The 60,948-nt window shown below is 37.8% G+C and overlaps 4 protein-coding genes across 7 annotated transcripts; 2 read left to right on the top strand and 2 right to left on the bottom strand.

Moving 5' to 3' along the window:
* Positions 1–2,892: 2,892 nt before the first annotated feature.
* LOC132148610 (dynactin subunit 5) lies at positions 2,893–4,593 on the top strand. The gene is made up of 6 exons (XM_059557312.1): positions 2,893–3,019; positions 3,293–3,361; positions 3,442–3,560; positions 3,649–3,760; positions 3,852–3,954; positions 4,037–4,593. Exons 1-6 carry the CDS (start codon positions 2,972–2,974, stop codon positions 4,132–4,134), a joined length of 549 nt encoding a protein of 182 aa, XP_059413295.1. The 5' UTR covers positions 2,893–2,971; the 3' UTR covers positions 4,135–4,593.
* A 923-nt stretch (positions 4,594–5,516) lies between these two features.
* On the bottom strand, positions 5,517–8,242 carry rpusd1 (RNA pseudouridine synthase domain containing 1). The gene is made up of 6 exons (XM_059557310.1): positions 7,668–8,242; positions 7,445–7,568; positions 7,264–7,366; positions 6,251–6,352; positions 5,732–6,165; positions 5,517–5,697 (listed from the first exon to the last, which is right to left on the bottom strand). Exons 1-5 carry the CDS (start codon positions 7,847–7,849, stop codon positions 5,798–5,800), a joined length of 879 nt encoding a protein of 292 aa, XP_059413293.1. The 5' UTR covers positions 7,850–8,242; the 3' UTR covers positions 5,517–5,697; positions 5,732–5,797.
* Positions 8,243–9,422: 1,180 nt separating this feature from the next.
* Positions 9,423–11,319, top strand: LOC132148608 (acyl carrier protein, mitochondrial-like). Its single transcript, XM_059557309.1, has 5 exons — positions 9,423–9,645; positions 10,134–10,256; positions 10,728–10,815; positions 10,923–11,028; positions 11,129–11,319. The coding sequence occupies exons 1-4, from the start codon at positions 9,475–9,477 to the stop codon at positions 11,012–11,014; spliced, it is 474 nt and encodes a 157-aa protein (XP_059413292.1). The 5' UTR covers positions 9,423–9,474; the 3' UTR covers positions 11,015–11,028; positions 11,129–11,319.
* Positions 11,320–16,091: 4,772 nt separating this feature from the next.
* Positions 16,092–52,339, bottom strand: LOC132149263 (trinucleotide repeat-containing gene 6A protein-like). Of its 4 annotated transcripts, none has more exons than XM_059558358.1 (23): positions 52,140–52,339; positions 50,417–50,468; positions 43,319–43,408; positions 34,163–34,482; positions 32,578–32,625; positions 28,178–30,727; positions 27,060–27,269; positions 26,727–26,890; positions 26,504–26,581; positions 24,792–24,843; positions 24,553–24,680; positions 23,583–23,714; positions 22,780–22,917; positions 22,605–22,676; positions 22,076–22,514; positions 21,441–21,578; positions 20,894–21,055; positions 20,638–20,778; positions 19,157–19,264; positions 18,860–19,069; positions 18,687–18,754; positions 18,094–18,233; positions 16,092–16,556 (listed from the first exon to the last, which is right to left on the bottom strand). In XM_059558358.1, exons 5-23 carry the CDS (start codon positions 32,621–32,623, stop codon positions 16,202–16,204), a joined length of 5,331 nt encoding a protein of 1,776 aa, XP_059414341.1. In that variant the 5' UTR covers positions 32,624–32,625; positions 34,163–34,482; positions 43,319–43,408; positions 50,417–50,468; positions 52,140–52,339; the 3' UTR covers positions 16,092–16,201. The 4 variants fall into 4 exon arrangements, with proteins under 4 accessions (XP_059414341.1, XP_059414340.1, XP_059414343.1 ...); XM_059558357.1 differs by having other exon boundaries at positions 50,421–50,468; XM_059558360.1 differs by having other exon boundaries at positions 22,310–22,514; positions 50,421–50,468.
* Positions 52,340–60,948: the final 8,609 nt, after the last annotated feature.

The raw sequence follows: 60,948 nt of genomic DNA, 5'->3' as shown, positions 1-60,948 counted from the left end.
ACAAATATGAACATATTCACTGGTAAAGGTGAAGGGGAGTAGCTTGAAGATGTTATGTTTCAAAATCACTTGACATCACCCAACGTTCCTCTGGAGGCAAAACGTCCACTTATAGCAGCGGTTCTCAATTCCAGTCCTCGCGCCCCACTGCTCTGCATATTTTGCACGTTTCTCTTTGTTAACACACCCGATTCAGATAATCAGCTCGTTAGAAATGAACTCCGTGCATGAACTGTTTTTCAAAGGTGCATTGCTCCCTACTCTCTGAGCAGGGGAAATCTGTCGAAGTTTACCTCACATCGAAACATTCATTCACTGATTTGTGCTGTGCAGCGTCTTTAAACATGGACAACTGTGACATCATATACCTCTGTAAATCAATACAATTTAAATTCACGTCTTGCACACTTCAATGCACTTTGATTGGAACATATAGCTACGTTCACTTCGAACTGGAATCATGGCTGAATATCCTGTGATGTCCACTTCGCAGGGCACTTATGTTCGAATAGAACAAATGTCTGAAGCTCTAAGAGAAACGTTCAAAATGTGCAGAGCAGTGGGGCGCGAGGTCTGCAATTGAGAACCGCTGTCTTATAGGCTTCGGCTATGCTCTAGTGTTGTTGTGAAGGTAGGGGCGGAGCATTGAGACTATGCTGTTTCTCGTTTGTTACTCTAGAGTAGACCAATTCACTTTATTGAGGCATACTGCCCCCATCTGGTATGGAATGTGGAGTATAACTTGATTTTTTTGCCAGATATGACAGATGGCACCTTTAAAGTCATCAATGCGTGGGAGTAATCTAAAAGAGACTCTCCCTCTTGTTGTTTACGATTAAAAAAACAACGCTGCAAGGAAATATGAGAATGTAAACACCCATAAATTTCTCGTAACACTCTGAATATATCATCCACACACTCTTTTTCCACCCTTGGGAGATATTTTATCTCTATTCGAGCAGTACCCTCTAAATGATTGTATACCCACAGAGCTTTTTCTTTCTCAGTAGGTTTTGTTTGAATATGGATCTCTACCAATTCAATCCATTCTTCTATGGTAAGAGAATCAGACCTATCCAAATTTCCTGAAAACTTGGGTACCTTCTCAGTTTGTTGAATAAACACCACTTGTCTCCCTCCCTCCACTTCAATCGCAGCTGAACCCACACTATCCACACTACTGCTTGAAGGCCCAGATGGAGCAGTTGGTGAATCAAGTCTTTGTGCATGTTGTTCAGGATCCATGGTGCCTCCTACAGCTCCTTCCAACGACATGACCCTGGAACTCGTCTGCTGTAGAAGCACAACAACCCAATGTTGCTCTTGTTAACACCCCCCAAAAAAATAAAAGAAAACTAGTCCACCCCAAAGGCCTTTCCCATTTCTTTTGGGCCCGATTACCAGCTCAAGCGCTCGGGTGGACTAGACAATATACCCAAGAAAAACAAAAACAAACAAGCCAAAAAATCAAATACAACAAGAGCAACAAATGGGCTCCGTAGAGCTGAAAATACAAACATCAAAACACATTTATTATTATATTAAAACAATCATCCCATGTTAAAACTATTTAATACTTCAAATCAACTCATACCTGTCTCCAAGATCCAAACAATCCACATGCGAACCTCTCGCATACGAACACCACGAGTGTTGATTTATTTCCGCCGGCCAGAAACAAATGCACCTACTATTTTCGTTCCTACCCCTGATATTTATACTTGGCTAACCACACCCCCTTGATTCACAACTTTATGGCCTTGGTATCACCTGCTACATTCATGTATATGGAAACAATGAGAAGAATAACAACATGCAGTGAACGGTAAACCTGTTTGCATTATAAACCAGTGTGTTCGTAATTAACACAACACGTTCAAATAAAATGGTAGCTGGATGTGGACGAGACCGGAAGACCCATAGAATTTACAAATGGCTGTGCCCATTTTTACGGGAAGAAAAAGGTGGATAATGTGATGAAAGACAACCACTGGAAATTTAAATTATTATTTTTTTCATTAGAATTGGAATAATTGGTTTATAATGCAAGCTAAATTGATTAGCTGTGGCCTAGTGGTTAGAGACTTGGACTAGTTACCCAAAGATCACAGGTTCGAGTCTTGGTGCTGGCAGGAGTTATAGGTGGGAGGGAGTGAATGAACAGCGCTCTCTTCCACCCTCAATACCCATGGCTATGTACTCAATACTCATTGCTCCCAGTTGCTCCTGGGCGTTGATATATAGCTGCCCACTGCTCTGGGGGTGTGTTCATGGTGTGTTTACTTCTCACTGCTGTGTGTGTGCACTTGGATGGGTTAAATGCAGAGCACTGATTCTGAGTATGGGACACCATACTTGCCAAAATGTCTTGACTTTCAGAATTTATGACGCATCCTTTTAGTTTTTAGGGTATTTTCAGTGCATACTACACTAACTTTTGCATAGCAAACTTTTACATTATTTTGATTAAGTTTTTACAGGCGGATAAAAGCTCATCAACATTGTGCAGAGCTCCGTGGATTAATGAGGCACGTTTCAAAATAATACCTCATCCGTCCTGCGGGACACTGGGGACAGCGGGGGTTAAAACTGTGAAAGGATACTGCACCATCATGCGGTTAAAGAGGGTTTGGCAGGCTATATGTAAAAAAAAAAGCCTGACGTCACGCAGGAAAAAAAAAATATTACATTCAAAAATAGTCAAACGAAACACCTATAACATATAATAACCTATAATATATATTCAACTAAAAAAATATAATTAAACTGAACTTGTAAATAGACGGAGACTTGCATTTGAATATTTCTGATTATTTTTATTTATTTATTTTTATTTTTTGCTTGACATCTTATGCTGTGTTTTTACAAGGCATGGCTTGGTGCTAACCGGAAGCGGAAATAGCGAGGGAGCGATTGACAGTTGCTGGTCAACTGAAGTAGTTCGCCAGCAAAACAATAAAATTGTGCAGAGATGGAGCTGAGTGAAATATTATACAACAAGGCTGAATACATCGAGACGGTACGTTAGTAAAATCGATCATATGGCAACTCAATCGAGCGCTTGCAAAGAATACATTCTGAATGATCTGACCAAACTGCTAACGTTACTTCTCTGCAACCCGAATGTGTATTGTATTATAAACATAGATGACTCTTCAGCACAAAAGTGTTAGTTTGCAATAACTTAGTAATAAAGCTTAGTAACTTAGTACTTAGTAAACGTCTGTATTATTTGCACATGGTGTTCTTTGAACCGTCATGTGATGGTAACTTGCACATTTGATCTCACTAGGCATCAGGCAACAAAGTCAGCAGACAATCGGTTCTCTGCGGCAGTCAGAACATTGTTCTCAATGGAAAAGTGAGATTTTTCTCTCATTTATTTCGTCTTGTTATTTTCCACAGCTGTGTGTTAACTGTGTGAAATGGGCTGTTTTTCAGACTATCGTGATGAATGACTGTATCATCAGAGGAGATCTCGCTAATGTCAGAGTTGGGCGCCACTGTGTCATTAAAAGTCGCAGTGTGATCAGACCTCCGTTCAAGAAATTCAGCAAAGGGTGATTTCATGTAAAACACCTGTATTCTTGCTGAAACAGTTTGTACGATTTAACTTGCTTACCTTTGTTCTTGTTCTGTGTACACCAGCGTGGCTTTCTTCCCCTTGCATATTGGGGATCATGTGTTCATAGAGGAGGACTGTGTGGTCAACGCTGCACAGATAGGATCATACGTCCACATTGGCAAGAACTGTGTGATTGCAAGTAGCTCCCTCATTTGTAACATCCCATTTGATTTGTGGGTGTAACATTTTACCTGATGGTGCTTAACTGCGATGTTTTTTTTTTTAGGGTCGGCGCTGTGTGTTGAAGGACTGCTGTAAGATACTGGATAATACTGTCCTTCCCCCAGAGACAGTGGTTCCTCCATTTACTGTATTCTCGGGCTGTCCAGGTGGCTACCTTCAGATACATTTACTTGATTTATTTCTTGGTAAATGTAAATATAGGCTAAGCTTTTTTATTCTGTATTTCAGGTTTGTTTTCAGGAGAGCTCCCTGAATGTACGCAGGAACTGATGATCGACGTTACCAAGAGTTACTACCAGAAATTCCTCCCTCTTAGCCAGATCTAGGACTGGACTTTGATTATGGACTTATATTCCCCAACCATCTCTCGTATCTAAGTTACAGATGCAAATCTCAAACAACAAAGAAATGCCACTATAAGTTTTGTTCACAGTTGTATTCACTTGCAGTAAAAGTCTCTCGCTATACATAGTATATGAAACTATAAAATATGTGGTTTGTATGCAAAACACCATAATCTCTCCTTGTTGTCATGTCAGTGTTTTTAGATTTCTGTTGATGCATCTCATATAATGTAACTGTACATTGCAGTCCTGTTGGCGGGGCTGGAAAAATATCATGACAGTGTTTTACTGTTAGACTGAAGGGCCTTTATTTATTCAACTTTGCCATTTCTGCAACACTAAACATTTTCTGTTTGTAAAGACAGATTACAGATACAGATTACAGATAATAAATGCTTTTTTAAATGTCTGTACTGACTTATTTGAAATGACCACAGCATGTTTTGTTTTAAATGTCTGTACTGACTTATTTGAAATGACCACAGCATGTTTTGGGGCCTTTTACCAAACAACACACTCCTTTTGTAAGGTGCAGTCACATTAGTGAAATTTTGGTTGACAAAAAAAACAATATTTAATTAAGAGAACCATTGTTCACTGTCATTGGTGTAGCAATGTTTGAAGCACAGCTCACACAAATGTCATTTTCAAATCAAGCAGCTTTCTGTTGGTCAAAGTGGTGAATCTGGTGATCTTGATCATGTGAATTCCTATATAAAATCCTTTTTGGATTTTGCCTGTGAATGTTTGCTGAACAATGGTAAATCAAACTAGTCTTAGAAATATTATCTAACAGTGCAAGGAACAGGATGACATGCAAAAAAATACAGCTACATTTTCAGTTTTTGAGGTAGGGATTGTTCAGTCTATCTGAAGCAATGGATTTCTAGAAACATACTTCACACAATTTAAGTACAAGAATTAAGACCTTTCATCTATGTATACTGTAACTTGCCCGTTTGTGTAGTGGGGAAAACGGTGAGCTTTGGTCTCTTCTAGAACGCAACGCAAAACTAATAAAAACACAAAAATAAACATAAAATGTCAGATTTTTTTTAATCACTATTTCTTTTTAAAGCACAAATGCTAAAACCATACGGCGGCACATTCAAACAATAAACAATACCACTCGTACATATAGAAAATTTGCATGTTCTCGCTTTTCTTTCTATATTTTTTTGTTCAAATTATGTATGATACTGTTCAAATATTCAGGGTCAATAAGATTTTTAAAAGAAATCATTTTATTCAGAAATAAATTACATTTTAAATATTAAAATGGAAATATATTTCACAATATTACTGTTTTTACTGTATTTTGGATTATATATATGCAGGTTTGGTGAGCAAATCTCTTTCTTAAAAAAAAAAAAAAAAAAAAAGGTAAAGCTAACTGGCCCCAAACTTTTAAATGGTAATGTAAATTGACATAAGCATGGGGTCTCTATAATGCACACTGGCACGCAGTGCTCTTCCTCATACACAGATCAGCCAATTTGTTCAAAATCTCTTCATGCCTTCATTTCTTACTGTTCTTGAAGGGCGCTGGCCACTGTCTACCTTTTAAAGAAAAGAGTACTCTACAGAGCTGGGGACACTGCAGTAAAGCTTCAGTACTGAACTGGTAAAACAGCATAAGGCTCACTCAGTCCAGATTCCACTCACATAACCACTGCTGACACTGTGCCTGTTGCTCCTCATTCTCCTCTGGGGGGCTCCTGTGCACTGGCTGTAGCTCTTCTTGGATTTCAGGTTGTGATTTTGTCAAAATATTCTTCAGCAAGTCCTCCAGGACATTCACACATCTCTGTGGTGCCCATTTAGAGTCGAAGGTGGGTACAAAGGGATCTGGGGCTGTGACATGGATGGGTTCATTTTCTAGTGGGATGTGCAAGAAGTAGGCATGCAGCATCATGCGATACGGAGCACTGTCTGTGCGTAGACTGTAAGTGTAGTCTCCCACTATGGGGTGACCAACAGCTCTGCAGTGAACTCGGAGCTGGTGCGTCCGTCCTACAGGGTTAGTGATACTTAGACCTTTTTCCAATTGACAGTATGTTTCATCTATATTTTGTCTGTATTTTTGATGATGCTGTACCTGTCAGAGGCTCTAGAAGCACTTTTGTCACTGGATCTCCGTCATATTCGCCATACTCTAAAACTGTCAGCTTTGTTTGACAGCTCTTAGGATTCTCACAACCTACAACACATAATATGAAATTGGTGCATGGATGCAATTCTATTAGTTTAAAGGAAAAGTTCATCCTAAAATGTAAATGTGCTCACACTTAGGCTATCAAAGATGTAGATGAGTTTGTTTGTTCCTCGGGAACAGAATCAGATCAATTATAATGTAATATTATAATATAATAGCTTTATATTATATTATATCACTATTAAATCATTATATGATTATATCACTTGCTCACCAGTGGATCCTCTGCCACAAATGGGTGCCATCAGAATGAGAGTCCTCAAAGTCCATCAATTAACATCTTATGAAATGAAAAGCTGTGTGTTTGTAAGAAACAAATCTATGATAAAGAAATGTTAATCTTCCAGCTCAAATTTCAGTCATGTAGCCATAATGTTGCTTTTTTCAGAGAGAGAGAGAAAAAAGAACTTCTGAATCAGGAGAGAAATATACAAAGAACAAACATCGTTTACATCCAAAAATAGTCCCGAACAGTTTTAAACAAAGATGTCAGTGGATTATTGATGTGAAAGGAGAACAGGAAATTATTTTTTTCTACTGAAGGAAGCATTATTACAGATTATGGACATATTTTAACTAGAAGCAATTGTTTAAAGCTAAGCCGCCTTGATTGATCTGTTGCTTACAAACACACAGCTTTTCACTTTACAAGACATTCATTTATGGACTGGAGTTGTGTGGATTACTTGTGGATTATGTGATTTTATCATCTGTTTGGACTCTCATTCTGACAGCACCCATTCACTGCAGAGGATCCATTGTTGAGTAAATGATGTGATGCAAAATTTCTGATGAAGAAACAAACTCACCTACATTGTGATAGCCTTAGGGTGAGTAAATGTAAAGCAAAATGCATTTAATTGTTGTGTTTAATTTGGATCAAAAGAGATTCTGACCGTCTGTTCCTTCAGTACACATCATATGGGTCTTCCCTTCGGTTGTGTTCTTGCCGATCGCAAAGTCCAGGGTCATTTTCTCCTCTGGCACAATGTCACGGACCTGCACAGGAAATAAAAAGCCATATATTATAATGGAAACCCTTCTATACACCCAATGAACGTCTGAATATTACAGTACCAGAGCGAGATAAGCTTTGGTCACAAGTCTGTCTTTAAAACAGCGGTACGCCTGGCCTGCTGCTGCCTTGTTCAGTGCTACACACAAAGCACCACTGGTAGAGAAATCCAGTTGATGACAAAACCTGCAGAATATCAGAATACATACGATTTAAATACTGATAAGATACATGTGCTTCTTTAAATAATTGCTCGTCTCGACACATAGCAAAGTAACAGAAAACCTGAAGCCGTAATAGGTGCCAGGATCTGCCAGCTCTGGGAAGCGATGCTTCAGCTGACTCTGGACAGTCTGTTTCTCATACCACATTTTGCTGTCGATACGGATATCCCAGTGTTTGTTGACAACTATATAGTTTGCACTGTGGTACAAAACACACATGTTCTCCAGGCTCGCAGGCTCCATGCTTCCCTTCTCGTTCAAAGCGAGTACAGTGTTATTCTTCTTCTGTGTGGTGCATCAAGACGTTTTGTGACAATATTTGTTACAAATTTAAATAACATATAATGACTAATAAAGGCACAGTAAGCACACGCAGTTTGCCTCGTTGCATTGTTATTGACTCAGCTTGAACTGTTGTTGTGCAGCATGCTGACTGTGGATTATTTACGTGCAGTCTTCTGTTTATTAGTCCTCTGCGCAGAGCAAACCTTCTCCTTCAGAGGAAGCTTTAGATCGCACACGCTTTAGTCAGTGGTCGTGCAAAAAATCGATCACTCTGACTGCTTTTCTGCTTTCTAGCTTACTGCGTAGATTAAATAAATTTACTTCGATAGATTGATTTCTGTGAGATCCATGCGTAACTGGCAGACATGATAGTTTCAAAATAAAAGCCTCATTGTTTCAAATAATGCGCATACAGGGTATTCCATCATTTAAATGGCATTATGATGTAATCCAAAGCTATCAGTTAAATATAACGTAGTTAATAATAATTCCGAATCGTGAAATATAATTATTTTCAATGAATTGGATTCATTCAGTTTGTGAACATTCAAATGAAATTGGTCAGGCTGTGTGCAGATATATAGCCTACTGATGGCTCTATGAATCTACTCGATGGAAAAGCAGCAATAGGGATAAGTATCCCTCAGTTATGTATTAAAAAAGATAGCCTTTTTACGAAATTTGTAGCAATTTTGTGGGCCAATGGGTGGGTAGACGGACAAAGTCCTGGAAGAAATGTTTTGTGTTCAGATTCCACTGCAGCACTAATGGCAGGAAGAGTAAGGCCACACGAGATTTAATCATTCAAATTCTGGTTGCACTAAATCGGGTGATAAAAGTGGGAAATATAGTGGGATTCATGTGGGATCCAGCACTTGTAGGGATTCAGGGGAATGAAGAGAGGCTGATGAGATGGCAAAAAAGCTACACACAAGAGTGAAGTTGATTTGAAAGTAATGTATGGAAGAGTTGAGTGCAAGAGTATTTTACAGCAAACAAAAAACAAAACAAAACAAACAAACAAAAAAAAAAAATAGCAGAAAGAACGGGATGAAGGAAATAAAGGCAGACATTATTTTTCAATTCAGTCTACATTAATGCACACATCATTTACAAAATTAGAGAGGTGGGATAGTGTGGTAATCACTAGACTGGGGCATCGTGCACTGAATTATGGGCTGGCAAGGGTTGGCAGGTATCTAGACGGCAGATGTTTGTGTGGAGAATTAGAAACAGTGAAGCATGCAGTAATTATTCATGCTGCAGGAAACCGCATGTTTTCTGATCTGTTTTACATAAAAGAAAGTAAAATAATCATGAAGAGAAATAATAACACAAATAAAACAAGCAATTTTAAAACTTTGAAAATTATTTAAAAATTGACTTATTTAAAATGAATTTAACCAACAAAGGTTGTTATAAGTTTTTTACTCCACACTGCTCTTTATTTGAGGATTTAATCAACGAGATGGAGTTCTTCAGATTAACTGAGGAGGGCAGCAATACGCCTTTGAAGCGTGTAAACTACCGCAAATCACACAAGAAGAAGAAGGAGAAGAATTGTGGGATAGAAATTCACAGATATGGCGTCCCGTGCGCTCGCGTACTGCATGCGCTCCTTCGCCCGCTCCACTGCAAGGTTAAATCATGGCAATGCGTTCACAAGATACGCTTGCGCACCTCTCGTGTCAAAGCAGCGAGCGCTCGGTGTCACTCCGTGCAGCCAGCGGACGAGGTGGACTGAACTAGTGCGGGTGAGGGATGTTTGTCTCTGTGGCCTACACTCACTGACCTACCTGTGTCTTTCCGTGCATGACAGTTGGCAGCCATACAAAGTTTAAGTAGCGTGCATTGAATTCACAACATACTTCAACCCACATTAGTTACTACTCTTTTCCAGCTGTGACCTGCAAGGCTTTAAATAGCTGGTCAGTTAACGTAATAAAACACCAAGAGTTTATACATACTCTGACTGTGTGCATCCTTACAGCTGCTACTTTCGTCTCCTTGCTTCTTTCATTGGAGCTGTTATTAAAGCGGTTGTTCACTTCAAAAATGAACATTTTGTCAACGTTCATTCCAAACCTGCATGTGTGATTTCATTTCTTATGTGAAATACAGATGATGTTGGAGGCTGATAGAACGTGGTGTTGTGCACATGGAGTGTTATTGGTTCTGTGAAAAAATTGCTTATGTTCCTCATCTGCAAAGTGAATGAATGTAAATGTTTGAATGTCTCTAGATTTCAGGTCCCTCTGTTCATCTGTGTCGGCATTACGGGGATCTTCCTCCCCTTACTTTAGGGAACATTGAAGAGCGTGTCATGTACGTCCTTAAACTGTATGACAAGATCAGTCCAGAGAAGGTGAGAGATACTTCATACTTACTGTAATATTACATAGGTTGTTGTGTGTATATATTCTAGTCTCCAAAATACTGAAATTCGAAGGACAGTGATATGCGATTTCTGTGTTAACTGGAAACTGCATACCTACTTACCTACCATATTTCAATGCATTTCATTTAGTGTAACAACTTTACTTCAAGTTCCCATTAGTTAATGCATTAACAATAAGCATTAGATTTAGTTAATTTTTGTTAACCTTGATAAATATACAACTGTTCATTATTGGTTCAGGTCCATTCAAAAATATTAACTTTTGATTTTCATAATGTAGTAAGCAGTCAACATTACGATCGATTAATATGCTTTAGAAATAATTTTCTTCATTCATAGTTAATGTAGTTCTTGTAGTAAGACAAGCTGCTTTTTTTTTACATTGAGATATTTTGCATATTCCTAGCATCAATCTCTGATACTTTTCCCCTCCTCAAGCTGCAAACATCGTCTCACTTCATGAAAGATCTGGGGCTGGACAGCTTGGACCAGGTGGAGATTATAATGGCTATGGAAGATGAGTTTGGTTAGTATGGGTTTGTTCCTGAACCATTAAAGCATTTCACACGTGTCAAATACCTTTTTAACATTTTATTCGAATAGTGGTACTCAGACACATTGTTCCATCTGCAGGATTTGAGATACCAGACGCAGAGGCTGAGAAGCTTATGACTCCTGCGGAGATCGTACAGTACATCGCAGATAAAAAAGATGTGTATGAATAGAAGCAAGTCATATGGTGAGTCCTTTTAAATGAATACTTAGATTGTAGGGAACCAGTTCATGCTTGGTCATTTTCTCTTAATCTCATGATCAGATTTTTTTTTGTTTCGTTTCAGGTATGAATTGTCTCTGAATTAATATGAATGTTTGGCTGCATCCACACAGTGTCCAGTTTCTGTCAAATCATTTTCTTCTGTCTCCTGCTTGTGGAGTCAGCTACCTTGTCATGTACTGTTGTATTTAATAAAAATGGAACTATAAACTCATTGTAACTTGAGCTGCAAATAAAGCCATGACTAAATTGTAATTCTTGAATTTGTCATGCACCAAGTGAAGCCTCTTTGTAATCCCTCTAGTGGATGGGTAGTGTTACTGCAACTTAAATTCAAGGTCAGTGCCCCTTTATAAATGTCTGCAAGAGCTTAAAAGATGCTGTGCAAAATGTTCATCAGAATACTGCATCCTTTCACCAGTTTAAAAATGCATAATTTTAAGTGACTCATAGGAGGATTTAAAAATTTGTGGCACTTTTACCACCTCTTTGTGCTTACTGAGGCAGATTTCACAAAATTTTATTATCATGTTTCCAAGATGATTCCAATATTCAGACCGATTCACTATATATATATATATATATAACAATTTAGACTGAGTTGTGTACCAGTTTGTCTAACTATATTTAGAGCATGATTAAAAATATACACAAATAATAAAAAACTTTTCCAGGCCTGGAAATGTATTTCCATTTTTAATTTTTTTTTTAGGTTTTCCATAAATGCAAAAGCAGTCAAACCTATGTTGAGTTTTTTTTTTGTTTGTTTAGGAAATTTGTTTGGTGCACAGAAATTACACTGCAGCTTTAAAGTTGTATTATGTCATTTGATATTTAATTGGGCTTAGACTAGATAATGGCACCATCATGTGGTATCTCACAAAAGTTTATCATGACATTATGGAAATACCATATTTGCAAGTATATGTCACCCATGATTTATTCTGCAGTGACCAAAAATAGCGGGATTACTAAAATACAGCAATTTCAGTAAGATTGTTGATGCAAAAAGTGTTTTTCCAATAGTACCTGTTGTAAAAGTATATTAAAGAAAAAAAAAAACTGTGCACACAATATCACTGTTAGGCTTTATTGCGGGTTGTACCCAAGTTATACAGCTCTGTATTCCAATATCAAGATCAGGACTTTACAAACAGTTATTATCAGTCTACAAGTACAGCCAACAAAAGAACTAAAAACTACTCTATTACCTTAACTACCTCGTTACATATGCACTTAAGGGTACTAAAATTGAAAACCAAGCAACAAAGAGAAGACAAAAAAAAATAAAATGAAGAAAAACAGCATTACAGGAAACATTCATCACTACACATTTGAATATCTACCATGTATTACTAGACTAAACCTTGTGTCAATTGTTACCAATACAAATAAGGATTGTCCTTCAAAAAGTGCAGTTCCCCAAGTTAAAATTCTAAGATGACCACAGGAAGACGCTGAAAAGAACTTCCTGCTCATTTAAGTTATCTTATTGATGTTTATTTCTATTCATTTTCCAACAGTCTACCAAAGCAGTGTGCATATAGGTTAGATGTGAGCAAAGACCACTAGAAGAAATGTTGGAGTTGAGAATTTGCTATTCCACAGCCCGTTCTGTGAGGAGTGCTGTGGAGGAGGAAATGTTAATGCAACCCTCCATTTGCTACAACTGGCCAATTTTTCGTGACAAAGAGTTAAAGAAAATTTAAATCATGGCACATTACAGGAATCGTATTTTTATATCCGACCACTACCGCGGTCAGGATTTTAGTAAGCAAAGACAAAGACATGGAAGCCTCACCCTACACTGCATAGACTCTCTTAGAATTTCCCCAAGGTGGAAGTTTCGATTTAAACTCTCGTTCATCTGTTTTCTTGTGCTGGTTTTACTAAAGCTTTTCAGGTTTATAATGACATGACAGCAATACTCACAGTTTAAGTCAACTGCCTTAGCACATTGTTCAACAGTAGGAACCATTTAAAAGACATGGGTATATTTGCTCACAGGATAAATCAGAAAAGAAATTACATTTTCAGTACAAAAGTAGAATGTCAGGCCAAGTCACTTTTTCGTTTCCTCTACGTTCAACCTGGCTATAAAAATGGGGATTGTACATTGCTCATGAATATCCTCAAAACATACATTTCGCAAGTGACATTTGAAGCGTATACAGTGTCCAGCTTTTACAAAAGAACATCCCTTTCCTCCCCCAACTTGATAATTTGGCATGACAGTGAATTACCAAAATGTAACCCCAAACAGCTGCACATACATAAAACAAAATTAAGAGGAAAAGAGGGGAGGGGGAAAAAAATGAAAGCAAAATAAACAATTAAAATAAACTGGGTGCCAATGGCTTTCCCTAAGCTTTCGAAGCAAAAAGTCATAAAGTATATGGAAACTAGCACGTTTGCCAAGACAGCAGGGAAGAACCCATTCAGAACCATTGGTAAAGCACTTCCAGAAAGGACTAACAGTACTCCGGATGCATTCAACCATGTAACTAAAGCACAAAAGATTGACTGAACCACATCGAGGGAGTAAACAAAGTCAGGGCAAAACCATTGGCAATGCGTGTAGTTATACGCTTCCAAACAAGAGGTGAATACTTGGGCTTCTGATGCACAGGAATGGAGCAGACCACTCAAGCATGCAGGCACAAACACACGATTTAAGAGTCTAGCCAATGTACACAAAGAATAAAAAGACAAAAGGTAAAGTCCTCCTTCCATGCTGTCCAGTCTCCAAAAGCTACACTCTGCCTCCAGAACACAAATACAGTACAAGCTTTTCTAGTTCAATGTATACACCAAGTGCAATTCCAAAAACTCATTTTCGGCTTTCATGTCATGTCGTTTCTCTCCAATGTTCCACTTCAAATTTGTCAACCAAACAAAATGAGATAAGCCAGGTCAGGTAAACAAATCTTTTGATTGAAGTATATTTGGTAAAGCAGTCACTTGAAATGGTTCAATACTGGCACGCAACCATAAAGTGAGGGTAATACTCAGGGTTTTGTACAACGAGTCATTAAATATGGATAAGTTAACACACCACAAAAGTTCTACTTGAATAAAACAAAAGGGAGAAAAAACAACATCTTAAATATTAAGGTCCATGGCTTAGCCTAATGCTGACATCTTTCTCTTCCTCCCGCTCTTGAAGCGTCTTATAAATTGTGCATCTAAAATATAGTACAATAAAAGGTAAAGAGTCTGTAAATCCATGCACATCATTTAAACTACCAGCAGTTGATTACATTCAGCTCTAATCCAGCCTTCCTTGGCCACAAGTACAGAGGCAAGCCATTTTCAATGACAAACCAGCTTTGAGGAAGGGGGGAAAAAGGGGAGGGAAACGGGGAGAACAAAAGAAAAATAAAATAAAATGGTAATGAGCAGCCAAAACATTGATTTATTAATATCGTAAGGAACTTCAGATTAACACAACCAAACTGTACACATTACAATCATTTCCTATTTGTAAACAGTTAAAAGCCACTTGACTTGTTGCATCTTCGAACACAATTTGAATCAAGGCAATGAAATGTGGACGACTTTTGCAATGTTAAAATAACCAAACAAGATTTAACACCAGCTCTGGCGATGAGGAAAATATATATCTCAATCAAACAATGTATATGCAAATTACTGAAACATATAAAACATTACTTCAGACAAAGAAAAAGCGATTCTGTAGGCCGAGTCATTGGCTACAGTATGCATAGTTACAGATTTCTGCTTTTTCTTATGACATTTGACAGTTACTTTGACATTCACAAAGCGAAAAACATTGAGCCACTCAGTGGGGAAAAAGGGAAGAAGGACTAGATCGTGATTCAGCAAACCATATCCACTCATTAATAAAAAAAGACAGCATATTCGAAAAGCAGTATGTAGAATGTCTCCAGCTTAAAGCAGTTATTTGGCAGAGAAAAACTTACAGAGCTATAAGTAGTTTCAGTGCTAAAAGTTGGATTTTCCTACAAGGAGTTTCTATGGGGGAAAACTGGCTATATTTCCTGAGAACCATGCTGGTTATTTAGCAGACAAGAGGAATAGATAAAATAACCAATGACATGGCCAAACACTGATCAGTATTCCCAGAGATAAAAAGCTTCGTCTTCATCCTCAAGATTTTTTTTTATTTTTTGTATTTTGTATTATTTTTTTATTTTTTATACTTTTTGTATTTTTTTTTTTTTTCATTTAAAATAAAAGGAAGAATGACCATACTTTCCCCATACTTTCCCCCTCAAAAAGTTTTGTAAACAAGAGGGCACAATGTGATGCCTCCAAAACAAAATTGAAAGCCTATTTTGAAAGTGCTGTTCCCCCTGGTTTGCAGGTCGGGTTTGCAAGTCACAGCTGTGGCTACAGTTTTTTTAGACTGCAGAGCTAAATTCTTTAGTAAAAAAAAAAAAGAAAATATTGGTGCAATACTTATGTCTGTAATATCATCAAATAATCCTAAATCAGCTTCTATATCTTGATCTGGAACTCCACAATACCACAATAAGGTAGGCGTACATCAAGGCATAGTAGAGCGCACACTTTAAGAACCTCCTTGAGTAAACAACTACACTGGAACTGTCGGCTCCCTCCATATTGCAGATTATACTGAGAAAAACCACATTCAGTGCAAAGTTAAAAAAGCTCAAACTCCAACATTGTCAGCAAACAAAATGCAAATAAAAACAAAACAAAAAGAAATGGAATTCAAATAAACATGATGAGATAAACAGATGAGCTCAACCGAAGCTTTTTTTCTGTATGAAGAGCACTACCTGGAAGTGTAAATACATCCTTTCACATTATAGAATTGGCCTGCATAATTCAAGTATTCAAACTGATATGTTTTGGGCTAAAACAAAGTGGACATATGTGCAGAACAAAAGTGTAACTTGTTTCCACAGGGTGACCCCACATTTTTTTTTCTTTTAGTAAGTGAAGAAAGTCTAACTAGTGCCATTTGATTTTTTTCATATATATAATATATATTATATAATATATATATATATATATATATATATATATGGTCATATGATTATGATTAACTATTTCCACATTGAGGTCAAGGGTTTGAATGTTAGTTGTTTTTTTTGTTTTGTTTTTAAGTCAGAAGGTGAAAGATGCACTACATGGACTCCCCGCCTCCCGTCAGGTGGTCAACAGGAAGGAAGGAGCTGATGGGGGAGGGACTGTTGATTCCCCCACCCTCACCACCACTGGGGCTCCCCCACAGGCTCGTGGAGTAATTGGGAATGCCCCAGAGAGACGAGCCGTGCAGGTCTCCACTGCCGTTCCATTGATTTGGATCAGTGCGGTTTGGGAAGGGGTTAGAACCCTCAATGGATCCAATCCGGTTCTGAGAAGAGCTCAGCGTCTGCCAGTTGGGAGAGGCAGTCATTGACTGACCTTGTGCAAAGAAACGATTAATTTCCTCTTCACTAGCAAACTCTGCAAGAATAGTAGTGTTCCCTAATACACACCTGAGGAGAAAGAGGAATAGCAGAACCTTAATCAGCATGGTGCCTCACCCTCATTCAAATTTTTGTGAACTGGAGTTATGGAAATGGCTTTGCACATTATTTCAGGATTGGATTGAAAGAAAGAAGGCAGATAAACCATTTATTTAACAGATTTTTGTAATGAAAAAAATGATAAAATAAAATCACTGTGTCAAATGGTGTATCATTCAAATTAAAAGGAGGACCTTCAAATATTGCTGTGGACAACCGTAGTCAAAAAGGTTGAGAAACCCTGAATTGCATAGACTGATTTCCTAATCGAAGAAAAATATTGTTTTGAGATGCACTGACAAGTCATTAAATTTGATATAGGAATTTAAACCTCAAAACAGTACTCGTGCACCACAAGAGTATAACATGAATTTTCTGAAAATTTTCTAAATAAATACCAATCAATATTTTTGATAAATCTGGTTATTACAGGCAGAAGTGATCTAGTCATGTTTTGACCACTAATATTGTCCTACACTTCTTAGTAGTGGTCGACCGATATAGCGCCAAAGAGCAGATATATCAGGCAATATTTGGCATTTTTTAAATCTCGACAGATGTTTTTCTGCTTGGCCGATGAGTTTGAGGCGGGACTTTTATTGTGACTGTGCTGAGAGCCGCAGCGCTTGAGCACACACAGTGCTCACACTCTCTCTCTTGTTCGTCATCGTTGTTAACAGTTCTGTCTAACACGGATAGAAGTCTGTCTAATAATCAGATAGAATGGTTAAACGAAGGGATTAATCTATACAGAAAATATTATAATGATTGCTTTTATATTAGGCCTACTAGTAATAGAAAAGCAAACATTATAATACTTTCTCCTTTGCCGTTGTTGCAGCATTAAGCAAATACGCATTTATATAAATAAATCTTTGAATGACTAATGAACATTTCATTTTACAAAACTTGCAAACTTAGTCGAATCCAGCTGTGAAATCTTGTTAAGTGTGCATGTGTATCCAACATGATCACATGTTCTCTGCGTGATGGTCAGTCAGTCCGTGTGAATTGAATGCTTTAAACTTTAAACTCATGATTTCAAATTATGCTGCGCTTTATGCATTTTCCCACCGTCATATTCATGTTATTTTCACTTTGTGCTGTATGTAAAATGAGGGTTACCCTGAGTTTATTTGAAAAATATGATTCCCAGTGCACACAAACTTCCCAGAATACTGAGTGCCCTGTTGGTTACAGTTTTTACTTTCTTTTTAATTATATTTTTATTAAATATTTGTGAGCATGAGCATGTTTCTTTTACAAATTAATTTTTTAATCCACTGTCAAATGATTTCAAATTTCTTAAATATTAATAATAGTAATTTTTTAAAAAGCATATAGGCTTTTATGTCGGTCACCATGCTTTCCAAGATATCGGAATCGGCTGTCAAAAAACCAAATCGATCGACCACTACTGCATATTAATTATTAGCTTTCATTGTAACATTTTTGTTCTTTATCCACATTGGAGGAAAAAAAAAACAAGAAAAAAAGATGAACTTACATGTGCAGTGACTTCTGGGCTTTTGCTGCCTCGTCCTTAGAGCTGTAGCAGACGACAGCATTGCCATGGGGAAGGTTCAGATGGAATGTGATCAGTGGACCGTGCTGCATGCACAGAGTTCGCAAGGTGGAGCCATCAATCTGTAAAACATGGGCATGACTTCTGCTGTATCTTCATATTTAAAACAACATCATGGAGCATTTCCTTTAATAAACCATTAATTACTTAATAGCTATTGAGAGTTGGGCATTATTAATTGTTAACTCAATCATGGTGAAATTTAATTTACATGATATCAAACTACATTTATATCAAAACGGTTATTAAATTCAACAAAATGCAAGCCAGAGCCCAAAATGTAGCTTACAGACTAAGAGGAAGGAAAGTATTTATGTGCCTGATACTTTACATTAAGCCCAACAGATTTGTTTTTCTTTCAAACTTATATATATATAAAATAAATCAATATTTCAATATATCAATATTTGTAATGTTTGAAAAATGTTTTCTGCTAAAAATGCTGGAAAAATCAGGCTGTGTGAAGGCTATGGCCTGCTAAAATGAGTCAGTGTACTCTAAATCATATGTCTTACCTGAGGTGTGAGGTTTTTGAGAACAAGCCAATTAGTTCTCCCTGAGCTGCTGTCACCCCAGCTGGAACCTGTGGACAGTGATTATTTCAAGTGTTATCATTTCTTTAAATTCGACATCATTTACTATTAATAGAGTTTAAATGGGGGTGAAAGGGAATATAACCGTGACTAACCAGAGTTGAATCTGGAGTCAGAGCTTCCCCAGCCTGCCAGTCTCAGAGAACTGTTGTCCCAAGATGAGGGCTGTTTCTGGCCAGTCAGGCCCGGCGGGGGGCGGGACGGAGCAGAGATACCTTTTGAGGGGAGAGGAACCTTCCACAGCTCGTGAGCCAAAGAGGTGTTGGTGACTGTGCCAGGAGACCATTTGGAGTCACTGTTTCTGGCTACAGGGAAGACAAAAAAGGTCAGGTCAAAGAAGCACACGAGGGTCACAGGCCTGCATGGCTATTCCTAAACAGCTGCCCACCAACCTGAAGTGCTTTGTGCTGTACTGCTGAGGGAACTATTGTGGTTGGAGGCACGAATGGATGTCCAGGCACTATTTGAAGGCAGCGTGGTGTTAAGTGATGAGGATGGCCCTGGAAGAACAAAAATTAATTAATTGATGAAAACACTAATATATACAAGTTTAAACATTTGGGGTCAGCAATGATTTGTGTAATGTTTTTGAAAAAAGTCTCTTTTTAAAAGGAGTCTGCATTTATTTAAAGGGAACATAACAGTTTCACCTAATCTCATGTTCATCTTAAGTACCTTAGTTTAGTACTGCATACTTCATATCGCCAACAAGTCTTTAGTTTTATCAGATTTATGATTCTCTCTGGAAAAAGCAGAGTTCCTGGAGGCACGCCGTGGGCTGAGCTAAAAAGTGATGAGCATTTGAGTGCCGATTGCCAACAAAACAGACATTTGATGCCGTTTCACTTACTGTCTGCAGTTCTGAATCATGAATGGGACCATTTATAGCTGGGTCTGCTCCATCTTTCAGTATCAAATGATGTGCAAAAACAGCATTGAACTAGGCCTCATTTCTAAAACGTTTGACGACAATCACTTTTAAAACTGCGTTTGCTGCTCCGGAAAAACAAACTGCATCCACTTTTTACATAACACTGGGTTCTTTAGGAAGCTAAACAAAAGTTATCTTTCCCTTTCAATCAAAAGCACACTTCTTTGGAGACATTCTTCCTGAGCAAGTCCCGTGCAGCGCTGCTGCTGGATGAAGCTTGTTGTTTGGCACGATCTCGCTCTTGCTCTGGTCGATGGGTGTGTGGCTGCTTTTTCGGAAGAAATGCCCATATAAGGAGTTCCACCCTCATGAAGAGTCATGAAGAGCCAGGATTGAAAAAAAAAACTCTCAGAAACTTGTACGAACCCGGAAGTAAGATTTTTGGCACAGAAGTTCTCATGCATCAAAACGTTTTTTTAAACTTTGTCCATGCTTAGCATAAGAATCCAACTGTTTAACAGTGTAAACAACTCTGAATGCATGAAACCACATTGTACCCCCACACCCTTAATTAAAAATACAGTAAAAATAGACAGTGAAAATAATTACAATTTAATACAACTAGTCTATTTTAATTATTTTAAAATGTAATTTTTTCCTCTGACGACAAAGCTAAATTTTCAGCAGTCATTACTCCAGTCTTCAGTCACATGACTCTTCAGAAATCACTATTATATGGCGATTTTTTGCACAATAAAAAAAAAAAAATCTTATCAATATTAAAAAACAGCTGCTTAATATTTTAGTGAAAATAACTTTTTTTTTTTTTTTTTTTACAGGACTCAGAATACAGTTAAAAAGAATTGCATTTATTTATTTGTTTTTTAAATGTAAATGCCTTTTCATTTTGATGAAATAATTTCACTCAAACAAATAAATTACTGATCCCAAACTGCTGAACAGCAGTATATAATGATATAGCTAGTTTAACAGATTGCTTACCATTGTTCCTGTCCCTGAGGTGATCAACATCCCGCACTGTATTAATGGAGAGATTATTAATCACACTGCCAGGAGTGACAAATGGGTCAGTTTCAGGATCAATGTTCGGATATCCTTTCCAGGGCTCACCAGGACGGAACTCTGCCAAACAAACATGACAGTGAGCTCATTCTTGCTACAATGGTACAGCACCATGTAATATTTTGTTTCAGTGCAATATTTGATTGGAACAAGTAGAAAGCAAATGGGTCTGAACCTGGTGGCCAGTTGACATTAGTGGAACCATGAGGTGATTTGGCACGGCTGGGCCAGCCATCTCCCACAGAGCCAGGAGGACTGATGGGAGTGTTACCGGCATTGATGAAGTCATATGGACCAAAGGGCGAGTCTTCAAGCCTCAGGCCAGATGTTATAGCACCTATAGTGAAATCACATCCATCAGACTTTTCTCACACTTTCAAAACTACCTATGATTTTTTTTTTGTTGAGATAAGGCTGCAAAATGATGACAAAAACATTAATTAATGGATTGTTTTCATTGATATTACATTTGTTAAATGGAACTGGTCAACTGCATGGCTTTCTTTATTTACACATCCAAAACACAATTAATTTACTGCTGTTTTATACATTAGATATTCAATGCTGCCTAAACAGTCAACTTCATACTCTTGGCAGCAAAAAAAAAATCACAATTTCAATGGATTTCAGCTGTAATTTTTTTAACACATTAATACTATTAACTGTGCAGCCCTAAGACTGATTGTGGAAAAAAAGAAATAATATAAAATGGAGAAACCCACCAGATCTGCTGGGGTTTTGATCAAGTGGCGAGTTAACGGAAATGTCCATGGCAGTCCACTTCTTCAGACGGGACTGTGGCTCCTTAAAACCAACACTGCCAATGTCAAGGTTGCTTACATTCAAGTTTGAGTTCAAAGCTACAGGAATACAACAAATAAAAAATAATTAAAAAACAAGAAAATATACGTTCTGCCAGAAAGTAAGGTCAACAACATTTTAGTATCCAGGAATTAACATGAGCAGGAGGTTTAGCAAAAAGACCATTTCAACAATTCATTTGATTTTTAATTTGAGTGCACTCAGTATTTTTTCCCTCAAAGACAATAAAGATTTTGGAGACAGTGTCACAAGTCAACAATTAAGCTTTTGCGTGACAATGTTCAGTGCACAATAAAATATGGGAAAACATATGGACGGGAAGACGAGCACATACAAAGAAAAACAATGTTATTATTGTCAAGCGGCAGAAATTATAAGTAGAAGCACCATACATATGCCAGCCAAACATTCAATTTCCAATCAAATAAGGACTCAAAAAGATTTTGCAAAGTAGCAGTGTTTTCTTTTCCCTCAAATACAAAATGCAAGAGGAAATTTTACTGGGGATAACAACATATAGATAGACTATATTCACCTCTTGCTGGCAGAGAGCTGCTGTCAGGGCAGAAGTTCTTTCCTACCCGAGGGTTGATGGGAGAGCCTGGCACCATGTGGCCATTGCTCAGAGGTGGGGCTAGGAGGCTATGACTTTGACTAATGCCAGCTGACTGATAGCCTGACATGTCAGAGGCAAACATCGAGTTGGGCTTGGCAGCTTGGTGCAACAAAGAGTCTGTCTGGCCAACATTGAGATGGGGAGGGCACCCACCTAAAGGGAAATTACTGAACGAGCTCAAGGAACTTTGTTCCTTCTGCAGGTCAGAGGCATTGAGGGGCATGAAGTTCTCCATGCAGGACTTGAGGCTGGGCTGGTGCAGTGAGGGTGGCTGAGGGGAAGTCTGCTGCTTCATCAAAGAAGGATCGAGATGGCGGGAACTCTGCATCATCTGCTGGGACGGACCCAGACCACGACCCTACACATTATCACAAATGGAAGATGTCACATCAACTGAGTCAACAAAGCAGGAAGTGGCACACATAAATGGGTCTAAGAGATCACAAACCTGTTCCTGTTGCTGGCGGCTGTTAACAGGCATGGGTCTCTGGCTTTGCGCTTTTTGCTGCAAAAGGAGACGCTGAGCCGAGGGGGAAGTAAGTTGTGAGTAGGTAACTTATGTGTGAATTAGGTAACTTATCAGTACATATCTTCTAGGCTGTTACTTGCAGTAAGATCAATACCTGTAACTGATTAATCTGAGAAAGCTGAGACAGTTGGTTGAGCTGGGACAGCTGGTTTAGCACAGCCACCTGCTGTGGGCCAAACAGAGGGTTCAGACCACCATTATTGGGAGAGTACTTCAACAGGGATGGCGGGACCTGGGAAAAGACAATGTACACATTTGTTACGAAAAATATATAAAAAAATGATCAATTAATCAAAATAAATATGTATCTGGTCTACAAATTTTAATGCTTCCTGTCTATGGCAGCTTAATTGAGAACATTTATTTGAATTAATATATACACTAATTTATAACATTATATAAATATATTATTGAATATTTAAATAATTACATTTAATAATAATAATAATATATATATATTTTAGGGGATAAATACTGGAGCCTCAACAGTGGAACCCTCAATTCTTTTAAGTAGGGCTGCAAAATGAATCTAAATTAAACAAAATGTGTGATATGGTTGTGATTTAATGAAAAATATATGAATTCGGTGTAAAGTGCAGCACTGTTTTTACATGTGGGAAGCTCAAATACTGATTTGTGTTTTCAGCATTTCAGAGAAACTCAGTTTGCAATACTACTACTACTAATAAAAATAATAATAATGTATATAATAATGACATTTTAGAATAGTACCATATCTATTTTATATACTAAGAATACTAAAGAACAACTTCAAATCATGCAGCCCTACTTTTAAGGGTAAATTTTTATTCATTTCCAGGGCCACGGGAACCCTGTACACCACACATCATCATCATCTTAGAGTAAGCTGGGATTTAAAAACCCAAAAGGCATTACCTGAGAGGGAAGTAGTGGAGGAGGCACTTGGTTGCGTAGACTGGGCTGAGCAGAGTTCAGAGCTTGTGCTGGAGGCTGCTGTGCATTCCGGCCTTGTGCTGCTGCATTACCGACACCGTACATGTTTACATTCTGTGATAAAGCATAACACACATGTAAATGAGCATCCGGCAACCCAGTGCATTCACAGCTTCAGCACACAGGGAGCAGCATACACTACCTCACCTGCCTAACAGAAACAGTTTGGCAGTGAACTATTTTTAGGGGAAAAGCTGACATTCTGCATGGAAGAATGAGGGGCATGAAGTTCTCCATGCCCACCACTTATAAGCTACTACTAAATATTGTAGAAACATAATTTTCTGTAAAGTTGCTTTGTAACGATTTGTATTGTAAAAAGCGCTATACAACTAAACTTGAATTGAAGTGATTTGTGAGTTTTGGGATTCCTCTGTTACATCGCTATCATTTACAAGCAGTGAAAGCTGAAGCACAATCACAGGACCCAGAGCACAACAGCAGTGAGGAATAGTACAAAAACCAGAAGGAACATCAGGCCACCAGAAAAAGGCACATCAACAGCCACAGAAACAGAGACAGAAAGGCTATGTTAGCAAATAACTATGGTAGTTATTTGAAGATCTCAACTTCAGAAATACTGAGATTTAATTTAATTAGAAATATTAGGTTATTTACTAATTGTAATTCATGGACACTCCTAGTTCCTGTAAATTAGAAAATGTGTTTTGAAAACAATAATATAAATAGCTGATTTACCAAAAGAGACCTATTCATTATAGACAAAGGGGTAGAGTAAAAAAAGTTAAGATTCACTGGTCTTGAAGCCATATAACTTTAAAATTTTATCATGGGGTCTTCAAGTTGCATTCTCGTCCCATAGAGGGTGCCAAAGTACCCAACAAGCAGGGCTATACGTGGTGAAAATGAAGGACGGTAAGCAATAACTGACCTTATCCATATAGGAATTACGGTCTATAGGAGAGTCTTTGTGGATCTGGTGGCGTGAAGCAGTATTTTTCCCGTACTCTCCGATATTAAAAACATGCTTGTCAACATCAATGCGCTTGTCTGTCATTCCTGCCAAAGATGAGAAGAATTTATAGATTTTACAAAAGCATGCTAATACTAATGGACTACAACAAACATCACTCGATAGCAGCACTGGATGAGCATGTGAATGTGACCTACCTCCAGACATATCCATCTTATTGCTCTTCAGGGAATCTTCAGCGGAATCCCTCTGCAAAATGACAAAGCATCATCAACATGGCATCTAATAACTTTCTGCATCATAAAAGATTTTGGGACACACAGTGGCTCCCCCAGAAAATGTTAACAGGGGTGGCCAAATGAGGCCACAGTAAATTTTGGGGGTGGCACATTAAAATAAAGAAAAAAAATTAAGGGTTTGCAATATAGACAAAAAGTGTTATTGTGCTGATATCTTATTTTTAATTGTGCTGACACCTGAGTTTTTTTTTTACCTTTACACCATTGTTTCTAAAAGTGTGCACCATATTTTAGGTCAAATACTTGCATTTGGGCTGTTACAAAGCAAATGCAATCAGTATCAACAAAATTGATCTTTGCAATGTAGATAAAACAGAAGCTGCATCTGAAGTGCCATTTAGATGTTTTTACACACTGTTTAATGCAGCTCCGTGGAACATGGAATACTTTAACATGCAGTTACAAATGAATAAATAATGTTTTGATATTTTAAAGATAAAACATTGAAAACTGATGTTTGAAATTATTTAAAAAATGAAAAGGTTCCATTAAATGTGAAATTAAAACCGCCAATAGGTGGCAGCGAGTCACTGTTAATAAGTGAGTCATTGCGATTGAACCGAATCATTTAAACGGTTGATTCATTCAGGAACGAAACACTTTAATGTTGCTCAGACAGGGCCGGCCCTGACCAATTTGCTGCCCCAGGAAAGATTTTACCTGGCGCCCCATGCATCACAGCCCATTTCACCCTGTCATTGTGTTCATGATTTAGCATATATATATATATATATACACATACACACACACACATTACAGCAGAACTGTTTCCAACACTCATAATAAATCATCATATTAGAATGATTTCTAAAGGATCATGTGATAGACCGGATGTCACATGTGACACTGAAGAATGGAGTGTAATGATGCTGAAAATTCAGCTTTGCATCACAGAAATAAATGATAATTTAAAGTATAATAAATTGAAAGCAAATTATTTTAAATTGTAATAATATATCACAATATTACATTTTTTTCTGTATTTTTGATCAAATAAATGCAGGCTTGATGAGCAGAAGAAACTTCTTTCAAAAACATTAAAAATAGTAATGTTTCCAAACTTTTGGTCTGTACTGTATCCCCTGCACAACTGTAGAGTAAAACATTAATAAAAAAGTGATAATAAAAAATGCGTCTTAAAACTGACATGATTGTACAAAATCACAGTCTGGGGACTCAGAACTCAGAACAACTGCTAACATTAAGTTTAAGGTGAAAATAACTGCCATGAAATTATAGTATCTTACTCCTATGCAATAAATTGTTCTTTCACTACATCTCTTTACCTCTGTCTTTATCCTCTTCTCTTCTTTTTGGCACTGTATCTATCGCAGACTATGCTCATTTATAATCTGTCATGTAAATTTGGCCTTCCGTCACAATCAGGAAACTTTCACCGTGTCTAGAACTGGCGCGAGCTGCCAGGCCCGTTTCTACGAGCTGTGTGTTAACAAAAGCAGTGCTGTCTACATTGGATGCGGCATCGGGCACGCTACACAACAAATTACACGGCCACCCCTGGCCACCCCTTGGGGGCGCCCCTGGGGACACATAATATTTAGTATAAACAGGTTTCACAGAAAAGAATAGCAATCAGACTTGATCCTTACAGGGTACATGTTGTTGAGCTGTTTAACAAGCGGATTCATCCACTGAGTATCATCTTGCTTATTGGGTCCTTTGTTAAGCTAATGGAAAGAAGGGTAAGAAAAAAAAAAAAGTAAATAAGTAGCAAACCATGTAATTTTGTCCCCCCCTTAGATTAAACCATAAATTCAGTGAATTATTATTTTTAATCAGGCCTGCAAGGCTAAATGGGGTCTTAATTATTACATTTGGAGGCACCTTCTTGTAGGACCAGTTTCCATGTTGGTTCATTTCCTGTGATAGATTGTTGTTCCACATGCCCATCTCTAATTCCTTTTCCTCCTCCCAGTTGGAGTGCCCTGTCATGGACGTCTCCTCTCCACCCCAGTTATCTTGCATAGGTTTGGATCCTAAAAAGTCAAAATAAAACAACCAATCACATAAAAAATGGAGAGGAAAATCTTTTTTTAACAACATTATTTCCCTGATATTTACAATGGAAAAAAACCCAAGAAGAAATGAAGTCAAATAAAGAAAAATCAAAGAATGTTCTTTGCCCCAACTGGAGATGGGACGTACCAGACTTGTGTTGTGATTGCTGTCCTACAGCAGCGTGACCCCAGCTACTGCCTCCTGAGATTTTCCTTCCCGGCTCTTCCCAGCTGGAACCTGTATTAACAGGCTTTCCCCAAGCAGATGTGCCATTGTCCACAGTGACAGGTGGAGCAGCATGCTCACCCCAGGTAGAGGACTCCATTTTTTGTGGGCCACCATATGGCTCTCCCCACCCTGTGATCACAAAGCAAATATAAAGAAATAAATTAATACCATGATCAAAGAGCAGTATATAACATTATATATTTCTGCACGTAATGTAGTGAAGGCAACAAATGAGAAAACTGCATTAAAAAAAAAAGGTATATAAGGACTATTTTGTAATCAAACTCAAAACTGTCATAGCAAATAAGAATCAAAGTGTAATGCATAAGATACATGGAAAACAACTACGCAACAACTAATTTGCATCTAAACAAAATATTAACCATACTTGACAACCTTACATCATTTAAAAACTGAAATCTATTTGTAAGAATGCAATTAATATTTACAAACTTTCCAATGGCCCAAATCCAAGCCTTGCATAAACATACTTATGTAAGCTTTGTTTACTCTGAAGTTCTTCCGATGGATCAGCTTACATTTAACTACTGAGGTTTTTGCACTTTCACCATCCAGCATATGTCCTGAATACTTCCTTCAAAAATAGCCCTGTTCATGTGTGCCCTGCTGCTCAGGTTGCTGCCATATGACAGCACCATCGGTCAGAATGTAATCGAAGCTTATTTTTCCCTGAGCACAGCTTATCCACAGCCAATTCTAAATTAAGTAGGAACATTACTTGAACATACACCTTTACATTTTCTGTTAAGCAAATAATTAAAAATAATGGAAAAGGCTGCACTTCTACAATGCATATGCATTCCTCTGCACTGCATGAACATTTATATATAGACATGCACACACACAAACACTTGCTCGTAAGTTCAGAGCTTGTCAGTGCCTGGAAGTATTAGAGGCAAGGGGTGGGAGGAAAAAGCGCATCCAGAGAAATTCCAAAGGGATGACTTCATGACTAAAGCTAAATATAATGGTTGAGTAATAATTGCCAAGGCACTGCCAAAAAGGAAGAGACCCACCTGAGCTGCAGTTCTTTTCTTTTGGAGCCATAGAGCTTTGGGCCTGTGGGGGCTGAGAAACAGCCATGCCATCCTGCTCTCCAGCAGTGTTGTTGTTCCATGTATTTACGTTGCTGCACTTATACTTAGTGGGATCTCCCCATGCTGAAGTACCATCATCGATCTCCATTCTACGCCTGATGGATTCAGGTGATGGTTCTTCCCATCCAGTGGATTCTTCTTCTTTGGAAGCAGCAGGCACTGGTCCTCCCAGCCATCCTGTAGGCTTGTTCTGACCAGGGCCTCCAGTCTGAGAGTTGTTCCCACTCCTGAACATTCCCATGCTGGAATCTTGGGACTTGCCCCACTCTGAAGACTTGTTCGGTTTTGAATTGTCAACCCAGTTGGGGTTGGAGTGACTGGGTTTGATTGGCTCACCCCAGGTTTGGTTTTGATTGTTGGTCTTGGGTGGCTCTCCCCATCCTGTGGTTAGACCACTCTGGTCAGGAGTGTTGGTGCCTCCACTGCCTCCCCAGGTGTTGCTTGTCCCACACTGCCCAGGCTCACTCCAGCCTGATCCAGAGCGGTCGCTGTCACTGTCCCAGCCACCTGAACCAGACTTCTGGGGCTCCACCCAATGGTTTCCCTTTGGGCCTTCTCCGCACCATCCCTGCTTTGCCTTTGGCGCACTATTCCAAGAGGACTTCTCATCCTTGCTACCATTCCATGAGGAACTACCCTTGCTCAATGTAACAGACGGGGCATCCTCCCACCCATTCTGCCCAGCTGGACCTTTGGTTTCTCCCCAGCCAGTTGAAGGTTTTGATTCAGACCACCCAGATACTGAAGAATTGCTACTTTTGTTGGTGCTGGGTCCATCTCCCCAACCACCTGAGTTAGATGCCTGAGGGGGAGCACTACCCCAGCCTGTTTGTCCATTTCCTGTCTTTTTATCAGAGCTTGAAACATCCCATGCAGTGTTCTGGCGGACTGGAGTTTGTCCCCACCCTGTGTTGGACAACACCCTGGGGTCCACGTCAATTCTAGAGACAGCTGCATTGATCATGCCCTGCTGATTACCCCTCCTTCGGTTGTCCCCACGTTGCCCATCCCTCTCACTGTGACCTCCTGAGCTCTCTCCACTTCCTTCACTGCCTGTAGACTTGTTCCATGTGCTGACTTGTGACGGTTGACCAGAGCTCCCTATACCAAGAGCATCATCCTCCAATGACTTCCATCCATTTGTTCCCTTCTTGCTTCCATTCGTGCCATCACTGGAATGCTGACTGTTGCTGGGCAAAGTGTTCCACTCCCCATTTGAGACCTTAGTGCCAGTGTTTGAAGAGGATGAGGAAGAGGAAGATGAGGAGGAGGAGGCACTCCCCCAGGGGTGAGGGATCCCAGCTGGGCCCACACCATTACCTGCTCCCCAAGACATACTTTGTGAGGTAGCGGGTGCGGAGTCCCAACCTCCTCCATGACCGCTCATCCCATTATTATTATTATTCTTTAAAGCAGCAGCACTCACAGATGAGCTGTTGGCTCCAGACTGCATTAGAGTTGCATTCACAGTGTCGCCGACAGCTTGGCCTTTTGGGATGGGACATTTGTCTCCAGAGTAATTAGTGCTGGGCGAAATGCCCCATGCTGTACCATAAGACCTGCTGTTAATTCCCTCACTGTTGCCATGTTGAGAAATGGAAGTGCCATTAGAGACTGGAGAAATAGGGAGCTGAGGGGAACACCCTGTACTCATAGGCCAAGCTCTGTGCCCTGGGGGCTGTTCATTTATCTGCATTGAACCTGTAGAGTTTGGTAAACTAGAGGTCATCGTGTTAGTAGTGTTATTTGGTCCATTAAATTCAGTGTTAAGGTTTTGAGGCTGCCCACTTGGAACCTTGTTTGTACCATTGACTTCAGCTTCAGACATATTTTCCTGCAAGCATCCCCAGGACATCTTAGAGTTGATACTCTGCATGCTGGGTGTTTGACCTATGGTGCTTTGTTGAGTGTTGGTGCCACCATTTCCATTTCCCACAGGCCCATGGGGGTTGGGTCCAGTGTTCTGAAGAACGGGCCAGGCACCATGGTTGGCATTTGGGTTCAAAGTGCTTGGATTTATACCTATATTGTTTGAGGAACCTTGGGTACCCCATGCATTTATTTTGCCATGGCTGCTTTCTGCCAGCTTGCTGCTGGGGTCCTCAATGGAGCCTTGACATGTGCTTCGCATCGAGCCATTGGATACACACCAAGGCCCCTTAATACTCCCATTACCCACATTATTGCTGCCATTTGCAACCATGAAATGAGAGCCTTGTCTATTGCCATTGTTGTCTCCACCAGTGCTCCTAGACGCCATCATACTAAGATTTTTTTCTGACCCAGAGCTGGAGGCAGAGTCAGCATCCATACATTCTGAGGCTAACTCTGGGTCACTACCAGTGATGGAGGGCCAGGGTCCCTTATCTACAATAACTTTTCCCCAGTTGCTGTTCGAGTCACTACAAGGTGAGCTAGAGCTCCATGGTGAATTCTCATACTGAGGCTCCAGACCAGTATGTTCCAAACCTGTGAAAGCAATTAAAAGGTCAAATCAGTTCCGAGAGCAACCATTGAAAAATAAATAAATAAAATAAAACATCTGTAAACACGGTCTGTTTTTATTTTTTGGTAAATAAGAGTGTAGTGACTAGTCCACACCAGCATACTGTAGTCTATTTATTTCAAGCTCATGCTCATTTGCTGCTTCAAACTCTCAAGCTCCTTATAGCAGGATTGATTCGGATAGGCTGTCAATGTTTTTATTTTTTTATCAGCTGGAAAAAAAAGTTCTGAAAGTGATTCCAATTATATAATTTCTCTGTGCCTTTATCGTTATAGCTGTGGTGTGGACTCTGCTATTCTTTAATATTGAGAACGATTTTTAGAACTATTTCGTTATCTTTACAGTTATCGTGAACAGGCCTTAGGACTAAAACTTACACTAAAGCAAACTTACATATAAAAAAATATATATAAATATTTATATTAAACATTTTTGTTCAACTGGCTCCATATAATTAAATATCCTTATACTTTAAAATGATTAACTAATACACACATTGCAAATAAAACCAAAGCCAAATGTTGTACATGAATAATATGCTAAAAATAGTAACATTTGGTAGACTTTGTTTGGAATTTATAGCAACTTGCCCATTTATGGATTACACAACAATGGCTAACTGCCCATAGGCCATGTCCCTGTCCTGCTGAGAGGTGTCTCACTCAAGCCAGACTGAAACAGTAGTAGATCTCCCACCATTTTGTAGCAGCAGCATGATCATGGTGCATGCCAGGATAGAAGAGGACAGAAAGCCAGACAAACGCTAAAAGCAACACCAAGTGTGAAGGGTCTCTGCAAGTTCACTGATTTTACATAGACGTGGCAAGTGTGGTGGCACTAAACTCTAACAATAATGAAACTTCTGTGTTCCTTGAAATAAATTTTCTGCTCGCTTTCATATTTTTCTGCAAGATGGCTGCCAAGCTTCCTTGAGCACTGTTCCCTTGCCAAGTCTCCCTGGCTGTGTTACCAAAAGATATGGGAAGACAAAGAAACACACACAGTCCCACTGCAGGTCTCAAGTAAACGGTTTAAGAGTGACCCATTTTATTCAATAAAATGTGAGATTCTGCTGAAGGTCAATGAGGTCAAGGAAAATTACAGTTACATTACATTTCAATCTAGTATCCAGTCTCCAAGGGGAGACAAAGAGAGCTGTAAACCAAGAAGAGACTTCTAGACTCTTCTAGTTAATGGGATAGAACAATGGTAATTCTGTCGCCATGTAATTCTGAAATTAACTTGCTTTCATCTGTTGAAGACAAAATATATTATGTCCATTTAATGCAAGGTAATGGTGTCTAAAACAACCTTGGACACCACTGACTGGATGAACAAAAACACAGATGTTTTATATTTTATCTTCATGTAAGAAAGTCAGTCATACAAGTTTGGAATGATGAGTGTCTGTAAATGATGACAAACTTTTCATTCTTGGATGAACTATCCCAATAAGGAGACCTGTAATGTGTATAATCTCTGACTTGCATTGTAAAAACTAATTCAGAAAAATGAGAACTTGGTACTAGTTGGAAGCACTACTTGTCTGGCTTTACATAACACAGGAAAAACACAGATCTACCTATGCCAAGACATTACGATAATTTTCTTTTAAGACATTGTAGAGCAACTGGTTTAGACAAAATCAAAATACTTACTGACACCATTAAGCATTCACCACAGAGATACTGACAACTTGCTATCTGGCTAAATATGAACAGCCAAACAGGTCTTTAGGTGACTTTTGGACCCATCACGCACAAACAAAAATGGAAAACAACAGCACGTTAAGGAAAAAGAAAAAGTGAGTCACCTGTTTGGTTAGGGGAGTGGCTGACGGAATCTCGAATGGGAGCCATGCCTACAAAACAAAGAGCAACACCATGAGGAAAACCAGCTACATGAAGCCAAAAAATAGGTCTCAATCAAACAGCCCCACACTAAGACCATGCAGCAAAAATCTTTGCTTATTTCAACATCTATGACCAAAGATTTTAAAATCAACATAAAATGAAAACAATAACTAAATAACTAATAACTAATAAAAACAATTTAAACAAAGATTAAGATCTTTCATTAGAAGACATGCTACTTTTTTTTTATACAAGCGACTTAAACTTGTTTGTACTGAACTGGCAACCACTAGCAAAAATAATGGCTTCATTATTTTTATTAATGGCTTCAGTACATTACTTCAGAATTGTATACTGAAAAAGTGCCTGGGAACATAAATGATTTATTTTAAAGCTTTGAAAATGGTCTTATTTTGGAAATAAATGGGAGAACTGACAATGCTTACAATCAAAAATTGATTTGGTGAAAAATAGTGAATTTATTGACCTGACTACTTAATATATATAAAAAAATAAAAAAAAATCAACTAACATACATTCTGCTTTTTAGATCGAAAAAAAAAACAAACAAACAAAAAAACAATACTCTATGAGTATACATACAGGACAGACCAAAAGTTTGGAAACATTACTATTTTTAATGTTTTTGAAAAAAGTTTCTTCTGTTCATCAAGCCTGCATTTATTTGATCAATAATACAGAAAAAAATGTAATATTGTGATATATTATTACAATTTAAAATAATTGTTTTTTAAATTTATTATACTTTAAATTATCATTTATTTCTTTGATGCAAAGCTGAATTTTTAGGATCATTATCACATGATCCTTTAGAAATCATTTAATATGATGATTCATTATCAAAGTTGGAAACATTTCTGCTGCTTAATATGTTTTCAGAACATGTGATACTTTTTTAGGATACTTTGATGAATAAAAAGTAAAAAAAAAAAAAAAAGAAGCTATGTTTTTAAAATATAAATATTTTGTAATAAAATACACTACTGGTCAGTAATTTGGGGTCAGTAATTTTTTTTTGTTCTTTTTTTTTTTTTTTTAAATAAAATCAAAACTTTCATTCAGCAAGGATGTGTTAAATTGATAAAATGTGATAGTAAAGAAAATATTTTATTAGAATATATATTTTTAGAATTTTTTTGAATAAATGCAGTTCTTTTTAATCTTTTATTCATCAAATATATTAGACAGCAGAACTGTTTCCAACACTCATAAATCAGAATATTTGAATGATTTCTAAATGATCATGTGATAGACTGGATGTTACATGTGACACTGAAGGCTGGAGTAATGATGCTGAAAATTCAGCATTGCATCACAGGAATAAATTATTTTTTTTAAAGTATATTCAAATAGAAAACTATTATTTTAAGTTGTAATAATAATTCACAATATTACTGTATTTTTGATCAAATAAATGCAGGCTTGATGAGCAGAAGAAACTTCTTTCAAAAACATTAAAAATAGTAATGTTTCCAAACTTTTGGTCTATACTGTACGTAGGGACATTATCAAGAGCACAGGTACCTGAGAGGTGGCTTTGGGCGCAGTGTAGGACAGACCTCTCAGTCGTAAGCTCCCCTGGCTGGCTAGAGTTGAGCTGCACTTCAGTTCCCAGGGTGGCAAGCAAGGAACGTGAGGGAATGCCCACACTTCAACAGCTGTTTCTGTTTGTGCTGACAAAGATGCGGCGAAACTTCACAGAGCGGGTACCGAGGCAGGGCTTGGGGCTGGCCACTGGCTGGGGCCCTCTTGGCATTGCTGATGGTGCAGGTTACAGTGGAGGTGCTGCAGTTCTAATTGGCAGAACTGAGGCTGGCTGAAACTGGACTTGATATGTTCTGGCACTGAAATTAAAATAAAAACAGGTATTTCAGACTATGCCAAAAGTGTGATTTTCATTCAAATTAAAGTTAAATCTACAAACATCTATAATGTTGCCTAAACAGAACATCAAGGAAGCATATTCACTGATATACCATCATATTTTTCCCCACTGACTTATTTTTAAACACTGTAAAGGCCAATAATTTAAATAAGATAGGACTGTGATTAAGTTGTCTACATGGTTTGCTTATAGAACATACATGAGCTATTCCAAACATATTCATGGCTACCATGTTAAATCCACAGTAAATTAATGAGGCACTCAACATTTTGTTCAAAATTTGCCTCCATTCAACCAAACTTAAACCTTTTCATAATGTTTCTAACATAGTATAGATCTGCGACTATCATCTCACAAATAGTGCAGTTGTTGTCACAGTTTAGCAGTTTATTAATACAATCTTGCACAATTATCAGAAACTACATAAGATAGTAGGTTGTAAAATGTGGTGAAAAAAACTCAAAGACTTAATCTCAAGAGTCATAGTCCATGAAAACAATTGTTGATATGCGTCACAACTTCTGTGCTCACTAAAAACAATATTCTAGGGCCCTATGATTTTCCACGATGCAGAAAATGTGGACAGAATTGCGGAACCCAGCAATGAAAATAGAATTTACTGTATAATGTGGAATGTCAAATGTAATTTGCCAAATTTTGGATTACTAAAAAGTAGGTCAATACATTTAAATCAAAACGCAATATGGACTAGTGTCGGTAAATATTAAGCCACAAAAATACAATTTAAATATGAATCCTGCATGTTCTACACAACTCTGTATGAATGAATGGTGCAGACACGCTGAAACGTTTACTACACACATACAGTCGTGGCCAAAAGTTTTGAGAATTACATAAATATTGGAAATTGGAAAAGTTGCTGCTTAAGTTTTTATAATAGCAATTTGCATATACTCCAGAATGTTATGAAGAGTGATCAGATGAATTGCATAGTCCTTCTTTGCCATGAAAATAAACTTAATCCCCAAAAAACCTTTCCACTGCATTTCATTGCTGTCATTAAAGGACCTGCTGAGATCATTTCAGTAATCGTCTTGTTAAATCAGGTGAGAATGTTGACGAACACAAGGCTGGAGATCATTATGTCAGGCTGATTGGGTTAGAATGGCAGACTTGACATGTTAAAAGGAGGGTAATGCCTCAAATCATTGTTCTTCCATTGTTAACCATGGTGACCTGCAAAGAAACTCGTGCAGCCATCATTGCGTTGCATAAAAATGGCTTCACAGGCAAGGATATTGTGGCTACTAAGATTGCACCTAAATCAACAATTTATAGGATCATCAAGAACTTCAAGGAAAGAGGTTCAATTCTTGTAAAGAAGGCTTCAGGGCGTCCAAGAAAGTCCAGCAAGCGCCAGGATAGTCTCCTAAAGAGGATTCAGCTGCGGGATCGGAGTGCCACCAGTGCAGAGCTTGCTCAGGAATGGCAGCAGGCAGGTGTGAGTGCATCTGCACGTACAGTGAGGCCAAGACTTTTGGAAGATGGCCTGGTGTCAAGAAGGGCAGCAAAGAAGCCACTTCTCTCCAAAAAAAAACATCAGGGACAGATTGATCTTCTGCAGAAAGTATAGTGAATGGACTGCTGAGGACTGGGGTAAAGTCATATTCTCAGATGAAGCCCCTTTCCGATTGTTTGGGGCATCTAGAAAAAGGCTTGTCCGGAGAAGAAAAGGTGAGCGCTACCATCAGTCCTGTGTCATGCCAACAGTAAAGCATCCTGACACCATTCATGTGTGGGGCTGCTTCTCATCCAAGGAAGTGGGCTCACTCACAATTCTGCCCAAAAACACAGCCATGAATAAAGAATGGTACCAAAACACCCTCCAACAGCAACTTCTTCCAACAATCCAACAACAGTTTGGTGAACAACAATGCATTTTCCAGCACGATGGAGCACCGTGCCATAAGGCAAAAAAAAAATAACTAAGTGGCTCGGGGACCAGAATGTTGAAATTTTGGGTCCATGGCTTGGAAACTCCCCAGATCTTAATCCCATTGAGAACTTGTGGTCAATCCTCAAGAGGCGGGTGGACAAACAACAACCCACTAATTCTGACAAACTCCAAAAAGTGATTATGAAAGAATGGGTTGCTATCAGTCAGGATTTGGCCCAGAAGTTGATTGAGAGCATGCCCAGTCGAATTGCAGAGGTCCTGAAAAAGAAGGGCCAAAACTGCAAATACTGACTCTTTGCAAAAATGTCATGTAATTGTCGATAAAAGCCTTTGAAACGTATGAAGTGCTTGTAATTATATTTCAGTACATCACAGAAACAACTGAAACAAAGATCTAAAAGCAGTTTAGCAGCAAACGTTTTGAAAACTAATATTTATGTAATTCTCAAAACTTTTGGCCAAGACTGTACTTAAGCATGCAGTGTTTTGAGCCACTGCCGCAATGCCTACATGAACACACAAACATAATCCCTAAAACTGCTGTTGTGTTTAATTTGATTAAATGATAAATTAATGTTTTGCCTTGAAAAATTATTTTTATTTTAACAGAATTACAGAATTTGGTAAAAAAAAACAACAACAACAAAAACAATGAGGCGGTGGGGGTTGGGCCACAAAAAAAAAGTTTTTGTTTTCCTTTTAATAAACTGATGTTAAATTGTGTGAGTTTCATGATTTCAATTAATTATACATGCTTTTTGATTAATAGACTTCCTAGGGCGCTAAAACTCTCAATGAGAAATACCCTCAAGCTGTTCCAAACCTTTATCGATTAAGAATGTGGGTAACCAAACATTCTTTGGAAAATGTATAATTTAAATAAATATTAAATAAATATTATCCCTTTAATAATAATACTTGCACACATGCGTTACAATATTACAGTGTTCTTGTACAGTCAAGACTGACTATAAGTAACTATCTTTTGAAACTGATTTTTTTTTATGGAACAGTTACATCCACTTAATGTACTGGTACAGTATCAGATTGCCAATGCCATCATCTTTTAAATACTACTGCAAGGTATGTCAAAGAATACAATGTTACATGTACCCAGAAACATGGTATTACCATTATGCATTTTTGGTACTTTATTAACCTTTGTTGAAATTATTAATTTAGTTTGCAAGAACAAAAACAAGCAATGCATCTGATTTCAGTTTCTCTATATAAATTCTTTCCTTGCGCACAGGTTGGAAAACATACAATACTATAGAACAAAGTAAGTAATTTAACAGTCCACAACTGCACATTAAGCTTCATAATACTGTTAATGCACTGCACCCTCAGCACAACTGTTTGCAATATCCAGAGGCTTGTTTAAGGACATTGTTTTGGCTGTGGAATTTCCTCTTTAGGAATGACCTCATAAAGCAGCTGTTCAGATTCCCAATAAACAAAGAATTAAATCTATTTAAATGGACAGATCACAGGGTGCAAAAACAATCCTGATCTTTATAGAAGAGGTCCACAGTCTAGAACAGGGAGCTATAAAAACAGACTAGTATGATACATTATTTCTCTCACATCACAGCAGCTGTGAAGATTTTACAAATACAACAATTTAAGAAGAAAACAGACTAGAAGAGCTTAAGATACCAAGTAAAACACATTTGTAGTGCATTATAAAAGCTAAACATCTACCTTCACGTAATACAGGATTAGATAACAGCTTTCTTTTCCCCTCCTCTCCTGGTTTACCAGAAGCCTTCAAAGACACCCCGCTTTGTTCCTTCTCTTCGCATTTCACAAGAAAAAAAAAAAAAAAAAAAAAAAAAAAAAAAAAGGACAAGACAGGCCTGGTGTCATTTTACTGCTCGAGGTAAAACTCCTGTCAGCTCCTCCTGCCGCCTGTAGCAGGGGCTCTGTGAGGGGGAGCTTCTTTGGGGGTTTTCTTTTCTTGAATCAGAATTTTTTTACACTTAAATGTTTTAGCAAAGCAGTTCAAAAGGAAACAAGTGTGAAATAATACTGCAACCATGCAACAGGTCTGTTTTCTTAGGGGCAACTTCCTGTTCATAAAGCTTCGACTCGCTTGCTGTGGAATGACAACCGTCAGGAAGTTAGGTGGTCACGTTGCAACAAGCAAGACTACCCTGCAGATCTGTTGCACTGCAACAACCGGTGGTGTACTCAAACGGCAAGCCTGCGTGACTACAGCTTTACAGAAAGTATGAATGCTTTCCGTTTTACACAGTATCTGAAGGCATCTTTCTAGGAACACCAAAAATACTAGTGCATTTCTTCACTGCTGAAGTGCAAAAATGACAAGAAAAAAAAACACTTTCTTGTTCAAATATCAAGCTAAAGCAAGTGGAGTCAAGTTATAACAAAACAACAACAACAATAATAATGATAAAAAAAAAAAAAAAACACTCCCAAAAGAACTTGCAGACATGATCAGGTCTGAAATTTGTCTTAAAATTACAAGTATGCATGAACATGCCTTGACTTGAAACGACTGGCCATATTTGGTGTCAGTTATGTCAATAATCTCTACCTATTAAAGCCGACAGGACAAGCTATCTCTTCGGACTCCAAAGTTTTGCTTTTGCCATTTTTAGGTGCTTTTTCCAGCCTTGATGAGTTAATGCAGACCATCTTTGCCAGTGGCTCTTCCTTGCAAGTGAATGTCGGTTTTGTGCATGGTCATTGCTAAGCAACAGCTAGTTGATTTAGTCAACAAACTAAACCATTCGCCGCAAAACAGACGCCACAAACCATTTCTTGAAGCGTTTTCCAATTTATGACTCTAAGGTTTTGCTAATAATAATAATAAAAAAGACCACTACAAACTTTTGACAAATTTTTTTTATACACCAAGATGTTAGAAATAAAAGGTGGAAAAAAAAAATAAAAGATAGACTGGCACATTTTTCAAAATTTTACAAGACCAAATAATTTCCAGCTGGTATTTTTTGGATGAACTGAAGTGATGAAATAAGAAATAAATGCAAGTGTGAGTGCATGTTTATTATCCAGTCAAGATAAAAGGGAGCAAAATATTGGTATGCACACAGGAGCCAATAAGCCTGAGTCAACTTTATTGCCTAAGTAACACTCAGTATCACGAAGACGACACAAGGACATCTGGGACAACAGATAAGTAAAAAGTAACCCGGGGTAACCAGGGAGGGGTGGGCACTGGAAACATGATTCTTGTAATAAAGCTGATGCAGTATTTACGTCATAATTCTTTAAGGTCTTTCCCCTAGTCAAACTAACTTTTAATGGAGGGTTTCAAATAAGGCTATATCCTATTTGATGAAATGTCATCATGTCCACACAATTTAAACTTTTTACCATTTTTTAGCATAACCCACAGACACCCTTGTAAACTCTTTTCCAAGGAGAGCATTTAGTCATCGCTGCCAGACACAACCAAGTGTCAGTCACACTGCTGGCTTTGGCTTTAAGCTACTGTTGAGAGCAAGGACAAGGTCAAGAGTTAAAGACCTGAGCTATCAGCGTTTCCACATCACTTAGTGGAAAAATGCTACACCCACTGACAATTTTCAATGATGAGCCTTGGTCTGTGAAATGGCAAAGCATGGTCATTATAGGGCATTTGTAACTAATTGTGGAACTACCCTCTTTTTGGCATTTTTGCACTGCCGGAGCTGGGTTTGATTTTAGTACCGGAGTGCCTTTTTCGAGAACCAAATTAGCTCCTACTTCGGAGCAGGGTCTAACCAGCACAACTGGTACTACCCCTGACTAGGGATGGGTATCGTTTACATTTTATAATACCGATACTTATCGATACAGTTATCAAAACTATCTGGTGCAAAAAAATATGAAGTGAAAAGATGTTGAAAATTTGAAAAAGTTATTTTATTCATGCTGAATTTTAGTAACTGTATTAACATAACTGGTTAAAATTAAAAGAATAGTTCATCCAAAAATGAAAATTGTGTCATCATTTACTCACTCTCAAGTTGTTTTAAACCTGAATGAGTTTCTTTCTTCTGTAGAACCTAAAAAAATATTTTGAAGAATGTGGGAAACTAAACAGTTGCTGGTCCCCACTGACTTTCATATCCCCCCCTCCCCCCAACTATTAAAGTCAGTTGGGACCAGCAACTGTGTTGTTATCCATATTTTTCAAAATATCTTCTCGTGTTCAGCACAAGAATAAATACAAATTAAGACTTGTTTGATACAACATGACTAAGTAAATAATGACAGAATGTAATTTTTGGGGCAAACTGTCCCTATAATAACAAGCGGCAGAATGTGTAGTACTACTGTCTCTTTAAGACGTGAATGCATTGTTTTTCTCTCAACTGTTTACTTTTACTTTAGACATTAACTGTGTATATATTAGGGCTGGGATAAACGATTATTTTTTAAACGATTAATCTAGCGATTATTTTTTCGATGCATCGATTAATCTAACGATTAATTTTTCAGACCAATTTGATTTCGATTATCTCCCCATTAATTGACTACTAACAATTTATACATGTTGATTTACATATCTGAATGAAAAAAACATCAATTCCTTAACATTGCAATATATGTTTATTGCTCTTAAAATGACAAAATAAAAGACTGACTAAGAATGCATTACTTTGCACTTGTATAGAGATAGCATTCAATAAAACCTTGAAACCTTGAAAACACATAGCTTACTGAAACAAGCTTACTGAACACATAGGGCCTAGCTTACTGAAAAAAGAAGTTCTTTCAGATGTAGTTGTTATTCTTTCAAATAACAACAACTTGATGTCTAGTATTCAATAAAAAAGGGTCACCCAAAATACTTGTTTAGAGCAATTGAAAGAATACAGTATGTAAATGTAAACTTGGGGGAGCCAGCAGCCTGTCATGGAGAAAAAAAATCTCCGAATGCTCCACGTGAAACTTTGGCGTTCCGCCCTTTTTCTATCGTGTCTAATGATTTTGATTAATATGCACAAGGGAGGGAGAGAGCAAGAAGCGCTCATGTTGTTTGAAGACTGTGAGTGCGCGCGCAGCCGGGGCTCTCTCTCGTACGCGCCCTGTCACTGTCACTCACCGATCAAATAAGGCTTTGACAGCCGCCAAAAAATAAAATCAATGCAGAAAAAACCCTGGATTGGTTATATAATGTTGGACAGAATGTTGATCCGGCCATCACGTATATTCAGCGCACAAAGTAAACGTTTTGCAAACGTTTGTTAGAGAAATAAAAACAGGTCGACGAATCGATGCGCATATTTTGCGTCGACGTATTTTTTGCGTCGACGTCATCGAGGACCTCGACGCGTTGTCCCAGCCCTAGTATATATGTAAATCTTGTGTGGTTTTTGACAGTATTAGCGCAATCAGACGAAAACTACGTAACTCTGCTGTTTGACCGGTCTCTTAGTGTATGGACGCTTCGGGTGTATGCGTTCTGAATAAGCACGTGTAAATAGCATGCAAGTAAAACTTTTAACTGCCAATGTTTTAAAGCTCGTGAATATAACATACTTTTGTGATTGTGAATAAGTCTCACGAGTGTAACTCTACCGAATCAACATTTGATGTGAATGGTGTCTTACGAGTTTCAGCTGGAGCTGGAGCCACGAGACATAATACAGCACATTGCTTGAGGTAGTTGTGTTGTTAGTAAATGTTTCATTAAATTACTAATGTTGCGTCCTCTCTTAACTATTATTCTACTGCATATATTGCATCTGACACTGGTGTCACTTAGTTTTGTATGTAATGTGGGCCCACACTGTCATACATTTCACACTTGCCATGATGACTGACTCCATGCACACACACACACACACACACACACACACAGCACATGCGCTGGGTATCTCACACATGTCGAGCAAACGTCGGACATTATTCAGTGAACAGAAATGACAAGCAGCAGCTTCTAATTCGCCATTAACATTGAAGTATATGGAGATAAAACAACGCAAGTATCGATAACCGTATCGTTTGTCCTGAAGTTTATCTGTATTCCAGTATTGACCCAATTATGTACCGGTTCTAAAAAAAAAATACTGGTTCTCGATACCCATGCCTACTCGTGACGCAAGTAAAAACCTGTTGGCTTGAGACTGTCCCATAGGGAAGAGTCCCACAGGAAGAAACTCTCCATGTTTTATCCAAAATCTTAAATTGTGTTCCGAAGATGAACAAAGCTTTTACGGGTTTGGAACGACATGGGGGTAAGTGATTAATGACAAAATGTTCATTTTGGGGTGGAGTAACCCTTTAAAATGTTGTGTAAACATACTGAAAACATTGTGTCAATTTATTTTGCAAGTATGATGAACAGCGAAAGATGGACGGACGCTGAAGTGCAGGCACTTGAAGCAAATGTAGCACTGCCCGTTATCGTTGGAGATTCTTAGTCCTCCTTTCTGTTTTCAATCGCTTTACGTATACGTCGTCAATCCATGTTTATTATTGTGAAACTCGCGAGACGCAACAAAAACACAGCTCCAATCACAGCGTCCTCCATCCTCCTGTTGTTATTCTTCGTTTACGTTGTTGAACGGCGCACAAAAATGACACCGCAGTCGACCAGCACTTCCTAGTACACACTGCCGGTGCGAATATAACCCTTTAAATAGTACTGGGAAATAGTTTGTGCAAAAATATCCCAGTACTTCAGTACTGTACATTTAGTTCTGGAACTAAAGCGGTGCTAAAGGCCCTTATAAGATGGCTTTGCTATTCTTTCCTAATCAGAATTCAACACAGACAATGCAATTTCATTCATAAACATGGCACAGTAGCTTATGCCGTGACAAAACACTGAACCCAAAATAACTACAACAAATGCTTTTGGTCATTTTCAGCTTCATAAACAGACAATAATTCATACCTTTATAGTAGCCCCCGCTTCCTTATCGTTATTCCAATGAACTCTACACTTTCCGCCGTCCACTCTCCATCCGTGTTTCGAAAGATTTCCCTGAAAACAAAAGGATCAAATGGCAGATAAGATACAATAACTTGGCTTCATCTTTAACAACTCTAACAGTTTCCCACAGCTACATCTCCAAATAAATGATACAGCAATGCATTTAGTAAATGGGAGAAAGCTTCTGGTAATCTCTTTAACAGATTATACTAGGAAATTACTCCTCTATAAACAAACAACTATCTCTGGGGGACAAACCAGCAAGCACCTTTTCACTGACTACCAACACTGTAGTTCTGCACAATGATATCCATGCAAGAAGCACAATGTTCATGTAGTAAGCGAGCTTAAAGGGTTAGTTCACCGAAAAATGAAAATTATGTCATTAATGACTCACCCTCATGTTGTTCCAAACCCATGAGACCTCATTTTAAGATATTTTAGATTTAGTCCGAGAGCTTTCTGTCCCTCCATTGAAAACTTATGTACGGTATACTGTCCATGTCCGGAAAGATAATAAAAACATCTTCAAAGTAGTCCATGTGACATCAGAGAGTCAGAATTTTTTGAAGCATCAAAATACATTTTGGTCCAAAAATAGCAAAAACTATGACTTTATTCAGCATTGTCTGCAGCAGGATCTTCTTGAACCAGTTCACCAAATCGAACTGAATCGTTTGAAATGGTTTACGTCTCCAATAAGCATTAAAATTAAATTAAATTAAAATTAATCCACAAATGACTTAAGCTGTTAAATGTTTTAATGTGGCTGAGACTCCCTCGGAGTTAAAACAAACCAATATCCCGGAGCAATTAATTTACTCAAACAGTACACTGACTGAACTGCTGTGAAGAGAGAACTGAAGATGAACACAGATGACTGGTTTATTGAATCGAACTGTCTGGAAGAACAGGTTTGCGAAAAAGAATCGAACTTGCCATCACTACTGGTAATGCGAAAACCAATGCAACCGGTTCATGACTCGAGAATGAGTAAATCTTTCGTTCGTTATCTGGCTCGGCGTTCACAGTTCACTGCGTTCGCAGTGATTCTAAACTGCAGTGTTTTGAACTCGCTCACAAGAGACATGGAAGAGAAGACAATGATGAGTAAAGTCGTAGTTTTTGCTATTTTTGGACCAAAATGTATTTTCGATGCTTCAAAAAATTCTAACTGACCCTCTGATGTCACATGGACTACTTTGAAGATGTTTTTATTACCTTTCTAACCATGGACAGTATACCGTACACATTTTCAATGGAGGGACAGAAAGCTCTTGGACTAAATGTAAAATATCTTAACCCTTATGCGTTGGTGGGGAAGTTTTCGTCCACTAGGGGGTAAAGTTGATTCTTATTTTGGCCACAACTTTCTCTGTGTTTGAGCTAATGGAATGATTTTTGGTGACAAATCTTATTTTGACCCATATTTTGGGGAAATGCTTTGAAATGTTTCAAAAACTCAACGGTACACTGTGGGTAAATTCACTACCCTTTCGGTATGTTCGGGATGAAAACATCAACTAAATTAATCTGCTGTAAAAATGTATCAGATAAATATTTTTAATTTTTTTTTGCATAAATCTATTTATCAACCTCAGTCCTGATCAAAACTACCAAATGTTTAAAAACAATTCCAAGATTATAACTCTTTAATTACCAATTTCATAAATGATTTCACTGATTTGGGGGGAAAAACACAAAATTACATATTTTCAATATAAAAAAATGATTGTGGACTGGATATTTTTTTACCTTTTATCACAGTCTTGGGCATGTCAAAGATTAGTAACAAAATTGGCTTTGATGCATTGTTAGTTTTTGTTCAGCATTAGATTTTAATTTTTTCTCCCTCATTTGTTGTTGGTGGCTGTTTTTGCCCCATTGACTTCCATTATAACGACATTTTTTGATTGCAAAGCCATGACACCATATAATCATTCATTCTTGATTGTTTGTGGTTTTCCCTTTTGGGAAGAGGCAAAATTTGGTATTTTTACAGTTGATCACTAGGTGGGACCATTAACCCTTTAGATAGGCCTGTGCAAAAAAAGGCTTAGTTTCTGGCTTGTATATGGAGTTATATGGAGTATAACAGCAAATTATAGTGTTTGTGTATGTGTGAGATTCTTGATTGTTGGTGGTTTTCCCTGTTGGGAAGAGATAACATTTGTTATTTTTTACAGTTAATCACTAGGTGGGACCATTAACCCTTTAGATAGGCCTGTGCAAAAAAAAGGCTTAGTTTCTGGCTTGTATATGGAGTTATATGGAGGAGAAATTTCGTTATAATGGAAGTCAATGGGGCAAAAACAGCCACCAACAACAAATTAGGGAGAAAACATTTAAATCTAATGCTGCACAAAAACTAAAAATGCATCAAAGCCAATGTTGCTACTAATCTTTGACATGCCCAAGACTTTTATATAAAGTGAAAAAAAATCCAGCCACACTTACTTTTATATTGAAAATAAGTTATTTTGTGTCTTTTTTCCCCCCAAATCAGTGACATCATTTATGAACTTGGCATTAAAGAGTTAAATCTTGGATTTTTTTAAAAACATTTGGTAGTTTTGATCATTTTGAATATGAATCTGATACATTTTTACAGCAGTTTAATTGAGTGGATGTTTTCATCCCGAACATACAGAAAGGGTAGTGAATTTGAACAATCCAAAAGGGTTAAACTGTGTTCAAAAGATGAACGGAGGTCTCACGGGTTTGGAACAACATGAGGGTTATTAATGACATAATTTTCATTTTTGGGTGAACTATCCCTTTAATGAGCTCAGCAACTCACATGCAATATACGGGGTAGATTAAAGGTAATATACTTTTGTTTTTTTAAATAGGATAAATTATTGGCAGCTAATTATTTCACAGTATTAAGAAAGTGGACTGGTACTCAGTATTGGTATGCACCCTTGCATGTACTAATTCTAAATAGGGATGAATGATAATGACACCATTATCATAAAATAATAAATATATATCATAATCTGTACCAATAAACAATTACTGGTAAAAGCCAGAATTTTAATATCCATTTGTCAATCATTTTAGATGATTGAAAGAAAGAAAAAAAAGACTACCATTTTCAACTATGTCTAAGTAATGGTCAAAGAGTGCTACACCTTATGCTTGGAAAAAAATAATCAGAATTTGATCAGATGAGTGGGTGGTAGGGCTGACAAAATAGCTGAAAAACATTAAATATGTATGCATTAGGGGTGTAACGGTACGTGTATTCGTACCGGACCGTTTCGGTACAGGGCTTCCGGTACGGTGCACGTGTGTACCGAATGACGGAATGCAATATTTTGTGCACGGAATATAAGTACATTTTCGTGTTTCCAAACAAACATATTAAGTGGCGGAAGTCTCCGCGTTCAGCGCAAATCCCGCCCTGCAGCTGATTCTAAGGCCGGTGACACACTGGATGCGTGGCGTGTCCGTTTTTAATTCGACTCCCATGTTAACAGGTTAGAGCTTGCAGACTGCCTGCGTGAGACGCGCGTCTCGAGCCGCGCAGAAAATGCGTGCATGCTAAAAAATAAAACCGACGCCTATTTTTCACACGACACGCAAGCGTGTTGGAAGCGTTTCCAGGCAAAATAGAATAGGAAAATATGTTTATAAGTCATTTTGTACACAAATACATATTAATTCATGACACTTTGATGTTTGAAAGTCTATAGGTTGACATAAATTCAGATATAAATGTAATTTAAAAAATAAATTAATAATTATCGATTTTCAAATATTGCACCTGTCAAGCATAGTCTATTTTGCCGTCAATACTGTTGACGGTGTCCTTTATCAGTAGGCTTTATATTTATGCTCAACATGAAGTATAGATATTGTTGTCATGAAGACAAGAGTCTGGTCTGTCGGCGGTCTCCCTCTATGTCACCTACAGCAGCAGCAGCGCGCCAGCGCCGCGTCAGGCACGATTCTGGTGAAGCAGGCCTACAAGCTGGGATTGGTAATGCTGCACTGTAATCATAGTTATTAATTATATTTTTCATTATATTTTATTATATGATATTGGTTTGAGACTAAGAGTATTTTATTTAGTGGAGAACTTTGCAGCAGTATTTTATTTCTTATTCTTTTTTTTATTTTATATATATTTTATTAACTATAAAAAAAAAAAAAAAAAGTGTATAATAATAAACAACCTGCAGTTTAATGTTTGCATTTCTTTCCCTTACTGTACCGAAAATGAACCGAACCGTGACTTTAAAACCGAGGTACGTACCGAACTGTGATTTTTGTGTACCGTTACACCCCTAGTATGCATGCATTTATTTATGGGAATTTACTATAGAAAACACTGCTGACTAGGCTTGTTGCGATAGTCGGTGTTACCGGTGATACACGGTGTTTAACCCACCTACCGGTCATTGCACTTGACCACCGGCACAGTCCCCATCGTGTTGAAGTTTTAGCCTATAGCAATAAAGCACTTAATTCAGTTAGTGACTACGTGCCTTCGTAATTTAGCGTAGTGGAACGAGCGCCGCAGTAAAGCAGCAGTTGTCCGATTTCATTTATCATTTGAGGAGAGTGAGGCGAGCTAACTGGCAAAGGATGCGGAAGATCTGGTTTCAAAGCGAACTGTTGCAATTTAAAATGAAGGTTTTTCGTTTATTGTTTCTCATTTAGCCTATTTATAATTTTTTTTGTACGGTGTATGCAGTTAATAGGCCTACCTCTTTTTTTTTAACAGCTTAACGTGAGTTTAATTTTTATATTAGTTTTTTTTGCACTTAAGTGTCCAGTGATTATTCGGCTAGGCTACCTTATTTAACGAAGTTTTTGATGTTCGTTCGTTTCATAATCGATGGTTGTGCGGTGTTTTTTTTTTTTTTGCTGTAAAAAGGCAGGCACTTTATTTAACGAATATTTATAATTATTTAACGAGTCTTGTTTGATACTTGCACGATGTGTGCAGTGGTTCGTTTTGTTAATAAATGCACTTTAAAGGTGTTTCATAAGTGCTTTTGTTTAGTTTTTGCAAGGTGTGTTAAGTTATTCATTTTGCAATAAAGATGTGTGTAATACAAGCGAGTGTCTTATTGTTTTGTGTATTTTTATTAAGAATAAAATAAATTAACCCATGATTAATTCAAACAAATGCTACTGAATTGCCGCTAATTAAAGTGAAAGTAAATTGAGACGTGTGCACGTCTGCACGACCGCATTCTCGGCCACCCGAAATCCCCGACACGCAACCCCGGTGACACTGGGATTACCGTTTTTTTTACACGTCGATTAACCGGTGGAAAAAATCCGTCACCGCAACATCCCTACTGCTGACTCCTGTTTCAACAACTAGGGTGAATCGTCAAAATCATAAAATAAACCTAAAGCATCACAAATACGTGAGCGGGCCAAACAAATAGGCCTATCTGATGTGAAAAGTAGAATATGGCCACTTCCAGGGGGTAAAATCAGCCTATCAAGATTGTGCTTGGGGCCACACAGCCCTGCCCCTCCCCCAGGAACAACCTCTTCTCCTTAAAGTGTTTAACCAGATGGCCATCTCAACAACAGAAGCCTCCCATATACAAACACAAAGACAGGGGCATCCGTTTATGAAGCGCCAACATAAGCACAGCTGAAAGATGACCAGTCAAAATAATACCAGTACATATAACTACCCTGTAAGACTTTGTATAATTTTTTTTTTCTTTTTTATTGATTAACTCTAAATAATAGTTGCTCTGAGCAGTGCTGTACAATTAAACTGAAGATCACCTTCAGTTGCTGGTTTACACTGACTTCCATAGTATGGGGGGAAAAAAAACACTATGCAAGTCAATGGGGACCAGCAACTGAAGGTTAACTATCCCTTAAATCGAAGTTAAACCGAAAATATGATACGGTTTAGCATGGTTGTATAAGACTGCAACTTAACTAAATACACACACTGTGCATTTCAGTGTGTTTACACACAAGCAGCTCATGATCTGTTATCTCTCAGTGTCTCAGAGCAGCTCAAATCACAGCAATTGCTGCTCCACTCATCTCTGCACTATGCTCTTTTGGTTGCTTCTAGCGTTCATTTGTGAACACAACATGCAAACCAACTTTCCAAACTTGTAATGACAAGCGCTCATAAACCAGCTGTTGTCAACAAAAAAGAAGCTTTAAGAGCTCCTTGCGATTCTCCGCCAAAATAAAAGCTTGATGGTTTACCATGTCAATATGTTTTAAGTCAGAAATAAATGTTACAGATGTACTGTAAAATAATATACTTCAAAAATATGAAATATTACAATAGTAATTTTGTATTTTGTCTATTATCATATTTAGAAATACACACTCTTATAGACTTGATATATATATATATCAAGTACAGCAAACCTGTCACTTTTTTAATGCAATCGTTAAAAAAATAGTTATTTATATATATATATATATATATGTATGCATCTCTGCAATTAGTTTTTTTCTTCAAATTGTGAAAGCCTAAATCTGAGTCACTAAGATGACATAAATCAGACTTGGGCTTTTCCATTACATGCCAACAGATGAAAAGCAATGTGATCACATGTGAACATGTAATATCAAGAAACAAGATAAGAAAAAATTGTTTAAACGCTAGAAATATAATGTATAATATAATGTGTGATCAAACTCGGTTGAAGCAAACGTGTTATGATCTAGTCCCTGGCATTGTTAGGTGTGGATGTGATTATGACCTAACAGGGGCAATGTTCATTTCCCTGATAAGTAAAATTCGGCAGCTATAAACAGCGGAGGCAAGTGTTTATGACTCATGACTGCAATACAGTGTCGTCACAGAGTAACACAAACACTGTTTTTGTTCAACATTTTTAAGCAGCAAAGCTTACTCAGCACCGGGAACCCCTTCAATTCAAACGGAACTGCATTTGCTTACAGCAGTAGCAGCAGCTGCTTTGACCCGGCTTTGTTAGTGCCGCCCAGCAAAGGCATGAATAGGAAAAGCCCAGAAGCATGCAGGCTTTGGAAAAAGCAAGCGCTCATCTACACTACTGAAAATGTCTACAGGGAGATGAGCGTACTTACTGACCTGTGTTGCTTCTCTTCAATGTCTTTGGTGGCAATAGCATCCAATTCTCTTTTAGGAAATAAACACACAGATTTTCAATTAACAATCTGACATTCCTTCACTTTTCATTCTCCAGTACATAAACATCTGACAAAATCAATGAAACTGGATTATATAGCTGGACATTTAACTTTAGACAGGTGAATGCAAAGTGTACATTTCATTCTTGTACAGATGGCTATGTATTGTGTGAACAACACTTAGGTGTGCAATGACAAGGCAACCTCCTTGTACTAGGAAAAGAATAAATATATTCTAAAAAATCCTTTCTAAAAATGTTCACTTTCATTACTTTTGAAACCGCAACTACACATGTATTTCAAGTGCCACATACTTGGGTGATGCAAAAATGATGTATCCAATGCCAACCACAAACTTCCTAATCATACCACAATATGAAACCAAAATCAACTGATTTCGCCTCTCGCCATATTTACATTATATGGATGGACACCCCTCGAATTGTGAGTCACAGAAGAAATGCCACGAATAGATGCATGAACAGCAGCCATTCAACCAGACTGTATTCTTTAGCAAACATTTATTTTAACTTAAGCAACACGTGATTAATAAAGAAACAGGCTTCTTAAAAATAAAAGAAGTGATTCAGTTTAACATTAGCTATACTTTACTCCTCCCCCACCACTGGCTTCAGCTACTGCTAACGGGGCAAACCAGCAACCTTGACCTGCCCTTAAAACATTAAAATATAACACACTCAAAACATATATATACGCAACTTCTACTCTCAAAGAGCGACCTCGTAATGTCTATATTTTCTTTACTCTGATCTGGGAGAAGGAAACGCAGCTTTTGCTGTGGAATTTTCCCTCTGTGCTTGCAGCTGTGACTGCGTACTTTAAAAAGCTAACTTAAACACAAAATAAACAATTAACATATAGCATGTAACGTTAACGATCGCCACTCCGTTAAGTTATTAAAGCAGTATTAAAAAACGCAAACTGGTTAACGTACCTTTCCAAATTATTAAATATAATTTTCCTGGATGTGCGCAATTCAGCAGATGAGCTAAGAGTGCTAACAAACCAGCTGGCTACTAAAGCCTGTATTTTTAATGCTTAACAGCTTTAACGAATCAAACGCGGTTTTATTAATGCTCACATTAGATGAACAACGACACAATCTTTTTGTTTTGTTTAATTATTATGGATCGAATACTGCTGGAAGCAACAAACTAGCGTTAACCAAAAAAAAGGGCGACATCATAAAAGTTGCAGGACGTCGAATTAAACATCCAAATTAAATCAACATATTTCCAAAATACACTGCATAAAACTGTCCAAAAAACACAAAACCTCATATTTAAACGCTGTAACGTTACATTCATAAACTCGACTTTTATGCTTGTAAACACGTTAGTAAAGATACTTACTGTACTGAAACCGACTGCAATGTCACTTCGGTGCCATTATGTGAAAGCAGGAGATCAACGTTCAAGAAATGTCACCGCACAGACATGCGCTTTGATTTTTTTGACATAACGCAGACAGTAGAAACTATTTATATAAACCCTGAAATTGTGAAACTGTCGTGCAAACAAAACTGCAAAACATTCAACCGTGCCTCGTCTTAGATACCGCAGATACGCTGCTGAATACATGTATCTAGCTTATATGGTGAAAATCACAAAGATACACACGAACGGACCGCAAAACTCACCTCTTTTAGTTTAAAGTGCAGTAGAGATGAAATGAAAGCAAACAATAAGGCTGTAGAAATTCAACACATTTGCAGAGTCTAGGAGGGGAAATATTTGTCCTGTTCGATCGCCATTTTCTTCTCTTGCGTTCATGCATTCATCCTTAACTGCAGGAAGAGCTCAAGCGCCGCTCTCTGAGCACTTCCTCGAACTCTACACAGACACACTCACCTCCAAAATGGTGGCCACATACAAGGCAGCGTTTCAAAACCTAGTTAGTTGACTACCTCACGACCACTTTTGGGCTTCGCAGACACGTGCGGTATTTTTTTGACATCATAGGGAATTTTAGAAGCATGGTTGTAAAACAGATATGACGAGTGATGCGTGAGCTTAGCTGATTTTAATGCCAAAATATGCTGTCTAGGTAGGCAAAGGACTATGCTTTGAAACAGAGCCACATAGTTGGTGGTTAACCGAGACTCATGGTGGCTTTCTTTGCTCTTTGCCATAGTGATATATAAAGTAAAATTTTGGAGGAAAAAGTAACTGGGTTATAATGAGAAAATTATCACCTGACAATAAGAAAATAGTTCAAAAGAATTCATAATAGAAATGGACAGATAATCCAAAATAATATCAAGGAATATTACAAACAGACAGTTTGAGAAAAAAAATTGTCATGTTGAAACAGCCATACAATTAAAGGAAAATTGGGTAATATCACACATTACACCCTTCTCTTCACTCTCTGAGGCAGAAGTCTCCAAACTCATCCTTTCTAATCATTCTTCTTGTCCACTTGATCCTATTCCATCTCATCTCCTTCAAGCCATTTCTCCTGCAGTTGTACCTGCACTCACTCACTTCATTAACATAGCAAACAAAGCAACTTTACAGAAAATTACGTATTTTTAATATTTAGTAGTAGCTTATAAGTGGTGGCTGTCAGTTTGTGCGGTACAAAACCACCCCTGGCTCTGCACGCCTTTACCTAAATTCATTACTTCAGATTTATGTGCTCTCTAGAAGCTTGCATTCTGCACGTGAACGGCGCTTGATTGTACCATCCCAAAGAAGCACAAAGTCACTTTTACGGACTTTTACATTTAACATTCCCTCCTGGTGGAATGACTTGCCCAACTCATTCCGAGCAGCTGAGTCCTTAGCCATCTTCAAAAATCGTCTAAAAACACATCTCTTCCATTTTATTTGACCCTCTAACTCTAGCACTCTCTATTCTAATTCTATTCTTTAAAAAAAGACCTCTAACACTAACTTGCTCTATTCTTTTTCTATTCTATCGGTTTTCTTTTATTGACTGTAGACTTGTTATAGCACTTGTATATCATTGCTCTTGTTGTTTTTGATTGCTTTCATTGTCCTCATTTGTAAGTCGCTTTGGATAAAAATATACAATAAAAGTACATAATATATGCTAAATCAATTGTATTGGTTTCAGACTGTGCAGAAGTGACTTTAATGCCACTCAGATGACAACAAGAAGTCAAATACTAGCATTTGCTTTCATCTCAAACTGTTTCACTTTATTAAATCTAACCCATTTATGATCCTATTATAAGTATGCATTTCTCAATAATATTGTGTTCTAATGGATGCAATATATACAATTTATTTGTATATTAATTTGTAAATTATATATTGTACCCAAGTAGGCCTAGTTTGACATTCTGAGTGTCAAAGTATTATGAATTTGTATTATTCAGAACCTTTCTGTAAATAAACTATGATCTAAAACAATTTTAGACAAAACAGATCCCTCATTGTTCAGTTGTTTGTTTACAGTGAATACCTTCACTTTTGTGAAAAAATCTTTCAGCACAAGGCAAAAACACCAACCAAGTGCAAACTAGGAAAACCTAAATAAATCTACAACAATATAGACACAGCCAGCTTTTAGTCTGGAATTTGCCTGCGTTTTCACTTTGAAGACAAAGCAGTGACATACAGTTGAAAACGGCTCGGCTACGCCGTCCTTTTGAAGCGTTCATTCTGCCTCACTCATCAGGAATCACACAGAAGTGGCTACCGATTGAACCGGCTTCAAACAGAAAACAACCTGTTTTACATGTAGAAACTAAAACAGGATATTCAGATTTTTATGTCAGGTCCCATCATTTACATAACATTTTATTTTGAGTGTCATTGCACAATACTAAAAACACATTAGCAGGTAGAGCCACATTCCTTTGAGCTCATGGTACAAGTTACAGAAATTTAGCATTTTTTGAAAGATGTTGCAAAATGTTGCAATTGCTTATATGAAACCATAGCAGAATAAGCCTTTTGCAACTTCAAACATTAATTACTAATTTTTTTATTGTCCAGTTATACAGCTCTTTAATATGGTTATGCATCTTTTTAAACTAATCATATCCTATCATATTCATTCCAAATATAATATATAAGGCATATTTTGTCTGTTTCATCACAAATATAATGAAAAAAAAAAAAAAAAAGCATAGTGCTTGGGACAGCTCAGGCCTTCTGCGTTTGTGGTATTGAGAATTAATTTTGTATGAGGCATGAATGTTGATGGTCAGCAGAGGTCTGAGGCCAGCTGCTTGAGAGTGAGTTTGCTGCAGTAGGACAAGGGTCAGTTTGGTCAGGACAGTGGGCTGCTCTCCCCCCTCTCAGACCGATGAGAGCAAGCGGAGCCTGGGAACGCAGGCAGATGCATTGTGCTCGGGCAGACAGGGCAGAAAGAGGGGAACAGCTTTGCATGACAAATACATGGCTGGCTTTATATTATGAAACTTTGGCCTGCTCCCTTATAGCTCCACTGCCCTGTCCATGAACAGTTTTTATCCCCTATAGCAGCCAGTAGTTGTTAATGAAGGAACAACAATATGCAGAAAGAAGGGCATGGCACAGCCAGAAAAATGAAATGAAATGAAAATAAAGGGGAACGTTACAACTACTTACTTCATTTCTTCATAACACTACACAGGTGTGCCAAGTAAATACTTACTTATACCCATGTGACATGACTACCTGGAACTGACAAAATGTCAAAAATAAAAGATGTTTTGTGACCAGCATGACCATTGTCTTCACAGCAGCTCCAAACCAACAGAGACCACCACAAACCAGTCTGAAACATCTTTTACATTCATACTGGTCCAAAACGAGTGAAATTAACTGCAAGAGCAACTAGCAGGAATTTTAAGCAAATGCATTAGTATTTTACTGAAAAAAAACCCCACATACTATTTGAATATAATCTGCTTACCTGACTTTCACGAATTTATCGCCATACGATCAGCTTGAGACTTATGAGATACACTATGTTAGCTGAAATTCTAAGATTTGGAGAACTGACAAGACAGAAATATACAAAGCCAGTGACTGGAGAGATGAGTGGAGCTCATTGGGTGCCCTAATGATGGCTCGCTCTCCCAAGGCTCTTCAGATAGTGGTCTGTAGCCCTCACGCCAGCTCTAATGAGCAGACTGCTCATCTTCCACTGCCATCCATCATACCTTCCAGCGGAAAACTCTATGGTCTTCTCACATCAGCAACCACACATGAAAGAGGCCTGGCCACTTTAAAAGCAAAGATCTTAATCTTGCCACTTCACACAAGATCCTAATTCACAGACAGAAAGAAAACGGCCACTTTCACCTGAATCCTTTTAACTCTGAACACAAGTAGCAGCCAGTAAGGAAATAAGCGAACAGCAGCACCATACTGTAAAAAATATCAGGATCTGTACAACATCTGTAGTTGCCAGAAATGAGACATAAAAATATTGTGACAGTGTTTCAGATATTAGGAAATGGCATATTATTGCATGTGCATTTTACTACTTAAAACTCCTACATTTAATTACATTAATGAACTACATTAAAAAATACATCCATTGTCAGAAGGGGTTATTTATGTTCTGCAGGACAACAAATTCCTCCATCTTCCAACTTTAAAAATGTATGAAGGTCTAATAATGTGTCTCACTTTATCTTCTATTTATCTTTTATTGCATAAGAGTCCAGCAGAGCGTGTGCATTATTTGGAGCCAGGAACTTGGCAGGGTGTCAGGTAGCGAATGGGTCTCCTCTCAAGGTCCTTAATACAATCCATGTGTTTTTATTTTTAATCTAACAAAAGACTCTTCACCACAGGGCAGGCTTCCATGAGAAACACTGTCCGGCATGTAAAGAGGAGGAGCACTGGATCCTCTTGACATGTTAATTGACTTGATTAGCATTAACATTACTGGGATTCCAGAAGGAGCCAAAAAGCTCTACTGTTAACTATTCATTTGGATGCAGTTTGATTCAAACCACCAGGCTGCCAAAGTAAACACAATTTTCATTTTAGATACGTATATTTTCTCTGTCAAATAAAGAGACATAAAACATAAATGGAAACTTAAAGGGATAATTCCAAACCAGAATGACTTATTTTCTTCCAAGGAGCAAAAGAAAATTGTCTGAAGAATGTGTATGATTTTAAAGAAGTATTTTTGCCCGTATAAATGAAAGTCAATGGGGTCCAAAACAAGATTGCACTGGAACCAACTTTTATTATGGCAAAAAAAGGGATGATGACAGAAATGTAATTTTTGGTATAAAGGTCTAAACTGAATTGAGGTCCTACTGTTGTGAAGGGTCAGAAAAATGGGTTTGACTGCAAAAATAATAAATAAAGTTAGGTATAGTGGACCCTGATGTCAGCATGCTTTCATGGTGAAAAATGCAGAGAGAATCTGTGAATTATGAGCTGTAAATCCTGGAAAACAAAAAAACCAGAACTGAGGTTGGTTGGATGTTGCCCTGGCATCTTGCCAAGTGCTCGTTACCACAGAACGTGTGTGCAGTTGGGCCAGCCAATGTGATGCCCGTTGCCGTGGCAACAGCAGAGGAGACTGGCGATGTAATGCATCATAATTCAGCAGACCAACTCAAATCAGTTCACACAGATCCAGTCTATGGGTTGTAAGTGGGGGGTGTGCGCAGGCAGGGGAAATCTGGTACTACAGAAACATATTGCAATGAGACCATCATCTCTCCATGCAGAGTGTCTTTTAACGCTGTCTGCTAGAAACTGAAATATTCATTGTCTTGCACAAACTGTTTTTATTCCAATCTGCATGCAACTGCTTGCCATGGAATGAGGTGACATTAGCTGTCACACATGGGGTACAGTAATGTTCAGCTGTTATGTCAAAAACATATCCAAGATATAACGTACAAATTATATAGCTAATGACTTATATACCTGTAATAATAAAATCTCCATAATCTTCGGGAAGAAGGAGGCGGGAACCGGCGGACAATCAACTGATATTTAATAATGACAAAAGAAATACAAAACAGCGCGTCAGCCCCTCACGGACGACTGACGTGCACAAATAAAAAGCAAAAGACAAACTAAAACCCAGGCCTGGTCCTCTCTCGTCCTTCACTGTCGTCGCTCCTGTTTTATATCCTTCCATCTCCTCCGTGGGACTCAAGACCGGTGGGTCGAACAGGTGTCGTTCATCTCCAATCACTCCACCGCCTCGCTCCTGTTCCCATGGCTCTCGGCCCCGCCCCACTCGTCACAATACAGCTTTGCAATTAAGTACAAATAATTGTTAGGTTTTTTTTCTAAACATAATCCATTGTAACATTATAAATGTTTTACTATCATTTATTTTGATCAATTTAATGCATATTTAATGCATACTTATATCAACAGCTTGGAGATATCTGACCCTTTTGTAGATCTCCCACCGAGACTTCAGTCTCTGGGTACCATAGTGGCATTAGGAGGCCAGACAGGAACACAATGGTCTCACACCAGAGCAGATGTTTCCTAATTACAGTAAGCTCTTTAACGCAACTGCACTCATTACGGGCCAAAAGCTATGATACTCCACTTACAGCAGATTCCAGGGAGATTTGGTGGCTGTGAATTTCCCTTAATGAGCATCTCCACCTCGCAAGCCTTATAATGAGTAGATCCCAGGTATAATCCTGCAGGTAAGATGCTAGCAGATGCCTTGGTTATAAGACATCCCCTTTAACCTCTTCAGCACATGCAAACGAAAGTTGGTAATGAAATATACCCTTATTATCTAGAAAAACATGATTTATAATCAAAGCCTTCTTTTAGTGGATATAGTTAAAAATGTCCGGTCTCATCTGATTTTAAAACTGTTAGAACATCATGATTTTTTTTATCTGCCTATAATTGTGCAAATTGATGTATTATTGTATAATATTTTTTTTAAACTTTCATTACATTAAAGGGTTAGTTCACCCAGATAGCAAAATTATGTAATTAATAACAGAATCAGTTCAGAATCAATCACCAAAAGAATCAGTTCGGTTCAGGCGCTCTGTGTGTCAGTCTGCTTCACTCTGAATTACACATGCGCAGTATCATCAGCTCCTCGATTCTTCTTATCCGGCTCGGCTCGGTGTTCATCTTCAGTTCTCTCTTCACAGCAGTTCAGTCAGTGTACTGTTTGAGTGCATGCATTACTCCGGGTTATTGGTTTGTTTGAACTCAGAGGGAGTGTCAGCCACATTAAAAAAGTTAACAGCTTAAGTCATTTGTGGATTCATGCGTATTAGAGATGCGAACCGTTTAAAACGATTCAGTTCAATTTGGTGAACTGAATGATTCTTTCGCAAACCGGATATCCAGACTGCTTTGTTTTGAACTTTCTCACACAACAGACACGGAAGAGAAGACAATGCTGAATAAAGTCGTAGTTTTTGCTATTTTTGGACCAAAATGTATTTTCGATGCTTCAAAATATTCTAACTGACCCTCTGATGTCACATGGACTACTTTGATGATGTTTTTCTTACCTTTCTGGACATGGACAGTAGACCGTTCACACAGCTTCAATGGAGGGACTGAGAGCTCTCGGACTAAATCTAAAATATCTTAAACTGTGTTCCAAAGATAAACAGAGGTCTTACGGGTTTGGAACAACATGAGGGTAAGTTATTAATTACATTATTTTGCTATCTGGGTGAACTAACCCTTTAAGCCCACACTTTGACTTGGGCCGACTTTAAATTCCACTTGAATCAGCTCTGTGAGCCTGTGCAGGACTATTGATTTTTGAAACATCAACAACATCCATCTGAAATGAACACAAAGGTTTAACCCATAGTGGAAAAACAGCATTGGATTCCTTTCCAGGGATATTTCCACCCCGTGTTTTCTCCAGAGTATTGACATAGTGAGCAGTGATAAGGCCGTACAGAAGAGGATTATTTATTCATGTGAGGGATAAGGTTGCACACCTGCCCGTCTTGACCATGGGTACTGACTCAAAATTATTCCGAGTTAATTTCCTGGCACTGTCAGGATTTCAATAATGCAAAGTCACTAAATCGACTCGCAGGGGTACTAATGTATCTAATGTCCAGTGTTGGGAAGGTTACTTTGGAAATGTAATAGGTTACAGATTACAAGTTACCCTGTTTAAAATGTAATAGTAGTGTAACTTTTTCAATTACTTTATTAAAGTAATGTAACTAATTACTTTTGAGTACTTTTTGATTACTTTTCTAAATTTGTGAAAATTAAAGAATAATAAATAAAAGCATATACATCAACTTAAATACAGTTATCTAATAAGCATGTGACGTATTCTGTGTAATAAACTCCTGAAACATTGGTGTTTTTTTTTAACTGCTGTTTCTTTGTATATGATGATAGTTTTCTCAAAATAAGTAAAATGCACATGAAGTGACACAGAGCAGTTCTAGAAATTATGTTTATGTGCTCGTGTACTCCTATATTGAGGCGGCAGAGGTTGAAAACACTGCGAGCTTCAGTAGGCCTATGTGTAGTAAATGAAACCATGTCTTTGCCATTAATTTACAAGAGGGGCGGACTGGGAAAAAAATTCAGACTGGAAAATTCAAACTCATACAAACAAATTCATGGACAAAACTATTTTTTTGTATGGACCTGACATAAAAAAGATTTAAATCTTTAATTTGGGGACATGCAAAATAATTAAAAGATTTCTCCTGAACTGCACCTTCACTTCCATTTTTCTCTTCAGTCTCTTTATTTTGCCCTTTTATCAATCTCTCGTGACTTTAATACTCAAGATTGAACAAAACTATACTTTACAATACAATACCCTACAATACTACAATATTTTTATAGAAAAATCCTAATACTGTACACGAGTCATGTTTTTCCCTTTTTGTTTTTTTTTTTTTTTTTTGCAAATGGATTTGTATTTATTTTTAAATAAATACATTTGTAAAATAATTTTACATTTTTGGTTATCACAGTTAAAAAATAGTAACAATTTTCTCTGGATTTATAGTTAAATATTAAAATGTTAATTTTCGTAAGGGGTTGTGTTGTTGTCTGTCATAGCTCCCCCTAAACCTATAAAAAAAAAATCTGATTTTTTTTTCAGCTAAATTCCTACTGTAACATTACAACAGATAATAATGATGTACTTTATATAGTATTTTGAGTGATGACTGATGAGCAACGTGCTGCTGCTTGATTAAATAAATAAAAAAACAAAGACAAAAAAGCATCTTTACAGATGAAACTGACCTGAAACCCTGAACAGGAGTTCTGCTTCTCTGCTCCAGCTGTGCGCTTCCACACTCCACTCTATTCTCTCTCTCTCGCATTGATTACTCGGAGGCTGATCCAGACTGAACCGTTTGGCGGAGGCGCGGAGAGCGCGCGAGTCATGACTAGACTAACACTTCATGACTTATTAGAGATTTAATTATCAAATGGCGGATTCGCAAATGATCGCTTTAGTACATTCGGCAGGCAATTATACAATAATGATATTAAATAGCGGGCAAAATCGGCTGCCAG

Source organism: Carassius carassius, chromosome 9, assembly GCF_963082965.1.
Source record: "Carassius carassius chromosome 9, fCarCar2.1, whole genome shotgun sequence".
Taxonomy (NCBI): Eukaryota; Metazoa; Chordata; class Actinopteri; order Cypriniformes; family Cyprinidae; genus Carassius; species Carassius carassius.
Note: the sequence above shows the minus strand (reverse complement) of the source record. Positions and strands in the feature narration are given on the sequence as shown.

What these genes read in the sequence shown, in the direction of transcription:
- LOC132148608 (XM_059557309.1), top strand. Translation starts at nt 9,475, where the DNA reads ATGGCGTCCCGTGCGCTCGCGTACTGCATGCGCTCCTTCGCCCGCTCC. An exon ending in GGTGGACTGAACTAGTGCGG is followed by an intron (nt 9,646 to 10,133) that starts GTGAGGGATGTT and finishes GAATGTCTCTAG; the next exon opens with ATTTCAGGTCCCTCTGTTCA. An exon ending in GGCTATGGAAGATGAGTTTG is followed by an intron (nt 10,816 to 10,922) that starts GTTAGTATGGGT and finishes TTCCATCTGCAG; the next exon opens with GATTTGAGATACCAGACGCA.
- LOC132149263 (XM_059558358.1), bottom strand. Translation starts at nt 32,623, where the DNA reads ATGGCTCCCATTCGAGATTCCGTCAGCCACTCCCCTAACCAAACAG. An exon ending in CAGCTCTCTGCCAGCAAGAG is followed by an intron (nt 21,579 to 22,075) that starts GTGAATATAGTC and finishes GTATTCCTGTAG; the next exon opens with CTTTGAACTCAAACTTGAAT. An exon ending in GCCCAGAAGTCACTGCACAT is followed by an intron (nt 16,557 to 18,093) that starts GTAAGTTCATCT and finishes CTTTCTCCTCAG; the next exon opens with GTGTGTATTAGGGAACACTA.
- rpusd1 (XM_059557310.1), bottom strand. Translation starts at nt 7,849, where the DNA reads ATGGAGCCTGCGAGCCTGGAGAACATGTGTGTTTTGTACCACAGTGCA. An exon ending in GTGTACTGAAGGAACAGACG is followed by an intron (nt 6,353 to 7,263) that starts GTCAGAATCTCT and finishes TATGTGTTGTAG; the next exon opens with GTTGTGAGAATCCTAAGAGC. An exon ending in GCTTCTAGAGCCTCTGACAG is followed by an intron (nt 6,166 to 6,250) that starts GTACAGCATCAT and finishes CTAACCCTGTAG; the next exon opens with GACGGACGCACCAGCTCCGA.
- LOC132148610 (XM_059557312.1), top strand. Translation starts at nt 2,972, where the DNA reads ATGGAGCTGAGTGAAATATTATACAACAAGGCTGAATACATCGAGACG. An exon ending in TTGGCAAGAACTGTGTGATT is followed by an intron (nt 3,761 to 3,851) that starts GCAAGTAGCTCC and finishes TTTTTTTTTTAG; the next exon opens with GGTCGGCGCTGTGTGTTGAA. An exon ending in TGTATTCTCGGGCTGTCCAG is followed by an intron (nt 3,955 to 4,036) that starts GTGGCTACCTTC and finishes TCTGTATTTCAG; the next exon opens with GTTTGTTTTCAGGAGAGCTC.